The sequence below is a fragment of the Lolium rigidum genome, chromosome 4 (assembly GCF_022539505.1).
Source record: "Lolium rigidum isolate FL_2022 chromosome 4, APGP_CSIRO_Lrig_0.1, whole genome shotgun sequence".
Lineage (NCBI taxonomy): Eukaryota > Viridiplantae > Streptophyta > Magnoliopsida > Poales > Poaceae > Lolium > Lolium rigidum.
In genome coordinates, this window is record NC_061511.1 from 249,600,422 (window position 1) to 249,672,343 (window position 71,922).

The 71,922-nt window shown below is 46.3% G+C and overlaps 5 protein-coding genes across 5 annotated transcripts; 3 read left to right on the plus strand and 2 right to left on the minus strand.

Annotated features, from left to right (window-relative positions):
- Nucleotides 1-7,435: 7,435 nt before the first annotated feature.
- On the plus strand, nt 7,436-11,687 carry LOC124648574. Its single transcript, XM_047188309.1, has 4 exons — nt 7,436-7,531; nt 7,649-7,851; nt 7,962-8,434; nt 11,626-11,687. Exons 1-4 carry the CDS (start codon nt 7,436-7,438, stop codon nt 11,685-11,687), a joined length of 834 nt encoding a protein of 277 aa, XP_047044265.1.
- Nucleotides 11,688-20,977: 9,290 nt separating this feature from the next.
- LOC124648575 lies at nt 20,978-22,236 on the plus strand (the record flags this gene model as incomplete). The annotated part of the gene is made up of 3 exons (XM_047188310.1): nt 20,978-21,079; nt 21,489-21,694; nt 21,777-22,236. Coding segments are annotated over 3 exons (768 nt in total), but the record flags the coding sequence as incomplete, so codon positions are not given.
- A 2,025-nt stretch (nt 22,237-24,261) lies between these two features.
- LOC124705672 lies at nt 24,262-25,431 on the plus strand. Its single transcript, XM_047237374.1, has 3 exons — nt 24,262-24,481; nt 24,578-24,783; nt 24,877-25,431. The coding sequence occupies exons 1-3, from the start codon at nt 24,386-24,388 to the stop codon at nt 25,283-25,285; spliced, it is 711 nt and encodes a 236-aa protein (XP_047093330.1). The 5' UTR covers nt 24,262-24,385; the 3' UTR covers nt 25,286-25,431.
- A 148-nt stretch (nt 25,432-25,579) lies between these two features.
- On the minus strand, nt 25,580-25,906 carry LOC124707410. The gene has a single exon (XM_047239055.1). It carries the CDS (start codon nt 25,904-25,906, stop codon nt 25,580-25,582), a length of 327 nt encoding a protein of 108 aa, XP_047095011.1.
- Nucleotides 25,907-30,726: 4,820 nt separating this feature from the next.
- Nucleotides 30,727-33,255, minus strand: LOC124705388 (subtilisin-like protease SBT3). The gene has a single exon (XM_047237118.1). It carries the CDS (start codon nt 33,253-33,255, stop codon nt 30,985-30,987), a length of 2,271 nt encoding a protein of 756 aa, XP_047093074.1. The 3' UTR covers nt 30,727-30,984.
- Between the last annotated feature and the right edge of the window lie 38,667 nt (nt 33,256-71,922).

Below are 71,922 nucleotides of genomic sequence, written 5' to 3' on the forward strand. Positions count from 1 at the left end.
GCTCTGCCACACATGTTACTGGTGGTCCGGTCGCCACCAATACCAGCGATACTAGTGGCATAGCCCATTATCTTCACCACCCTCGGGGGAGGGGGTTCAGGGTTACTAGGGCCCACCTAGTTGTGGCGTAACTACATCAGGGCACGGGTAAGGATATACTCCCTCCGTCCTCAAATAAGTGGACATCTAGCTCTAAACTTTGTCCACAAAAGAGTGTATTCCTATCTTTCCAATGCACTTTAATTGCTTCTCTCTCATCGCACGAAAATCAAACCCAATAATATTAAGCACATATTCTTCTTGTTTTCTACATGCACTTGGCTTATTGGAGGTGAAATAATTAAAAAGGAGAGATGCATGTTTCCAATGTATTTTTTACTCCACTTCATAATTTATCTTGAAAACCCCGCGTGTACACTTATTTGTGGACGGAGGGAGTATTGATGGTGTGCCATTATTGTAGCGTGTCATAAATACTGGTATTGTGTTACTTTAGAGACCCTCCGGTAATCCAACTGCGTCTATGACTAATAATCAACCTTCCGGTTATCGTCTGAACCCCTCCAGTATTAAGTTGCAAGCAACATATTATCGCATTAAGAAATGTGTGTAAAGTAAACAATAGAATTACTATTGGATAAAACATTATTGTTTTCTCCCTAGTAGCAACAACACATCTACAATCTTAGAAGTTATTGTCACTCTTCCATAAAACTAGAGGCATGAACCTATTATCGAGCATAAATACCCCCTCTTGGAGTCACAAGCATCTACTTGGCCAGAGTATCTACTAGCAACGGAGAGCATGAGAGATCACAAATAACATATGACAAGAATATATAATCGATCTCAACATAGTATACAATATTCATCGGATCCCAGCAAACACAACATGTAGCATTACATAAGGATGATCTTGATTATGTAGGGCAGCTCACAAGATCTAACATGAGGCACAAATTGGAGAAGAAAACCATCTAGCTACTGCTATGGACCCATGTCCAGGGATGAACTACTCACGCATCACTTCGCAGGCGGGCATGGCGATGTAGATGCCTCCAGTGATGATTTCCCCCTCCGACAGGGTGCCGGGAAGAGCTTCAGAGCCCTCTCGAGCTATGGTCTGCAATGGCGGCCACGACGGAACTTTTCGTGGACGGAGGCACGGGTGTTCAGGGTTTTCCCGATATCGTGATTAAATAGGCGAAGGGGTGATGTCGGTGGAGGCCAGGGTGGCCCACACCACCCCTATGCGTGGGCCAGGGCTAGGCCGCGCCTAGGGTTGGCGTGGCCACCCTGTTGCCTCCCTTCGACCCCCCCTCTGTACACTGTCTTCATTATGGAAAAATATTGACTTCGGCTTTTGTTTCGTCCGATTTCGAGAATATTTCATGTAAAACTTTTCTGAAATACAAAAAACAGCAGAAAACAGGGAACGATCACTGTGTCATCTTGTTAATAGGTTAGTGCCAGAAAATATATAAAAGTGCAACGAAGCATGAAAAAAACATATATAAATTGGTGTAAAACAATCATGGAGCATCAAAAATTATAGATACGTTCGAGATGTATCAGAAACTCTGCTGGTGCCGCCGTCAGAGGGATCTCCACCTTCTGCAACATCTTCCTCATAAACGCCATGATCAAGTGGAGTAGTCCACCTTTGGACTATAGGTTTGTGGCAGTATCTTGATCTATTTCTCTCTTGTTTTTCATAGATCTTAGTACCATATGAGCTACCCAACATGATTATGGTCATATATGTAATTTCTATGTGGTGGATCTTTATTCTATGATATTTTGATATCAGATTAGAATCTATTTTGTGTAAGATGTATTGATAGATGTATATTATGTACCCCGTTTTTAAGTTGGTTCTGATCCAACTTGTATGCAAGAACATGTGTGAGGAGATGTGTGTGTTAGATGGAGTAACATGGTTTTAGTGGTTGGATGGTGACAAAAAATTAATGATCTATTATGGCTTTGCCTTTTAGTATAATAAAGATTTTAGTACAATAAACTACAAATTTTATGCATGTATTTTACATGCATTAGTCGCACAACCGAAAAAAATGATCGCACGGCTTGTCCGATGTGTCAACTCTGTCGCAGAGTCGACTCCTGGCTCGTTACGGCCGTATACCGCACAACTCCACTTGCCTCTTCAACTCTATCTACTGAAGCTGATATGAGGTCGAGTATGAGAGACAATATCTTCTAAACTGTCGAGATTGTATACGGTGCCACGACGTGAAGATACGACTCGTAGATCGAATCTACCGGCGTGGAAGCCAAATCTGATGCATTCTACCAAATGATTTCCATGCCACAGTGTGATGAAAAATCCCAACGGACGACATAACCATTCAAAGGCTGGAGTTCGACTCGATAAGGCCTCCGCAGCACGAGTTGAGCTACGCTATCCAAGTCCGGGGAATCGAGCTGTTTTTTCCCAAGAGCAATTAACTGGTCCCGGTCCGTCGAGAGCACCAGACGCGTTAAGCCATCGCCCCTATGACTTCTGAACATCTAAAAATGCCCAAGACGCTGACCTGATGCACTTCTGGCTCAGTGGTTTCTCCTTGCATGATTGTCTACTACGACTTCATGATACATGACCTGCGACTTTGAGTCTCTACTCGAATCTATGACTCAATTAGCCACCCGGGGGGCTACTGACGTGGGTATAGTCCATCAGGTACCCACCTTTCATGTACCTAGATCAGCCCAACTGGAGGCCCATATGTTGGTTTGCTGGAGACCATGAAGCCCAAGAGATGCTGGCAGCTACAGAGCATGAGAAGCCCATATTCCTAGTGTGTAGAACAAGGACAAGACAAAGATTAAGAAACCCTAGGGTTCGCCTACAACCTGTAACCAACTCGGTCATGGTACCTGAGACCTAGCCTTCTATATAAAGACTAGGAGGGGTCGTTGGGGATACTCTCCAACTCATGCATAATCTGCCCTAGGCACGGTCCGATCTACACCACCATAGTCATTACGGTGACATTGCAATCTCCATCGATAATCAAGATCAGACAAGCATAAGTAGGGTATTACCCTCCGGGGGCCTGAACCTAGGAAACCTCGCATTCTTCATTGTTTGTTTGCTGACGAATCTACCACTCTTTCCCTAAACCCAAGTCCATAATCAATGGGCATTGCTATGGATATCCCATGTCAGGTGTGATGCATTGCAGTGTGAGAGATAGTCGATCTGGTTCAGTTGGTTCTTGTGGGCTCTGCCGCACAGGTTACTAGCGGTGTGGTCCTCTGGACCACGCCACCAATACGGACGATACTGGTGGCATAGCCCATTATGTTTCTCACCCTCAGGGGAGGCGGTTGGGGGGTCAATAGGGCCCACCTAGTTGTGGTGTAACTATATCGGGACACGAGTAAGGACATATTGATGGTGTGAAATTATTGTAGCGTGGCAAAAATATTGCTGACGTGTTGCTTTTTAGAGACCCTTCAATAATTTAATGTGTTTATAAGGGTTTTCCTACTAGTTGTGAAATGATGTACTGTAAATTAACTCTTGACTATTGTATCTTGTTAGTTATTACGGATAGACTTAGCTCGAAGCGAATTTTCACTACATTATTGCAATTGCGTTGGATTTTATAACCATGTATATTTAACATCATATTCATCAAAGTTTGTTTCAGACCATGTCAGTGTTCAAACGTTTGTACACCAGAAAGAGTGTGGTATTAGATTTTTAAAAAGATGGATGAAAAAACTCTCGCCAAGAAATTAAAGCATCCGATCCAATCTTTGATGAAAATATTTTAAAGTTAAACTAGACGACGGATCAGACCATTATTAAAATATATAAACATTACCATCCGTTGAGTTGGCAGAACCTTTTTTAAGTTGTTCGTGGCTTATAAATTATCATCAGATTACCTTAAACACCGTCAGCAATTGACTTCTTCTAATGTTACTACTACATGTAATGAAATACAGCCAACAAATATTATCTAATGCACATTGGTCTATCAAAATAAATTGGCACTATCTAATCCATGAAGAAAGTCACCGGTGGAAATCACATTATGATGAAAGCTCCATGTTAAGGCGTTCCCAAAAAGAGCAAGAACACCTCCGTGCCACCTACCATCTCTAATATCAAGTCATCACACAACTCTGCCTACATCGCCCACATCGTTGTGTACTCTGATGTGTTTCTAATTAATTTTCTGGGTCATCTGTAACATATGTTTTATTTAATTTCAAAATTATAATTTTACATATGTATTCCTTCTTTAGCATATGCCCTTCAGTCACAAAAAATGTCACTTTTAGGAAATTGACGGTCGTAGTTGCACATCCATACCTTCGACTACTGTATATTAGTGGCCTAGCCCATTATCTTCTCCTCCCTCGCGGGAGAGGGTTGGAGGGGTCACTAGAGCCCACCTATTGGTGGCGTAATTATATCGCGATAGGAGTAAGACTAGTCATAACGGGAGTATCATAAGTAGTATCATGTATGTCATGTCGGTAAAAATATAATGTGGCACACCAATTAATGAAGACAGAGATAATTAGGTTATTTTAGGTATATACCGTACCATAGCACGAAAAACTAGAAATTTTCATGTCAAATAAATCTTGTACATAAGTTTACATCAAAATCCTACAAATCAATAAATATAAATCACATTATGATACTATTATATGATACAATGCATTGTAGACATAGTCTCATACGCTAGTATCATATGCATGATACTAGTCTATGATACTACTTTTTATTGTGACTAGTCTAAGGATAGATTGATGGCGTGCCATTCTTGTAGTGTATCACAAATACTACTATCGATATATATGTTGCTCTAGAGACCCTCCAATAATTTAATCTGCCTATAAGGATTTTTCTACTAGTTTTGAAATGATGTACTGTAAACTCTTGACTGTTGTATCATCTTAGGTATTACGGAAAGACTTAGCTCGACGCAAATTTTCAGTACATTGCAATTGCGTTGGATTTTATAACCATGTGTATTTAACATCGTATTGCTCGAAGTTCGTTTCAGACCATGTCAATGTTCAAAATATTACGTTGTACACCATTAGATTAAAAAGATGGACGAAAAACTCTCGCGAAAAGGTAAAGCATCCGATCCAATCTTCTCGATGGATGAAAATATTTTAAAGTTGAACTAGACGATAGATCAGACCATTATTAAAATATATAAACATTACCATCCGTTGATATGGCAGAACCTTATTTAATTTGGTCGTGGCCTATAAATTATCATAATATTACCTTAAACATCGTCAGCCATTGATTTCTTCTAATGTTACTACTACATGTAATGAATTACAGCCGACAAATATTATCTAATGCACATTGGTCTATCAAAATAAATTGGCACTATCTAATCTATGAAGAAAGTCACCAGTGGAAATCACATTATCTCCGTGAAAACCGTGTCAAGGAGTTCCCAACAAGAGCAAGAACTCCTCCGTGCCACCTCGCATCTGCAATATCAAGTCATCACACAACTCTGCCTACATCGTTGTGTACTCTGATTTGCTTCTATACTCTGGGTCATCTGTAACATTTTTTTATTTAATATCAAATTATAAATTTATATATGCATTCCTTCTTTAGCATATGTTCTTTGTCGTAAAAAATGTCACTTTTAGGAAAAGACCGTAATCGCCCATCCGTACCTTCGACTACTGTATATTCTAATATTATGGATAGCCTTAGCTCAAAAAGAATTTTCATTATACTCTGTATTACAATTATATTGGATTTTGTACCCATATATATTTAACATCCTATTTGTTAAAGTTTGTTTTAAAGACCATGTCACTGATCGTGTGAAACAGCAAAACATCCAACCCTCTACTTTCTGTGAAGAACGTACAACAACTAACACACATTTTAACTAGAGTTGAATTAGACAATGGACCCCAATTGTAAATATTTAAACATTATTAGACCCCTGTTGTAAGTATTTAAACATTATCAGACGTTGATTTGGCATTACCTTGTTAAGTTGACCGCGGCCTAAGAATCCTCATAAGATCAACTGAACATCATCAACCATTATTGATTTTGTTCTACCATTACTACAACATTTACTGAACTACATCAAATTAATATTATTTATCCACGAAGAAACTAACAGGTTGAAATTAAATTATTTTGATGAAAAATCCGTGGAAACCATGCTAAGGTGTTCCCAACAAGAGCAAGAAATTCCTCCAAAAAAACACAAGAGCAAGAAATCCTCCATCTCCCCATCTATCTCCAATATCAAGTTGTCATACAACTCTGCCTCCATATATCACCGTATAGTTTGGTGTTTTCTAAATATTTTCTCAGATCTTCCATAACATACATTTTCTTTTTATGTAAAGTTATAAATTTATATATAACATTGTCTATTTTCGGGTGTAGGATTCGCTGACTCCTTTCAGCTTCATGTTATTAGTTACCATCACTTTTCTGCTATAATTTGTCAGCAACTACTGTATATCCAGTTATCCACACACATTGGTCAACTAATGGAAAGTTCAACCTATGATTAACAAACTAATTCGCACGAATTATTTAGTGTGGTGATAGAGGTGGGCATGAGATGCAACGAGCTGAGGCGACACTGTATTTTGGAGCTATTCAACTTAGAGCCACCATCCCACATCGTGCATATGCATTCTTTTTTTATTTTGTTTTTGAGAGAGCGTTCTTCTTCTATTGGTGTTGTAGTGAATATGTCATTATATGTTTTTTGCGAGTAATAGGTCATTATATTTATGTACATTGGTGCCAGCAATAGACTTCATCCCATGTGCCGCGGAGGATATTTGTGGAGGATATGTGTGTGTGTGTGTGTCGTTTTTTTCTTGGTTTTTATACTACAGTAGCTAGCCTATATCATAATAATTAAGCCAGCGCACAATCATGATATTTGTGAGTTTAACGAGTCTTATCTCTTATGTTTGCATTAGCTCAGCTATCTAGGGGCTATGTTTGCTTGTTCAACACGCATATTCTTTGGTCATCATTTGGCCGTGTAACTAAATCTGATCTTTGTATTGGATTCACAAGTGGTCTTTTCTTCTTCATGCGGAGCAGAGGGAACATATGAGCTTTGGTTGCACTCGGCTGATGGCGATCGTATTGGCTATCTTCAACCAGAGTAGTTGGTGCCAATCACTTAGAAGATAATTATATACTCTTTAGCTTCTTTATTTCATTGGTTAATTCATGTTGCAACTTTATATGACATTTAACTTGTAATATACTTGACACTATTACTAATTTATACTATCACTTTGATGCAGAGGCCGGGGCTACGAAATAAGAAAAAGGAAATTGGTAGCCTATCCAGATGGGCTAGCTCTCTATATAAACTTCCGTACACACCTTCGTGCTTCAAGGAGATCGAAAGAGATCGGGAAAATGGACCAGAAGAGGATGATTGTGCTCGCGGTCGTGGTTTCTCTCTGGGTGCTGAGTGCCATCCTGGGGTTCTCCGCCGAAGGCACAAAGCTCACCGTAAGCTAGCACACGCTGCACACTCACTACCTATTGATGCATCATGTACACGTGTGTGTATTTTGTTAAACTGTATTATAGACATCTTGGATTCTTCATTCTTGTGGGTTCTCGCAGTCTTCGGACGTTCTGTGGTACTACGGGCAGTGCTACTATCCGGCTAAGCCGGCGCGGGGGCTAGGGGTCTGCGCGACCATCTTCCTGATAATTGCTCAGATCATCTTCGCGGTCGTCGGCGGCTGCTGCGGATTCTGCCACTCCCGCGCCATCCCCGCCGAGAAGAACCGGATCATCGGCGTCGTCTGCGCCGTCGCCTCATGGTGAGTGTTCCACCTTCTAATCTAATCAATAAGCGCTAGGTAGCTGGAGCAAGCAGGCGTGTCCCGGCGCGCGTGACGAACCGCCGCTACTGACCAAAACGTGCGTGCAGGATCGCGGCCGTCATCGCGTTCGCGCTGCTCGCCGCGGGCGCGGCGGCGAACGCCCAGGGTTGGCGGGATGGCCACTCGTACGGGCTGTGCGACGTCCCCAGGGGCGGCATCTTCGCCAGTGGGGCCGTGCTCACGCTCGCCGCCATGGCCCTAGGGATCACCTCCTACCTCATGCTCGGTACCCAGACGGTCGCAGCGGCCGCGCCAAATACGGGAGCCGGCGAGCAGGTGCCGGCGGCCGCCGCGCCAAATAAGGTAGGAGACGAGCCGCGGCCGGCGGCCGCCGCCGGGATCGCCATGGGGAAGCCACAAGTCCCGCAACAGCCTCGTCCTCCCCAGGATTACGGGCAGGCGCCGCCGCCCAAGTTCACGCAGCAGCCTCGTCCCCAGGGATTAGGACAGGCGCCGCCGCCAAAGTTCCTGCAGAAGCCTCGTCCTCCAAAGTACCAGCAGTCCTCAGCTCCTCCCCAGGGTATGTGCGGGAAAGCGCCCAACGGGCAGCTCCCTCCTCCTCCCACACAACACAACTACACAAGGTTATATAATAACCCTGAAATCTTTATTTTAAAATATTTCTTTAAAAATACACCATCAAAAGATTTATCAATCTGATACAAGAAAACCAAAGAAAGGCCAGTGCCAACAGATGGTGGCAACAGCCCACCAAAAGGCTGCTCTCCGTATTGGGGGTGTGACGTGGGGCATGGGTAAGACGTCCACCAATATAGGAGGTCTGCATCTCCTCCTGGTAGCCACTCCAACCTTCCCCAACATCGAAACGTACAAGACCAAACCTTCCTAGCAACAACAGAACCTAAGAGCAGATGTTGCATGCCGCGGGTGAGGAGGCCCCGACGTTGAAGATTGTCCGTCATGCAACAGCAGTTCCTCGAGACGAGCCACACGAACAACTTGCCACTATAAGGGGCCCTAGAGCGCAAAATATCATCCCTAATGGTGTCCTTCACTGAACTAGCAAAGAAGGCCTCATATGCTGACTTAGATGAGTAACATCTATTTCCAAACCACCTATCCTCCCGATCCTGAACAAGAGCAACGTTAGCTAGCCTATGTCACGGTAAGAACTACTCCATGAAGGCGTCCTCCCCCATATCAGGCCCGCAATATCGAAACCATTGTCCGGCTAGGCCCCCTTGAGTCCTTGACCGAGCAAGCGTTAGCCCTCCTCTTGGAGACCAACTTGGCCACATTTGGCGTGATGTCCACAACCCTGTCCCCATTTAGTCATCGATCCTTCTAGAAACGAGCTCGCTCACCATTTCCAAGCACATAACATGTGGCCGAGTCAAATATGGCAGTGCATAAGCTCGGCATCTGAATGTTAAAATCTGACCACGCCTTAGTTGGGTCCACCTTTTGGAGCTAGGCCCAACGATAGTGAATGGCAAGATTTAGAATATGAAGATTAGGGATGCTCAGTCCGCCAAAGCACTTTGGGGAGGCGACCTTATCCCACGCCACTAGGCAATGTCCGCCATGGAACTCCTACCAGCCTTTCCACAGGAAGGCCCTACAGAGCTTCATAAGATCACGTTCGGGGGAAGTCAAGAGACATCATGGCGTGAAAAGGAATCGCACAGAAAGTGGTATGGACCAGCATAGTCCTACCTCCACGGGTGAGGAGCTTCGCGCACCACAGGTGTACCCGACTGACCACGCTATACACTAACGGCTGCAGCTGAGCAGCCGACACCTTTCTCGGACCAAGAGGCAACCCTAAGTACTTGATACGGAAGGAGGCCACCTCACAGCCGAGGATCATGCGGGCTAACTCCACTTGCGCTGGCCAATATCGAATAGAATGAAGGGAACATTGGCCATATTGGTGCGGAGGCCAGAAGCCACGCCAAAGTCTTCCACAATGGAGGCACACGCTAGTAGGTCCACTTTCATTGGGCGGATGAAGGTTACCACATCGTATGCATACATCAAGGTTAGATGCCAGAATCCACTCGAAGCAAGCTGAGTCAGCAGGTCGTCTGCCTCCACTCACTCGAACATCAGGTGAAGGACATCCATAACCGTGTCGAAAAGAAGGGGCCAGAGCGGAACCCCCTAGCGCACCGCACGCCGGTCAAAGATTAGACCTCCGGCAATGCCGTTAACCACGACGTGTGTAGATGTGGTCCCAAGAAGCCCACATATCATGGTGATCCACATGTGGCCAAATCCCAGCATGGCCAACACTTCTAGGAGAAAGGCCCAATTCCATTATGTCAAAAGCTTTCGTGATATCAAGGTTGAGTAGGATGGCATCCCTCTTCAGCATGTGAAGCTTCCGCGCCGTAAGTTGCAGCAGCTGGAAGTTGTCATGGAGACATCGTCTATGTACGAACATGCTCTGCTGGGGACCCACGATCTCCACCATATGAGGGTGTGAGGTGAGATGAGAGTACTTTAGCCACGAGCTTCGCCACACTATGAATGAGACTTATGGGACGGAAATCCTTGACCTCTTCTGCCTCTGCATGCTTGGGCAGGAGGGAAACTAGGGACTGGTTAGCAGCATGCAACCCTCTACAATGACCACCCCACAGAGACTGAAAGGACTCCATAACGTCATGCTTGATCATGTGCCAACAAGCCACGTAGAACCTGCCGGAGAAGCCATCTGACCCTGGCATTTTGTCAAGCTCCCGAGAGCGGATAACGCCGAGACCTCTTTCCTCGGAGAAAGGCACCTCAAGGTATGAGAGGTCATGCGTTGGAACCTCCAGGTAGTCCAGATCGAGAGAGAACCCACAGTCTAGTTACGTGCCCAAAAGCTCACCTTAAAAGGCGCCCACTACTCCGGCCTTCTCATTTTGGTCAGTGACAAGCATGCCATTCACTTTGAGGTTCGCAATGAAGTTCTTCCAGTACATGTGATCAGCATGAAGCTGGAAGAAATTGCTTCAACCATCCTCCTCCGCCAGCCACATGATCCTCGACCGCTGCTTAAATGAGGCAAGGCCCAGGAGCTTCTGTTTGAAGAGCTTTCGGAATCTCCTTTCTTCCGGCGAGAGCGCCCTCGACTCGGTAGCCACATCTAGGCGAAGGATGAGCTCATTGGCCAACATGATATGCTTCTTGTTAATGTTGATGAAGCGATCATTCCGCCGTGTTAGGGCCTTGGAGGTGGCGACCAGCTTATCGGACATGCACTTTAAATAGTTAGCAATGGTTGGCCCTGCCACCCAAGCGCTTTCCACAACCTCCAAGAAACCCTCCACCTTGGGCTAGAAAGCCTCAAAGAGCAAGCGTCGCCCCAACTTCAGCTTTGTCTCCAAGCTGAGAAGCAATGTGCTATGATCTGATGTGGAGGATACCATAGCCGTTAAGAAATAGAAAAAGACCTCCACCTCACAGTCCACCGATGAAAATACTCGACCGAGCTTCTCGAACATCACCCGCTCCCGCTCATTGGATGATGTGTATCGGCTCCCATTCAAGTAGAGCTCCTTGAGGTCCAACTCCGAGACAATACAACAAAACTTTCCATCATGTGCATGTTGAGCTTGGCGTTGTTCTTATACGGGGGATCGAAAAAAGGTTAAAATCTCTAGCCATGGCCATAGGTCATGAGTGCAAGTCCCTGATATCCTTGAGCTCTTGAAGAAAGAGGCATTTTGTCTGCTTTAATCTGTGGGTCATAAATGCCAGTGAGCCACCACCTAGTGGACCCTACTTCGCCAACCCTCGTCGTGATAGCGTTGCTAGAATAGTGCGGTTTGGAGAGGGACCACATTAGATTTCCACGTAGGAATAATACCCCTCGAGTGACATTGGCAGGGAGGAAGAAGAAACTTTCGAACTCCCTACGAAGGCATCGGTCCAATGGCACGGGAAAGCACATGCAACTTTGTTTCCTGCAAGCAAACCACACTCGCACCCGGGAGACAAACCACTTAGTATCACACCGTGCCCAAAAGTTTAGGCCACGGATATTCCACACTAAAATCGATAAAAACATGTATGACATGGCTAGCAAGTACAAATAAAACTGGAGTGAACAAACTCCTCAAACCACAAGGTCCACCTCCCCCTTGTCATCCATCGGGAGAATGTCAGGTTGCCAGCCGAAGAGGGCAAGGAAAGCCGACAGGTGATCTGACTTCATCAGCGTCTCCTCGAAGTAGTGCAAGTACGCCAATAGTGCCTCCCCACTGACCTCACCCTCTCGAACGATTGCCAACTGAATCATCAAGGTTTTCTGTTGCCGCTTGATTGAGGTTCCTGGCGTGAAGTGACCGACGACACGAGAACTACGTCGAACCACATAAAGGAGGGTTTATTCTTCCTCGGCTTCCTAGGCACGGGCCGAGGGAGTAGGACCTCATTCCTCAGCTTGTATCACTCGTGGAAGGTAATGAGCCTAGAGTCGATGTCTGTCGAGTCCGATATTGATGTTGAGGTGGTGGGCATCGATAAAGGAGTGGCTGCCATCTAGAAATGGTCTTCATGCTCCATGATGTTACCTTCCTCCACTTTAGGAAACGGGGTCTTAGGAGGAGTGTTGGCCACATAAAGGTCCAACGTAAACTAGGACCAGGAGGCTGACATAACCGGATTGCGCCCCTCCTCCGAGTGCCATGAGCCCCGCGGCCCAAGAGAAGCAAAGGGTGACAATGTGCTAGTAAGGGAAGAAGGCTCATCCTCTAAGTCCGAAAGGATAGGGCTGGACTTGCGCCAAAACCTAGGGCCTAGGTCTTGGACCGAAGAAGAGTTTGCACGGCAGGGGTCAAATCGACGAGCCACTGACGAGTCTTTGTCTTGCAGCATGGTCAAGACAGAGCACTGATCAGAACTCCCCATCTCTCCAGCGTGCTCCATCCACCGGCCACCATGCAGTTGTATCCACCAACTTTTCCATGTTTTCGGTACGGGCTTTCAGTCTTTTCACCACCTTCCAGAGCAAGCCCGGAGATGGGACAAGGGCCCACGACCACATCATGCACAAGGGGTCCAGGGCTGCACCCCCCATCCACTGGTGATTTGGTGGCGCCAAGCCGGAGACAGGTGGGCCACGGGAATTGGAGGAATGCATTTTGTGTGTCCCCTTGGCGACTGACCGGTTCCCCTGATCATCGTTGACCGTACCTCCGTTGTTGTTGCAGCCAAAACCATTTGTAGGGACGCTGGCGCAAGACATGTGCTCAACCAAGATGACAGGGCCAAGCGTATCTTCCACCCGCACCAGGTGAACCACCTCCTCGAAATCCAGCAGCGCCACCTTCTTCGGGAGTAGGAGGCCATCATCTTCCTCCTCAAAAAGGAGCATATCGGGATTGGATCATCTTTTAGGCAGTGATTTAAAAGCTACCCATGTTGGCTCTACTAGACGTATGAGTGCCCAGCCGCTCCACCCATGGAGATGCACCAAGAATTGACATGGCTCCGTTGAAGCTCCCCGCCACCAGTGGCACTCCGACCACCTCTAGGTGCACATCGAAGCGAAACATGTGTCTAGTCATCTAGAGATGTTGGTTCCAAATACCAAACCCGAGAAAGAAATCGTGGCCATCGAGCGGCTTGGCTATAAGAAAAGTGTCCTAGTTGGCCCTTGTGTCGAAGACGGGAAGGAAATCTGTCGGCCAGAACAGGTCGACGAAAAAATGCCTCTCCAATGCTAGGAATTGTTCCAGAATGGCAGCTTAGGCCTGAGCGGTGCCCTCCGACCTTCTCGTACTGAAGACGTAAGCCACTAGACTCCAACGAAGGGTTCTTTATATCTCATCCACATGTGTTGTCCGTTAATAATGAATCTTTACCGTGTCATGTATGTCGTGTCGTATGTTGCCGTGACCCCTTCCTCTGTCCTCCTTGCACCCTAGCCGGGTGACCTACCGCCAACAAGAGACCCGCCACACGTAGTTCCTTGTCGCACCGTAGACCATGTTCATACAAGGGGTAACCACGTATCACCTGTTCATGTCGAGTGGCAGTGCTGCGTACAACTTCCGCACCCGACGTAGTCCATGTTGATATGGCATTTCCATGAAAACCTCATCATCAGGATAACATCATGGAGGAGGGGCCACTGACGCATCCACCTCCTTTTGACCCAACAGTTGCCGCGCAGCACCCTGTGAAGCGTGGGCGTGAAAGGACTAGCCCATGGGGTGGAGGGCGCTAATACCGTGAGCGGCAGAGGTGGCGTCGCACAAAACACCACCACTGCATCAACTTGAGGGCCAACCGTCGGACACTGGCGAGTGATATGGTGCTCACTCTTGCAGTTGAGGCGCCTCCTCCCTTCACAGACGCCGACCACATGGTCTGGCTCCACGTAATTAAAACAGAGCACCGCGAGGCCGGTCGGCACACCCACCAAAACCAAGAGAGACAGGATGGGCCTGCGCTGGCGTTGGCGCTTGGGTAGCAGCCCCCGATGACCTATATATCCATGTTGTGCGTCTCCAGCACTGAAACACGCCGAATCCGGCTGCACCACCACCGAGGCCAACTGTCAAGCAAGTGGTCTGCATGCCACCACCGCCTTGTAGAACCTCCAGGGACGTTGCTCACTGTGGGCTTGGTAACATATCCCAGACCACATTGGAGTAGGAGCGACCCAAGGAGCCTCCAGCGAGGCCAGCTCCTCCTCGTCCTCAACAATGTCTGGACAACATCTAGATCTAGGAGCACTGCCCTCCACCAACATGGCGCCATAGAGGGGAAAGAGGGAGGGGAGAGCGTACAAGGTCGCTGAATCTAGAGGGGACGCCAGCGGAGAGGTAGACCATCGCCACCGGGGTGGCGAATAGTGGGAGAGCGGAGGGGCGCCCGGCGCCTCCCACTCACATTGTCTCGCTCCCTTAGTCTTTTATTGCCCCTCATTTTAAAATATAATTTTTGCAATTCAAGGCTTTTTCCTTCTTCTTGCTTATTCTACCTCTCTTCAATCCCAACTCCTCTCTTAGGCCATTTTCAATTCGTTATCATTCCTCTGTCCCAGCAGCCCATGACTCGGCTAAACAATTTCCACCCTCATCCATCTTCGTTTTCATGTGATATAGTTAAACCAATGAGCAGGCCATGACCCCTACCATGGATGATCTTTTCACCTGTAGAATGTACCGCTTGTCTTTCGAATGGCAATTCCTCCTAATCGTGTTGATATGTTGGCGAGCCTCACCGGTGACACAAGTGTTGATTCCATAGCAACACTCCCACGTTCTACCTAAAACCTAGGCAGACTTTGTGTTCCTTCCGAACGTTGGAGGAAAGTCTCTTTTTTGTTAGAAGATGAAACTCTCTGTTGAACCACATCCTGTTAGCCCAATTAACATTCCCTTTTCTAGTGGAGGGTTTTGGATGGCTAGTGTAAAGTGCATTGGATCAGTTAGCAATGGATGTATGCAGGGAAGAGAAACAGAGGCATGGGGTTTAGAGACTATGTTGCCTCTAACCAGGCCGTTTTAGCTAAATATGCATAGAAGATTGTCAAGAACCCAAACTTGCTTTGCTCCCGAGTCCTACGTGCGAAGTACTTCAAGGATGGGAATTTTTTTGGATGCAAAGTGTCCTAAGAGGGCGTCCTACACATTGAGAGCATACTGCACGGGGGAGACTTGCTGAATGAGGGTTTGGTGTGGAGGATAGGTCATGGCCAGAGCCTGAAGGATTGGGAGGATAATTGGATCCCGAGAACTTCTGCAAAAAAAAACCACTTGATCATCGACCTGATAAGAATATGGTGAAGGTTAGTGAGTTGCTCCTGGCGGATGGACACATAGATGGGATGAGGATGAGTTGAGAGAAACTCTGTTTCATGTGGATGCGGAAGACATTCTAAAGATGCTCGTAGGTCCTGCTAGAACTAGTGAATATATTGCATGGAATTACACCAAAAAGAGGCTATTTACTGTCAAAATGGCATACCACCTCAAGCCTCAGTTGAAGCTTTCTCAGGTAGGCAGACCGGGTCCCTCCAATGGGTGTGATGATCATAGAGGTTGGCTAGCCCTTTGGACAGCCGATGTACCTAGCAAGGTGAAAGTGCACTATTTTTGATTGCTAGAAAATGGTGTAGCCGTTGGAGCCGAGATCGGGCGTCAGAAGATAGAGGAGGGGTTTGTTGTGTGGCTTGTAAGCGTGAAGAGTCTCTGAAACACAGGTTTTGGGACTGTCCACGTGCGATAAAAGCACGGGAATTGCTCTCGGATCTCTCTGGTTTGAAGCTGCAATCCGCCTGGCTATAATCCATGGACACCGAGCCCTAAAGGGCTGGTTGTTGGACTTGATGGGTAGTTTGGGTGACCAAGAACTGGTAGTTAGCATGATGGCGGTCTATCTTCTCTGGCTAGCAAGAAATGATGTGCGAGACACACTGAATCCATTGAGGTTTCGCAACGCATGACCCGACGAACAATGTTTCTGTTGGAAGAATGGAGAGCGTCTAGGACTATACCGGCAACTCCCTCGACTAGCAAGCATGGATACTGGTCCATACCTGAGGTGGATTTCCACAAAGCTAATGATGATAGTGATTTTCCCTGAAACTCGACTTTTGGAGGTGGTGGTGTGGTCATAAGGGATCACCCTGGCAGCTTTGCGGCAGGGGCATGTCATTTTTCCCCTCAGTGGTCGATACGGAAAGGGCGGAGCTTTTAGCCTGTCAGCGAGCTATTCAACTTGCAAAGGAGGCAGGTGTTTCAAAACTGGTTCTAGAGACGGATTGCCTTGGAGCTGTGGCAATGCTTCGGGGCATGAATTTGGATCGATCGGTCCATGGGCCGATGATCGAAGACATCAAGAACCTCTTGTAGTGTTTTGTTGATCACCAGGCCAACCACGTACGCTCATATAATAAGGTGGCACATCATTTAGCAAGGTACGGCTTCGGCAATAATATAAGTAAAACCAGGTTTGGCGTCCCCCAGGTTACATTGTAGACTCTCTGGCTTCTGACTTGGCCAATGATTAATAAATTTGCAACATTTTGATCTTAGAGAAAAAAAAAAGAGCATTCCCTTTTCTTCTTGAGCCCAATCTAGTAAAACGACACCTATCAAATCAATGCCTCGCCCACTAAATCTAAAACATTTTGACTAAGTTCAATGCAACACCAGACAATCATGTTTCCACTTCGTACCTAAACCTGAATTCCACTTCTTCTTTTAGTTCAAGTTTCAGAATTAATTACATTTTGTTCCTATCTTGCATTTTGTGAGTTGCACTTTATTTATGTTTGGATCTTTTTGCAAGTAGGACAAGGTAACGTCGAACACGCGTATGAGGTGGACTTGCAAGTTGAGGTCGATCCTCATCTAGAAGAACAGAACGGGTGCGGGACAGCAGGCAAGTCACATTTCATTGTCCCTGCTGATCGTGCATGCCACATGTGATAAATATTTCTACTTTTCTTGCATTTTTGCATGACATGCAATGAAACTTGTTAATGCATACCACCAATAAGCCTGAGTGTTGCTTCTGTTGGCCATGTTTACATTCAAATCCTAGAAATTATCACCGGGAGGAGGCTGCAATAATGAGGATTATATTACAAGGAATGTTGGTAATCCTAGATCAAATCTTGTAGCATAAAGTTCTGAAAAATAATTGTCGTTAGTTGGGTTAGCGTCAGAGATTATGAGGCTTCATGTACTAACCGTGCAGCCATGCATACCCCAATCCGTAGAGTAAGTGAGTAACCGAGTAAGGATAATGTAATGGATTGCCTTACTCGTGGCAACACTGGGGTAAGACTACATGCCAAGTGAAAAACACAGAACCTGTTCGACCATTTGACTCGTCAAAGCTAGCTTATTAGTTACCCGCAAAAAAAAACTAGCTTAGTAGTTCTATGCCTCTATCCAATGGACAACTATAGAGTTGCATGTCTTTTCTTTTCTCTTGGAGGCATGTAGAAACAATTAAGGGAAGGGCCTCGTCTTGAGGAGTCACAACAAGACTACCTCAAATCGCCAAGTTGACACTCTTGGCTCATGGGAGGTCAGTGACTCTGAGTTGTTGGGTAGGCATTTCAAAATATAGAGAAGATGAAATTTAATTGTTGTTCCAACTCTGTCAACACACCAATTGGTGTGTTATAACGCAGTGACAAAAGGAGGCGTGAATATCTTGTGGGTAAAGCTGAGCAAATTTGCAGAGTCATGACAAATATATAGTATTCAAACACGTCATGCTTCCTGCTAATGAAGTTGTGTTTTAAGGGTGATTCCTAATGCAAGGCATGAGTTGATTTTGATAAAGAAAATTATAAAACTTTTTATCCAAAAAAAATCTGAACAAACAATTTTACTAATAAGTTGTAGATTAGGATTTTGCATCCACCATGTATTAGAAAATCCTATAGCCCTTCTTTGATATCAAAACATGTAATTATATAGTCATCTCCCAATTTTGCTTGATGAGTACGCCATGTGTTCTCATTACTGCACCAACCCTTTCAGATTTAGCCGAAGGAGGAGCACAAACCTCTGGCGGGGAGCACTACATCTCAGATTTACCCGAAGGAGAAGCACAATCCTATGGCGGGTACTTCGATGACGTTGACTTCAAGATCTAGGTCCCATTTGCGCTCGAGGATGCATGTGACACATAGTCTCTTTTGGTTGTAATGTCAGTTCTGTTATAAAAGTTTGTAGCTTGTACGCTTTGTTGGCAATGAAATCACTTTCTGTTTGCAATTGAGGAACTTCTGGAATTGCGAGCATTTCATCACAGCTCCAAAAACCGGGGTGTGACAATCACTTTCGTGTAGAAGATGTAACGTGCATCTCTCTACGACTACCTACAGATGTAGTGTATACTTTTCTATTTTTTTGCCAGAAGGATCTTGATCTTCTGTTTTTCAAATAGTGTTTTGTAGTATTGCCCATACCACTTTTAGGTGTGCCACTAGTATATTTTTTGCCTGTAAGCTATTTCTTACTAGTGATGGGGAGGGATGAAATCGGGCGAGGAAGATGATTGCATGGAGGAGGAGGGAGAGGGAGGACGCGGTCCAGGGGAGAGGAGGTTCGTGGAGTGTCGTACCTACACCATCGCAAGTCGATGAGTTCCAACACGCGCACTACAAGAATGTCACCATGTGCCAACAGCCGCGCGCCCTCGGCATGGCCTGGAGAGGCTATCGGTGTACGCTACGCCGAGGGTTGTCGTCGGTGTAGCCCCTCAGGCAAGATCCGCCTCGGCAGAGCCCACATGGCCGTCAGCGTAGTGTTGGCCGCACGGGTATTGTCGGCGTGCTCCCAAGCAAGGAGCTCGCTCGATTCTATTAGCTGGATGTAAAGCGGTACACGAGAAGGCAATTCCAGGAGATACCGAGCCTAGGGGAGCGGGGGCTTCGTATTGCGGGAGGTAGGCGGAAACACGTGGGGGAGTGATGACAACGCTCTAGTGCACTGTTTTCCGTTTTGGAGGCATCGCCATGGTGCGCTACACCTCTCACCATAGACTCCGGGTGAAAATTTTGGTTTTCTTGTCAGATGGAATGGCAGGCGGCACTTTGTGTCGTCTCCTCCTCGGAGGCACCCTTTTCAGAGTATGTAATCCTTTCAGCAGGGCATGGGCCCTCTTTGGTGACAGACAGATGACCACTGGACATTGCTCGGCCTTTGTTGGAGTAGACATGGCCCTTTCTGCCTGTTTTTTTTTTTTTTGAACAATTCTGCCTGTTTGTTACCGCCCATGTTTTGGCTCTCCTTTGCTCCTCACATTTTCAGCGAGCGCTCCGGTGGTCGAATTCTTTGGCCCTCTCAAGTTGCACTTTATTGCCATTTCTCTTCGTTTACTTGTTCTCGTAGATTTTATAAGTTGTTCTGCTGAACGCGTTGTATCGACCGGCCGTTTGTGGATTTATTAATTTAAATAGTATAGCGTAATGGCCTAACTTAAAATTGCTAGCAACGGGAGTCTGAACATGATTTTGCCTTTTTTTTGTTCTGTTTTATGATATGATAAGCTTGTTGCTCTGTGAAAGTTACCCCAGTTGCTTAAAGTAAGCAAAAAACAAAACTACTTCCAAATTTGCAAAAATACAAAAGCTCCTTGCAAAGTACAAAAAATAACAAGTTGCAAATGTGTCGCTACAGACTCAGAGCCAAACAAATCGGAATGCAAGTATCTGCTGACCACTGTCCTGGTATCGTTTCTGCAGAAGAACAGCGGAGTTTGCCAGCGGAACGAGGATATAGCGCGTGAAGTCCGAGCTGTCCATCACGTACTCTATCCTGTCTACTTGCTTGAAAACAAAACAAAAAATCCAACGACATCAACTTATCCATATAATTATGAATTCAATCAATGAACTGCGGAGGAATTACGGCGAATACGCACAAGGCCGGGAGAAAAGTCTTCCCTTTCGTAGTACGTGATGAATTTTGGGGAAAAATGCTAGCAACTGGAGTCTGAACATGATTTTGCTTTTTCTTTATTCTGTTTTATGATAAGCTTGTTGCTCTGTGAAAGTTACTCTTGCGTAAAGCAAGCAAAAAAGAGCTCCTTGCAAATTTGCAAAAATATTAAACCTCCTTGCAAGGAACAAAAAGATAACACGTTGTAAATGTGTCACTACAGACACAGAGCCAAACAAATCAAAATGCAAGTATCTACGGACTACTGCCCTAGTATCTTTTCCGCAGAAGAACCACAGAGTTTGCCGGCGGAACCAGGATATACCGCGTGAAGTCCGAGCTGTCCATCACTCTATCCTGTCAACTTGCTTCAAAACAAAACAAAATACAACGACATCAACTTCCATATAATTATGAATTATTCAATCAATCAACTGCGGAAGAATTACGACGAATACGCACTAGGGAAAAGTCTTCCCTTTCGTAACTGACATATAGCCTTGCACCCTGATAAGCACTGGGTGTTGCGTGATATAGACTCTTAGTTTCATAAATGACTATAAGTATTACGTACTTTTTTGGCACTTATAAGCGCCTAGGGAACATGCTAACGTAGCTTTCTATATAAACAAGCGTGTATGCCAGACTGCTAGCCGGCTAGCAGCTTCAGTCCGGAAGAGGTAAAGATTTGAGAAACAATGGATCAGACGATGATCATCGTGTCCGCAGTTGTGGCTTCTCTCGGCGTTCTGAGTGCCATCCTGGGGTTCTCAGCCGAGGGCACAAAGCTGACTGTAAGCTACTACTGCCTCCTTGCGTCTATAGTTCAGTACAGATGTGTGTGTTTTGTTCAACACTTGAACTGTGGAATTCACTTTCAGTAAGTTTTCTACCAAACTCACAGCAGTGATTTGTGTACACCGAAATAATTACCTTTTGGTCAAAATATTTCAGTTATTTTAGTAATACACATGAATCGAAAAAAACATATTCTGATGAATTTTGAGAGAAAATTTCGCTTCTTTGTCCAAAATGAAAACCTAAATTAGTGAAATTCACGAAATTTCAGCGAGTTCAGTAGGGCTGATTTTTTGCTGAAACGGAAATTCGAAACCATTTGGGATTAATACTGTGTGTGCGCATATGTACATGGGTATGTTCTACTGCTTAGTTCTTACTCGGAGTCGACGTGATGTCTCGCAGCTTCGGGACTTGCTGGAGACTGAAGACGGTGTGTGCATTTACCCAGAGAACTCAGCTCTGGGGCTCGGGATCTGCGCGGCCATCTTCCTGATAATCGCCCAGGCCACCATCGCGACTGTCGGCGGGTGCTGCGGCTGCTGCAAGTCCCGCGCCATCCCCTCGGAGTCCAAGCGGATCATCGGGGTTGTCTGCGCCGTCTTCTCATGGTAACAATCAAACCGAACTTCTATCTTACTACTCGCCTCCTCAAGGGAGCGACTGACGGATGAGTCGATTAACGTGCTGCAGGATCGCGGCGGTTGTCGCGTTCGCGCTGCTGGTGGAGGGCGCGGCCTGGAACGCGAACGTGGAACGGAACTCGTCGGCGTACGGGTTCTGCTACGTGCTCAAGGACGGCATCTTCGCTGGAGCGGCTGTGCTCACGCTCGTTGCCACAGCGCTCGGGCTCACTTCCTACCTCCTGCTCCGCGGACAGCCTGACGCTGCCTCAGCTGCTGCGGCGGCCAAGACGGGCGTTGAGCAGCCGCCGGCCGGGATCTCAATGGGGCAGCCGCAGTTCCCCCACACGGCCACACCTACATCCGTGGAAGCGCCCACACGCATTCCCCCTCCTCCTCCTACAGGCGGCTATGGAGCGGAAGCACCTCACCAGCAGTTCCCCTCTGCTCCTCCAGCTCAGGGCTACGAACCACCACACGTGCCGAACCAGCAGTACTACCCGCCTCCTCAAGGGCATGAGCAGGTGTAGCCTCTGGTATACTGATCTCGTATATCACTCTCAAGTCGAACCAGATTGACCCTATATTCCATGCTTCTGATTTTGTGCATGTCAATGTATGTCGCTACCTGCGGGACTGCGGGTGAGTTATGTTCTTGTGTGTCTATGTGTTCAAAGGATCAGCACTGATTGATTACTGCGTTCAGGTTTCTGAGTCGAGTTGCAATTGCAAAGACCTCTGAACAACCTTCACACGGTGCAGGCGTGCAGCCAATGAGTCAATACAACTGGGTGACACTAACACCTGACACGAAACAGAAGTCATGACTCACACCATCACGGACGCCTAGCATGGACCGCAGCAGAGCCAACCTGCCAACTTTGGTGGCTACAATCTCTCCTAAGTGGCTCTCACCTACTGCTAACGTTGTGTGCATTTGGCGACGCCTGCTATCATGCCGGCCTGCATGGGTCCTCCTCACTACTGCCCAAAATTTAATGTTTATTGAACAAATAATAGCTACAAGTGGCACTCATTTTTTAACTAAGTGCAACAAAATTTAAGTGTTATCGGAAGAAATGCAGGTCATTGGTCGCCCAAAATGACTACTAGTGGAGTACAATTTAGGACTAAGTTAGCACTCATTGAACAATCATACTAACAAAAGGTTTAGACCATACGGTACAAAGTTTAGACTCTACATGAGAACACAACATGATTTCTAGCTTGAACACAATTTGAATCCGGTTTTACAAACATCAATCATATAATGATGCATAAGCAACAATGTGTTAGACTAAATGCAACATAACTTTATACCTCATGAAACAAAACAAAAATAAAGTCCAGCTTGAAAAAGGACAGTCATAAAACAAAATTAAGCAAACAAGAAAATAAAAAGCATAAAAAGAAAAAAGGAAAGAACATATCAAACAATGTGTTCATATGTAGAAAAATGTTCATGTGTGCAAAATAAATAGAATGGTTTATTTAAGGAAAATAAAAATAAAGAGGAATAGAAAATAAATAAAGTATAAAGAAACCAAATAGAAAAGAAAAATGAAGAAAAATAAGAAATAAAAATTATAACTCCTGAAAAAAATAAATCTAATAATAATGTGTTCATATGTAGAAACAATGTTCACGTGTCCAGAAAATAGGGAATGCTATTTTTCTTTTTGCTGAAAATAAACGTGAAGATGAAAAGGAAGTAGAGCATAAACTATACAGAAGACAAAAGTGAAAAAAAAAATATTAAAAGAGGAGGCTCAAGAGTTTAGGAGTGTGACCTGTTGATAGTTGGAGCGCTGACATGGCATCAAGGGTTTAGACGTTTAACGCTGCCTCAGTTACTTGATTTTCTCTTGAGAGATTCCCACGATCATTTGCATTTCGCAAGGCTACCTTTAGTTTTGTTTCCTTTCGTCCTTGTGCCGTTCAAACCACGCGAAAGAGATTAGGCAAAATAAGGTAGAATAATTTGTCAAATGGTGCCAAGAAGAGCTTACTAGCTTAATTACTCCAGTACGGTGGCCAACGGCGACTTGTACATTCCGCAACCTCCAGCTAGCCTTGCCTGCACACTCCATCGAGCATCATTAGCTCAAGGCATCGACCATCCGCCGGCTAAGCATGTAATTCACAACTGTAGAAGCATATCTGTTGCTAAAGCACTCGCTGTCAACATGATTAAACTTGACAAATGCAGGTCATGGGTCGCAGTTGAATTTTCAGCAGTCTGCAGTCAGCTGGAGTTAGGCTTCCTTTGATGAAGCTTTCTGCGTTCGCAGCACTTCGTGCGGGACACGTACTTGTGGACGAAAGTTAATTAGACCGGATTAACACTATGAAATGCGCAGGAACACGGATACCATCAAAGCTAGCGATGCAAATCAAATCATGACCTACTGACGATTTGTTTAAGAGTATCCTCAACATCAATCCAAGTTGTCATAAATAAATATATAGAGAGAGATACCCTCTGTCCTTTTCAGTCCCCATTAACAAGGTTAGCAGGCTTGTCGATCGAGAATCGGTCTTTTCTGTATAGGCATATACGCTTCATCGTCTATATGATAATGATAACACATCTGACCATGGCCTTCATATCCATCTAATCACCGGCTTCTCAATCTCATAATTCTAGTCTCATCTGGGACCAAAAAGAGACCAGCAGAAATGGAGACGAGTACGATTGTGCTGTTCGTCGTGGTAGGATTCCTCGGGTTGGGAAGTACCGTGCTTGGCTTCATCGCAGAGAGCACGAAGTTAACTGTAAGAATCCTTTCAGAATTCCAGTAGCTTCTTCTGTAACTGCTCCTTTCTGATCTGAACCCTGATTTGCGCGCTCGATCGGCATACTTGTGGCAGCGAGGTGACATCAAGGTATCCATGACCAAGTGCATCTACCCTGCTAACCCAGCTTTTGCGCTTGGGTTAGTAGCGGCCATCCTGCTGCTTGTCGCCCAGATCATCGTCTCGGCCGTCACCGGCTGCTGCGGCTGCTGCAAGCCTCGGGGAGGCGGCTTTTCCGGGTCCAAGCGCACCATCAGCATCGTCTTCGCTGTCCTGTCATGGTGAGGCCGTTTGCAGCCCCTGCAAGTCAACGCCTTCAGTTCTTAAACAGGGTGATGGCTGATTGAACCAAGATGTGATGTATGTGTGTGCAGGATAGCGGCGGCGCTCGCGGAGCTCTACTTCCTGCAGGGCGCGGCGTGGAACGCGCCGGTGACGCGCGAGGCCGCCGAGGGCTGCTACTACGCCAGGAACGGCGTGTTCAGGAGGGCGGCCCTCCTGAGCATCGTCGCCACCGTGCTCGGGATCAAATCCTACCTCCTGCTTCGCGCGGCGGCTGCCCAGGGACCGGTAGCCATTCTGGGGACGCCGGCGGCAGGCGAGCCCAAGCACGATGAGATCGCCATGGGACATCCTGTTGCTCCGGTGTACGGGCAGGCGCCGTACGGACACTACCCTCCCCCTCCTACTCAAGGATATGGACACTACCCTCCACCTGCTCAAGGACACGGACACTTCCCTCCTGCCGCTACTCCCGCTCAGCAGCACGCACAAGCAGTGTAGTAGTGCAGAGCTGGAGATCAAGCAGTAAACGATTCTTGTCTCTTTTCCCAAATGTTGGTTGTGCAATCTTGGTGTGTTTTAGATTCAGACATTGTGCAGTGTGTATACCATTACCAACACGATGCTATTGATCTACTCCTGCTTTATTTCGTTTACATCCATCTGATTGCATATTACATCGAGCACATGGCGGACACAGATTCCACACAACCTGTACAATTCTACTGTCTAAATTCTGAAGAGAAGCATCACCTCTGGGAGGCAGATCGCCGGCCACCCAAATCCAGCAGCGCTTCACAGCGCGGAGCCGCAGAAGGGGCAGAACCGGAACTGCGGGTCGACGGCGTGGCTGCAGGCGCCGCACCGGTCCCCACGGGAGAGGAGCGCGCCCGGCTCGCCGCCACCGACGCCGAGGGATCCCGGCGCGAGGAGGCCGCACTGGCGGCAGAGGTAGGCGGGGTCCTTGCCCTTCCACCGCCACGCCGGGACGAAGAAGAGCTTGAGCACCTTCTCGGTCTCCACCAGGTCGGCCGCGCCGCCGCAGCGCAGGCACCGCCCCGCCGCCTCCTTGAGCACCCGCCCCGCCCCCTGCTCCACGCCGCCCGCGAAGAAGAAGAACATCGTCGCGCGCGCCTTTAATTACTGGATGGTCTCGGTTCGAGGATGTCTTCTCGATCGGTTGTCGCGATCTCTGGGTCCTTTTCGCCTCTCGGTTCGATTTCGATCTGATTCGGTTCGAATGGGTGGCAGATCAGTGGGAGGTGTTGGTTTTGATCTGTGCTCGGATTGTTTCGTCCTGGTTCTGGAAAGGGGGAGAACCATGAAAGAGATTTCTCATTTCTGGAGAGGTCGGATTTACCGCTTCAGTTAGAGCAACTCTACGTCTCTACCACACCCAGACCCCGTCCATATAGTAACCTCAGTTTGGAGAAATACAGATGGTCTCTCGAGTCTCGGGTGCCACACATCACTATACTTGAAAAAATAAAATAAAAATAAAAAAGTTTTAAAAAATTAAACTTCTTTGGAAATCAAAGATGATCAGGTATTGTACTTCAAACAAAATATTTTTCTAGAAAATTACTTTTATTGTATCCTGGAAAAAAACAAACTCGAAACGCGTACTATTCACTTTATATTCGTCATAATTTTGTCTTTTTTTGCCCTGAAGACCATGGAAATCATTTCGTTTCCAAACTTTTTTTTACGTACAAACTTGATCATCATTGGTTTCCAGGAAGATTAAAAAAATTAACTTTTTCAGATTACTTTTTTTTTTTTTTGGTCTATGGGGGTGTTAGAGCGAAAAGTCCGCTTCCCCTCAGTTTCCGGGTTTAAAGTTAAAAAACCAATTTAGATACTGCATCGAGTCCTCTTTCAAAAATATTTTCTCAGTCCATCTAGTTTCGCGTCGTGGAAATCCCAACTACCTAGATTGAGCGTGAACCGTATCCGCGAGTCAAATTGACATCCTTATCAGTACTTATACTGCATAGCCAGAACTAAACTACAAAACTACCCTACTAGCGAATAAATAACAAATCAACCGTGCATAGATAGATCTAACAAGTTAATTAAATAACAATTTAACAAATCAGCCGATTCATTCAAAAAAATTAAGAAAGACGAATGCTTGATTTACCAACCTGCTTTGCGAGGGAGCAGCAGCGGCGCCGATACCTACTGGGTCGAAAGGCAATGAATCACCACTCGCATCGATGAACAAGACATGACGACGCAGATGCACCGCGTGCCGACATGGATGTACATCGCACCGGTGATGCAACATCTCGCCGGCATTAGCTATGACCAGATGCGCCTTTTGGTAAGCTAGCAAGCACAAAAGAGGAAGTGATGGCTATTGTGGGGAGTGATGTGTGGTCTGGAGATGGCTAGTCCTCTTTTATAAGGTAGGGTTCCACCAAATGGGTCGTGAACATCGCACACCAGAATTTTGGAGAAACCCGTGTGCAACATTCAAAAAAAGACTAATGCCGGAGAAACAGTTTACACATTTTCACAAATTCTGACTATTGGAAAGAGTGTGCGGTGTGATAATCTTCGCAAGCGGTAAATAACAGGAAAATCGCGTGAGAAAAGTACGCACACAATTCGGATGTTCTTTTAAATATATATAAATTTACGAACTATAAGATACCAAAAGAAAATTTCATATTTAGATCCTAAATCTACTTGTCATCGTCGGGGATGACGATGATATCGGCAACGGCGGCTATCCCTGCGCGCTCTCTGTCGTCCTCGAGTTTGTACGTGAAGGGCACTAGGAGCAACTCCTGCTCCTCCTCGGCCTGCCGCTCTAACACCTCCCACCACTGTAGCTGTCGGGATTCGTCTTCGTCGCTCGCAGTCGCCGCGTCTTCTTCATCCTCCAGATTTCTTTCGCCTTCTTTGTCGGAGGAGGACCGGCCGAAGTGCTCCTCCGCCACCGGAGGCGCTTGCTCCGCCAACGGAGCCTCTTGCTCTGCCTTCGAAGCCTCCTGCTCTACACGGCGGCGCTTCCCCTGCGGGTACTGTGCGGCGCAGGAAAGCCGAGCGATCTTCTTGGTGCGAACCATGACACAATGAAGTGCTTGTCTACTGTAATGCTGGTGTGTGTTGGCACTGTAGCGGCCGGGAGCTTTATGTAGGCCGGTCGAGGAAGCCGACTCGTCGGCAACGCGTGGCACGCAGGAGGAAGGCGAAGAGACTATGTGTCCACGGAATGGGAGGAGGCAACCTCAGAAAATATCTATACACAACTTTATCACGACCAACGGTTTGTGATAGGGAGAAGAAAATAGATGGGCTGGAACAAAAGACTTGTTGCAAAGTAGCGCACACAATTCTCCTTCCGGTACCCGTTTGCGGAAAACTAGTGTAGGCTAACGATTTTTTCGAATCCTTAGAGCATCTCCAGTCGCGTCCCCCAAACGGCGTTTGGGGGACGGCGGACAAGAAATGGGGAAAATCGTGTCCCAGTCGCGTCCCCCAAAGCTAAATAGCGCCTTATTTTGTGTCCGGCGTCCCCGGTAGAGACTCTAGTATGGAGTCTCTACCGGGACGCCGGACACAAATGAGCGCCCACATGCATGCATGCAGCCCCTCGTCCCCACATCGCTAGTCTCTTTCCCCACACTTTCGCCGCCTACTTTTCCCACATGGGGTGGTCCCCTCTATTAAAATGCATGCATCCGGACGTCGTTTGAGGACGCTGGCTCGGAAGGGCCTCTTTTTTGTACAGATTTTTTGTCTCTTTTTCGGCGCGGTCCTAAACGTCCCCCAAATCATTTGTGCCGGACGCTTTTTGAGGGACGCGACTGGAGATGCTCTTATGTGTGCTAACTTTTTATTACGCCGCCCGAATATTTTCGTGTAAGTTGTGTCCGCCCATGGAACTGCTTGAGCCGGCGCACACGATTCGTATTTTGGGAGAAATCGCTTCTTCCTTGTGACACAGGGTCCTTAAAAGACTGGATCTGTACTAATGTATGTACTTTAACAAGACGTTCCTACATCAAGCTGCTGGTGCAACGAGCTGCATTTTCTTAGAGAGCAAAAAGTGCAGTAACCACCTCCCCAAGTGTAGGACAGCTTTGCAACGACGAGCTGATATCAGTATAAGCAACCACCGCCTTTAAGCCACTAATCATTTGACGCTCACGGGTTGTGATCGAATCTAACCTAACAAATGATTGCAGCAAATGGATAAGAAAATTATGCTCCACATTCTCATGTTACCTTGAAAAGAAAATGATACTCCCTCAGATTTATAATACGTGTCGCTGGATCGTATGTATTTATATTTATTTGAGTGTTTTTTTCCTTATTTTGGTCACAAGTATTACTACCCCCTTTCTAAAATAAGTGTCTAACCTTTGTCTAGAAACAGATGCATCTACTTATAGCTATAAATACATCTGTATTTAAAAAATTGAGACAATTAATTTGAAGCGCCAAAATATTTATTATAGATAGAACTGTGTGAACCAATAGAATCATACAGCCTAGAGCTAAGCTACGAGAACAATTGTTCCAGTAACACCTAGTCGAGTGGAACTAGCTGAGTCGAGTGAGGTCGCCTTTTTTTTTAATCAAGCACATCTCTCCTCTTCACCTTTCGACGAGGCACGGCTAGCCAAAGCCGTCCACCCCACCCGAGGCTAGGGCGATGCCGCAACGTCTCACCGCCATGCCCTGTCGGAACTCCCCCTTCGCCAATCTCCTGCCGCCCCCGCCATCCTGTAAAGCCCGCCCTTATTCGGCGAGCTAGGTTGTCCGGCCCTCTCAGTTCCTATCTTTTCTGGTTTCGGTCGTGGGATGCGGTTGAGAAGAAGAGGCGGGAAAAGAGATAGTATTAGGTGGGATCCAGGCGCATGAATCATGTCACAAAGATCTAATGGTGGTTGGCTTGACTAAGCACTAATCTAAATCTTAGCGAGCTAAGAACTAGCAAAACCCTTTTGTATAAATATTTTGTTATCATAGAGCATCTCCAGCTAACCCCGCATATCGGCACACAAAGGAAAGTTTGGGCCGGTATGTGGTTTTGTAGTGTTTTTTGGGCTAGACCAGACACCACATCCCTGGTCTCTAGTCCGTAAAAATTATCGAGGGCCATGTTTTCAACCCACATCGGCCGCTATATACCCCGGTTGGATTGACCAATGCTGGTCAAAACCCTCGGCCCCTCTGCCGCTTCCCCTCCCCCTCTGTCGCACCACAAATCCATGCGTGTCCTCGAAAGAACTGCAACATCACATCGCCATGGTGTCGGGGAGGTCGCAGAACGGATGCGGGGGTGGCCAGGTTGGCCGTGGCCCAAGGTCGAGCGACCGCGTCTTCGCTGCCGACAACGGCAAGAGTAAGAAAATCCACTCCAACGCAACGCGCAGTATGGCCTTACGCCGCCGCCCGCGTTCAACTTCCGGGAGGAGAGCTCCTCCGTGGGCTCGCACCGCACCGCCTCCGCAGGAGCTCACGCATGCTGTGAAAATGGCGCTCGAGGGCGCGGTAGTGCTGGGGTTTGCTCCGGGTGACTACATCGAGGATGCGGACCTCGAGCAGGTCAGCGCGATGTTCCAGGAGAAAGGCGCCCGGTAGGCTCCAGGCGGGTTCGTCGACGACACCCACCTCTCCGGTGTCATTGGCTTGGTGTCAGAGAACAACCATCAAACCGCCAACAAGCAGGAGGAGTGGTGCGAGGAGAAGGATGCACAGAGGAACGTCTTCATCGACCTCGACACCGACGAGGAGGAGTGAGCCGCTACCCGCGTAGCCAGCGCAATCCCCAATCAGCATTTTGGTAGATTAGAATGTCGTGGCGGCGAATTCGGTAGAAAATAGCAGTGCGGTGTTGATGCTTTTGCTGAATGTACAAACTGTGTATGAACTGAATGCAGATTTCTCCCGCGAAGTCTTTTTTTTTAATTTGCAGACTTGTATATGGTATCTGATCTGCACGACGAAATTTCAGACTGCAAACTAGGTTTTCAGTGCATTTCAGAAGTGTATTTGCAGTTTAGATTTAAGGGATGTGCTAGAGATGCTCTAGAACCATGCATGGCGTATTGGCGTGAGGTTAGTTGCTCGATCACAGTCTTCACTTGCTCTGTTCGTCTACCGGCCGTTGCTTGAACGAATTGATGGACGTGTATATACTGTGCGGTATGCCGGTATCAGCCTACAAGTACATACATATCCTATAGCCCCGCCGAGCTCACCGTCGTCGCCACGATCGGGCTCCTCACCGTGTACTTGCCGGCGTCGTCCACCCACGTCAACGACCCATGCATGATCACGTCGGCTTCGGGGGCCTTGTTCTTCAGCTGCCCCCGGATCACCACCGTGTACCTCTGCTTCTCCTGCTTCCCGCCGAACACCAGCCTGCTCGGCACCACGCTCACCGTCAGCCCCCTCAGGCCCTTCACCTTGGCGCTGTAGCTCGCCGGCCCGTCGCCCACGTTGGTAACCTCCCTGGCGAACTTCCTCTCGCCGGCGGCGCCGGCCGGGTCGAAGAACGCGATGAACGACGGGTAGTTGAGGTCCAGCGACGCGCCGGTGCAGTCCACGGCGGCGGCAGGCGAGTGCGCAACGGTCCTGATCTGCGCCTTGGTGTAGTTCATGGCGCACATGAGCCTCACGTAGTCCTCCGGCCCGGCGTCGTACACCAGGCCCGGGTCCACGGCGCGGTTCGGGTCGATGTGGCCGGACCCGATCGCCAGCGGCGTCGCGGCCTCGTTCCCCTGCCCGTTCATGTCCTTGATGGGAGCAAAGGTGTTGTCGGACGCGCTGGCCGTCGTCATCATCGCCGACCGCACCGCCGCGGGGCTCCACTCCGGGTGCACGGCCCGCAGCAGCGCCGCCACCCCTGACGCGTGCGGGCACGACATGGACGTGCCCGAGATGATGTTGAACTTCCCGAACAGCGCCTGCTCCCCGACGTTCTGGATGGTGACGTTCTCCGCCCAGGACGCGAGGATGAGCGAGCCCGGCGCGAGCACGTCAGGCTTCAGCACCGTCGGGCAGCTCGCCGACGGGCCGCGCGACGAGTACGTGGCCACCACCGGCGCGGGCTTCGTGTCCACCACCGTCACCTGGAACTTGATCGACGCCTTGGGCGGGCCTCGGCTACTTCGCTGGATGTAGTGCATCAGCGCGGGCTTGTCCTGCGGGCTCAGGATCACGCCTGGGAACTCGAAGTGCTCCGCCAGCTCCCTGAACGGGTCATTCGTCAGGAAAAGCCCAGCGCGCACCTTCGCCTGCTGCGCCTCGTATATCGCGGAGCTGAGGGAGTCGATGGAGGTGGCGTCGCAGAGCACGACCTTGTCGCGGTTCATGGAGAGCGCGGTGGAGTTGTCGCACGCGTCGAGGAACACCAGCCCGGCGTTCCCTATGCTGGTCGGGGTCCCCGGGTACAACGACTCGCCGATGACGGTCGTGCCGTCTCCGAGCCGGACGATGCCGGAGAACTTCCGGTCCACCGTGCCCGACGCCACGGTGAGCACCCATGGCGTGCCGTTGTGGAGGTACCCGAGGTCCGGGCCGTCGTTGCCGGCCGAGGTCGACACGAACACGCCGCGCTGCATCGCCGCGAACCCGCCGATGGCGATGGGGTCTTCGTAGAAAGGCCTGAAGTTTATGCCAAGGGAGAGGGACAGAACGTCGACGCCGTCGGCGATTGCCTGGTCTATGGCGGCGAGTATGTCGGATGTGTACGTGCCTTCTTCCCACAGGGCCTTGTACACCGCGACCCTGGCGCGGGGCGCCATGCCGCGTGCCGTGCCTCTCGCGTACCCGAAGAAAGACGCGCCGTTCACGGGCGAGCCGGCGGCCGTGGACGACGTGTGCGTGCCGTGGCCGTCGGTGTCCCGCGGGGAGTTGACGGCGATGGTCACGTTAGAGTTGGCGAAGACGCCCTTGTTGAACTTGCGCGCGCCGACGAGCTTCCGGTTGCACGCCTTGGCGGCGTCGAAGAAGGTGCCGGACTCGCAGAAGCCCTTCCACCGCGCCGGCACCGGCGGAAGCCCGTCATCGCGGTAGCTCGCGCTCTCGGGCCAGACGCCCGTGTCTACCACTCCGACGATCACGTCCTCGCCGTACTCAGACGCCTCCCACAGCCCTCCCGCCGCGCTGAGGCCCAGGAACTCGGGCGTGTGCGTGGTGTCGCGCACCACCCTCGCGTCGTCGGGGTAGCACGACACGAACCCGCGGGAGCGGCGGAGAATCTCGAGCTCAGCCGCGAGGAGCCGCGCCGCGAAGCCGTGCATCGCGTGGTCGTAGACGTAGAACATGTCGGCCCCCGGGGCGGCGGCGGCGAGCGTGGACGTGTACCAGCTCTGGTGGCTCGCGAACCCCGTCGGCATGGCCGACTTGTCCATGTGCACAATGTAGGACGCGGCGGCCGGCGTGGTGTCAGCCGAAGAAGCTGGAACGCACAGCGCGAGGAGCACCAACGCCAACCATGGCCTCATTGCGCTACCTACGTATGTTCTACGGTCGGCGTCGTATCGGATACGTTGCTCCGGCAGTGGCGCCGGTCGCTATTTAAACTGCTTGGACATGGCGCGCGATTTGATTTGACCGGTATACCGTATACTCTTGGATTCCGACCCATGCATTCGGTGGTTGACGAGTCCCTGTTGGAACATGGGTATCCTCCTCTCCTCTGCTTCGCCCTCTGCTCGTCGCGTACGAACCATGCGTCGAGGTGCTGGACACTGTGTCGTGTACTGGAGGGGACGCTCATGTTGGCGAGTACTTTACAAGTGTATGATAGGGTATCATGCAGCTACCACTCATTATGTGCACTCTCTTTGTCTGATTAGGCATTACCATGCAACGATTTTGTTATTTTAATGGCATAGATGGTTTTGCTTAACATGGTTAGTACAGTATTATGCATGGCTTGAACTGTTCTGTTGATCATTGGGAAGTGTACGTAGTCTCCGGCGGAAGTGACTGACTACTTCAATAAGAGAACAAATCCAATGAACATGTTATGGATCATGTGTTTCAGTGCATTACTCCATGTTCTTACTTTGAAAAAGGGGCGGCCTGGAATCTGCATATCCGTTGATGTATACACCCTCCTATTTCATGTGTTATGGTTCTTACTTTGAAGATGTTGTATTGTCTCATTTTGATCATGAAAAACAAAACATCCTTGACAATTTCGTTTAACGAGGATATCCTTGGTGAGAATCGCCTTCCTATAAAAGAACCGCATAAATATCCTGTTTTAAGTGGTACATCAATTTTCCATAGTATGTAACTTCAAAGATACATAGTGTGGTCGTTAAGCAAGTCTAGATGACTTGATTTAACGGTGAATATACCGGTTAAAGTTAGGATCCATTTAAAAACGTCATCATGGTCAGATAGCTGACGTAGCATGAGCCTTTGTACCTAGTGCGGCCCTCTATCTCTTTTGTTTCTTGACAAGGTCCGCCGAAAACCTATGTTCAGAGGGACCGATGCCATAACATTTGCAATCATGACATTTTTATGATAAAAATTATTATATAAGGTTGGGTACTGCTCGAATATAGGCGTACCCCCTAACCAAGTATCTTCCCATAAAAACTAAGGCTTGAACTGTTGTATTGATCATTGGAAAGTGTACGTAGTCTCCGGTAGAAGTGAAAGTCTACTTAAATGAGAAAACAAATCCAATGAACATGTTATGGGTGATGTGTTTTAGTGCACCACTCCCCATTACTCCATGTTCCTTTTTTAGTTTATTATACTATTAAAAAGTACAAAGTATTTCAGCTTATTATAAGTCAGTGGTCACATGAAGTCTCGTCATGGATGAACCATCTAAAAATAACTAGCAACATGTATCGTCATTGCATCAAAATGTTAAACGCCGATCAGACCGTCAGCCACATTGCCCCATGCTACCATTGCCATATGATTGCACCCAATATCAATAGTCTAAAGCTCCTCTGACGGCTAAAGAAAGGATCACATATGGACTGAATGCGTAGCAAAAGGGATAACCTTCAGAAATCATGTAAAACTTGATTTGTTAAATATAAAATTATTTCGAACAGTCCAACGGGCCTATAATAAAGCGCACACACTCACTCTAATATGGTCTTTATCCTTTTGCATTTTATTCATTTATTGTTATTTCATTTTACTAATATCCAAGCCTTGTTCTTGACAACCACACAATGAAGTTGGGGACACAAGACAAAAAAATTTGCTTTGCAGGTTACTAGACAAGGCTTGAAGAAGCTTCGCCTTTGTTCCCCGAGAATTTGATATTAAACCCCAAGTCACCCTTGTGGGGAAAATTCTCTTGTTACAACACTCTGCACTTGGAGCCCCAACGAATTGGCACACTTTCTTAGTGTCATGAAGATATTTCTGGCGCTGTTGCTGGGAAACAAGTAAGCAACATCACAACTGCAATTTCCACGGGCGTAGGACATTCTCTCGCGCTGCAAGACTTCTTCTAGCATCTTGCAATTTCCCAAGCTTGGGGAGGTTGCACCACTGTGAGTTCTTCTTGTCCTTTTAGATTTGCAAAGTATTTCTCTTTGTTTTGTTTTTGTATTTCTAGTTCTTTTGTTTTAATTTCTTTACTTTCAGTTTTGTCTTTACTTTTCTTATACACAAAAAATCATAAAAATTAGTGTAGTTTTACTTTTATTGCAATATGGGAGGTCAAACTACCAAGCTATGTGACTTCACCAATGTCCCTAATGCTCAATTCATTGTTAATCCTATCACATCTCCTAAAATAGAAGTTCATTCTTTTGAAGTTAGTCTTGGGCTAATTAATATTATTGCTAAAAAAATATAGTATGGTAGCAGAAGAGACACAATTGGAGGAAGTTAAAATGCTTAGTGATAAAAATATTGAACGTCTACTAGATCTTGATAAGTGTAGTTTGAATGAACTCATGAATCTCTTGCAAAAGTTTGCTAATGATCCATCTTTTAATGTTTATCAAACATGATTTGGTTCATACATAGATAATCATGTTATCAAATAAAAGATAGAAATATATGATAATGAAGCTATGATACCACCAAAGCTTGTGGATGCTTGGATCCCCAAAATACTAGTTACTATTGGAAAACATTTATATCATGATAGATTTAGGGTCAAGTTCTTGCATCCTATATAAAGAATTATATGATTTTCTTGATATTCATAAGAAAATGAAAAAATGTGATATTGATCTCTTACATGCTGATTGAACTACATATGACATTTTTCCTTGTTAATTTTATTGTTATGGACATGGGGAGCAAGACCTCTAGTTCTATAATCCTTGGTAGGCCATTTTTTAGAACAACTGGTGTGGTCGTTGATTCCAAAGAAGGAAATGTCAAGTTTCAATTTTCACACAAGAAGTGTATGAAACATTTTCCAAGGAATAATATAATGGTTCAAAGGCACAAGTGTCCTCATGAAACTTTCCCATCATAAATAAATAAGATATGAATCCTAGCTATATGGCTATAAAGAAAACGCTTTATGGGAGGCAACCCGGTATTTTTCTTTTAATTATGTTTTCTTTGGTCTTGTAAGAGATTATTTCTTTTGAATTTTTTTGTGTACTTTCTGTAGCAAGAGAGTTAGTTTTATTTTCTACTGTATCTAGTAATAAAGAGCGAAGTTTTACCCATCTTGGATGTTTTCAAGTTGCAACGCGTATGGGGAGTTCCTGAAATTTGCACGGTGTTGTTTAGTGCTTGATTTTTCTGATTTTTTTGGAAACTCATAAAATCACAAAAAAACCACTAAAGCTTCATCTTTGCGTCCTCTACAATCAAAAAATAATCAAAAAAATCCTGACATGTTTAAGGGGGTTAAATAAATTTTCTGCGCTGCTGTTATTTTTTGGACAAATTCCGCCTTTTTTTCTTTAAGCATTCTTTTTAGCCTCAATTTGATATATTTTGAATGTTAGCAACTTAATACACTCTCTGTACATCATATACCAAATTTTATTTCAAAGTTTTATGGCATCATGCATATTAACTTTTGTGCCCACTAATGTTATCTCTCAGAAAAGATATGGGAAAGAGTTTTGTGGTGAAGTTTTTTTGCATGGAAGGAAGGATCATCGAACAATGATTCATCTATATAATGGTCAACACCATGAGCTTGGTGATGTCCCATGGCACCCCACTGGACATATCAAACTCTCGGTTTGCACACCTTCCAGCTTTGTTTTTTTAGCACCATTCTACTTTTGCGTAAACTTGGAGTGTCTATGTTTAGTTTTTATGTTTGTTGATTGCATTTTTGTTTGGAATAAAGAGACCACCACCTGTAGGTATACTTAATTAATATGAATGAGATAATGGAAAAAAATAAAGTAAAGTCTAGAGGGAAAGGAAAATAAAAATAACAACACAAGTAGTGCACATGGTTCTATGTTTCATGTGCTTTGATTGAATGGTAATTTGCTAGTGCCATATTTTTGCTATATCTTCTTTGCGCATTGATGGTTAACTATGAGTTAAAGTGTTCATTAATAAACGTGTAGCATTATGGACACTATGCATTATTGTGACTATATACCAACTTTCCAATGGCCAAAGAAAAGAAAAAAGAATGAAGGACACAAGCAAAGGCTTATTGTATCCATAAACATTGAGCCAAATTTCTCCATCAAATATCCACCAAACCTACATATGTAGCAAAATTCTATTCCAAGTATAGTATATATGCCATGCCTTTGCATTCAAAATTATACTTCATTTTAATGTGCAAATTAAAGCTCATGGGAGAGTATCATTAACGACAATTATGATTATCATTATGTAAGTTATATGTTTGACAATTTATGAGTTGGTGTTAATTAAGTTAAACCATGATGTCATGGAACAAGACATTCAACATTGAACCATATTAAGTTGTTGTCACGAACCTTTATTTATGCACGCCTATTGAAGCGAAATAAAGTAGGTTATCATGTAAAAGATTCGAGTGCATATATGTTAGAGAAAAACATTGGGTCACCAACCAAAGCCATGCCTAATTATGTGGAAGTTTCAGCATGGACATCCTCGATCATCTTTTATAAGTTAAAAATACTATTATTTTAGTATTGCAAGAGGAGTCCATTTGTCTGTCGTCCCTGTATATATGGCCTTTGAAAAGATTTCAAAAATCTCCAAGGGCACTTTGTGCAGGAGGCATGGAGCTACCCCTGTGTGAACACTTGGTTAAAACAATATGTATACAATGAAGATCAATGGTAATTCTAAGTTAAGTAACATTAGATGTAGGTACTATTGACTACGAGGCATGAGACATCCAACTTGTAAGAGGTCAAACATATAAAACCATATTTTTTTCAACACCGTTGACATGAGTTGCATAATAAAAAATTTATTTTCTCTATTGGTATCAAAGTATTGGCTTGTATACTCCCTGCTTACTTTCAATTTCCACTTGTTCAAAAGAAAGATAAATAAAAGTTCTTAACTACACAAGCAATTGCATGCTTAATGTCCATAGTACTTTAATTTGTTTTTACACATTGTTGAACATCTTTGTAGTGAAAAAAAAGTATGACTTCATATCTCATTTTCTTATTTATGTTCATTAAAGTTTAAATCATTAATCTTGTGGTCTAATACTTGTTATATCCAATTAGGGAACAAACTTCAATGTCCATGTTCAGTTTTATCACCTTCATATTCGAGGACAAGCATGGGTTAAGCTTGGGGATGTTGATGCATGTAAAATGCATGCATGAACTTTCTAGTTTATTGCCACATATTCCAACATATTTGCATGTTATAAAATGCTATATCCATATTTTACATTGATTTTGGGATTTTTAAATGATCTCCTTTTATTGGTTTATAACTCTACAGATCAGGAAACCCTTGTTTTGAGTATTTTTTAAGTTTTAGGGACCTTACAAACTCAAAGGAGCTAGGATTTTCTGGCGTCAATATTTTCCCGAAGAAATAATATGAGAAGAAGAAGCACACGAGGGGACTCATGAGGCCCAAACGACCCAGGTGGCGCAGACCCTACACAGCCTGTGCCACCCATGCTCGTTTGCCCCTCGAGCATTCGATGTCGTCTGTCTTGATCTCAGATTGACGAGCATGACCTAAAAAACCACTATATAAAGAGCCCCAGAGGCGTTCTCGCAAGGAGGCGGTGGAGAAACTCAGAACCACGAAACAGAGGCTGAACGAAGATTGAAAGGGAAACGTTGCTGGAGCCATCCCCGGTCGCATCTCCACCCTTTCCAACATCACCAACACCGCCACCATGATGAAGAGGGATTAGTACACCTCTAGACTATGGATTTGTCACAGTAGTTTGATCTATCTCGCTCTTGTGCTATGTTGATTAGATGGCATATGAGATGCCTATCATGATTATGGCCATATTATATGATTCCTATGTGGTGGATCATTAGTTTTACTGGATGATTTATGATATCTGAACCTTTATTGTGTTCTTCATGTATTGATAGATGCATATTGTTTCCCCGTTCTTTACTACATGTTATGATCTAACTTGTATACGAGAGCATGTGTGGGGGATGGTGTGTATTAGATGGAGTAACATGGTAGTAGTAGTGAATTGTGACAAAAACTTAATATGGTTTTTACCAATTCCTTTGTTACCTCACTAGGGAGAAAAAGAATGCATGTGCTATATAATTCTTAGTAACGAAAAACTTTGTTTACATTCATGGATACTGTAAATGGTCAGTTGTGATATGTTTTAATGCAACAGTAGCACATTTGTCGTTCAACATCATGTCAAACTACTTAAGGCTATACTCTATTAATTCTTAAATCTAGATTGCATGGAGAATCCCTTTCTAGTGGAGTATAAGTAAGATGTGTAGTATCGTGTTTTTGTTAGGACGTGATGCCCATATGAATGCTTATCAAGACACATAACGAAATCTCATGAATATTAAGTTATCTATCTTGTTCTTAATGCCACCACAACTTATGAGAGAGTAGACAAATGAACCCATGATTCCCGGTCCATATTTAATCATAAGAAACACCTTTTATTTGCTTTTAGTTGCTTTTATATTTTCTGCACTAATTAAATCCAAGAATACCAAACATATATTTACTTCTTGCAACTACAACCAAAACCCAAAAATACTTTACTTACTTGCATTAATTTACATTATATTTTTATTTTACCTTTCTGAATTTTATTTATTTATTTTTCTTTCATTTTACTAATACCAAAGCCATGTGCTTGACAACCACACGATGGAGTTGGTGGCACAAGACAAAGAAACTTGACAAGGCTTGAAGAAGCTTCCCCTTTGTTGCCCGAGAGTTCGATATATATTGAACCCCGAATCATCCTTGTGGGGAAAATTTTCTTGCTACAACACTCTTCATTTGGAGTCCCAACGAATTGGCACAATTGCTTAATTTCACATTAAGATCCATTTGAAGATCATGCTCCATAAATGTATCATCTACGTATTACAAAATAGACACACAACCATCAACTAGATGTGGGATGAGTTCATTTACTTGTCCATCCTTTCTAGCACGAGCAATTATAATTTCTAACATATCTACAAGTATTTTGAAAAGAATAGGAGATAGAGGGTCGCCTTGAAGTAGGATTTTTTTTTTTGGGTTGAACATAGTGACCTATGTCATCATTCACTTTAATCCCCCACACTTCCTCTTTCCACAAACTTCTCAATCCAATCAAACCACTTAGGATCGAATCTTTTCATACGCAATGCTTGTTACAAAAAGGATCATTTCACTTTGTCATACGCTTTCTCAAAGTAAATTTTTAACAACACCCTGTGTCTCCGTCCAATTTCTTTCTACGAAGTTCCTGACAGTTTCATGAAGAATAACAACGCACTCTAATATATACCTACATGCCATGAAAGTTGTTTGCGCAGGCTGAACAACGGTTTCAACAATACTGTTGACGTCACTCATCCTAATTCTTAGTGAATATTTTAAAGCTAACATTAAGTAAACAAATTTGAATCGTATTTTCTTTCTTCGGAAGAATAATAATCATTCCGAACTTTAGATGGAATAATGGTAGATCTCCCTTGAGAAAGCTAACAAACGTATCCATCAAGTCTCCTTTCATGATATCTCAGAACTTCGATAGAACCCGACGTGAAACCCGCGTTAGTCCAGGTGCTTTGGTTTCACCATTTGCATAACGGCGTCATGTACCTTTTTTTTTTGGGTAAAACCAGCCGATTGCTGCATGTTCCTAGTGATGGGGGAAGAGCAGATTCGCACACAATTATCGTTGCCGACTGACTGTCAATGGCTCTATGCCATGATCAGCTCGAGCAGAAGAATCCGTTCTGGAGACAATATAATTGTAACGTGGCCTATCGGTTCAAGTATATGTAGTTGTAGGAGTATTATGGAGCTCGGAATCGACCAGACAGTGATGCCTATCCAACTGAAATGGACCCATCCATAACCCTCAGCTGATTTCGCGCGAGTTTTTCTGATTGGCAGGCATATATGCACATTAGTATTTTGTTGGAGAACCGCTCGTGCAAGCATGCATATACGTTCATTTTGCTGTATCCGTTTATTGACCACGATTACACACAATCATCCACGGAAACGACCCCATGCAATGCAAGGCCGCACGCGCGCGTACGTGTGAAGGCTTTCTTCGAGCTAGCTAGGCGCTTGCGAAATGCTCCGGTAGGGCATCGCCGTCTGGAGGGAGATGCTTGCGGCCGTCGTCTACCCATCGCCGGCCTGCGTAGGGCACCTCTGGTTTCGGGCCTCGACGACGACGGCGTGGCCGCTCTTGGTTCCTTGGCATGTACCGAGATATTTCCTTCTCAGGGCGCACCGGCTGGTGGCTACGTATGTACGGTCGTAATGCTGGACCGTGACCTGCGATCGACCTGTCTGTGACGCTCACCGGCTCACGCGCGCGACAGGAGCGCCCGCATTCACCGGCGGTGCGTGCAGTGCAGAGCGCAATCGGTCATTGATCTCTCGCCGTCGTCGAATCTATCGTGCACGGGTGCGGTATTACGTTGTGGCGCGAGGATGCAAAATTAAGCAATCTAGCACGCGATAGACATGTGCATGCATATGCAATTATGCATGCGTCGTTTGAGATTTTCAGATTTGTTTGGAGATTTAGAATGCCTGGAATCTCTCTACTTCCTTGCGTGCAACTTGACCTACACCGGTACTCTCTTCCATCAATGCATTAATATATGGATTTAATTTGTAATGCTGGATTTGAAAGGGCCATAATTCTCGGAATAAATATGGGACTAACAATCCTTTTGAATGTGTGAATCTCTATCGACGATATGTTTTAATAAACAATCCTAAAAAAATGTTCGATTCAACAAAATTCACAGTTTGAATCCCGAAACACATTCAAACATGATGATAGTGATACACAACAAAACTCGATAAACTAGATTCAAAAAATGTGTCTCTAAATTTAAAAATAAGACAAATGCTAAATATTGTGCTAACTCTAAGGAGCCAAGTTTGAAACAGAGTGAAATTGTGTTTCAAATAAAATTTTACCAAGTTTTATCAAGTTTCAAATGTTGATCTTCAAAAAAATTCAATGTTAGTCTTATTTTGAAGCTCACATCACTAAAAACTCAAATATTCGAACGGTTAACAAATTGATTTTATGGTTCAAACGCTAAGAAAGTTTTAACATTTTAGAACTGGATTTAGTAGTTAGGCATATGAGCTAGCGGATTAACTCACATAGTCGATTTCATTGGCATAGTTTCAAAATATTACTATCTGATAAACATACAATAACACTCGTGTATATTAGTTGATATCATGGATATCCAGTTGTGATGGGACTCGGCCTGAATAAGCGTGGCGGTCCTAGGATCCTTCTCACGCCATGAAGAAGAAATGCTTGTTGCTTGTCTTCACTGGTCTAGCCAAACTGTCGAGTTCCGGAATGCTTCGCCGGCGAACTCCAATGGACGACATACCAGAGATTGTCGAATCGGATGGTATTCGATCACGTGCAACCATGTTTTTCTGACTGTTTGGTTTCAGAGGGAGCAATGCGAACCTCTATAGCATGTTGACATCGAGTGACATGTCTTTATTTCCATGGTGAAGTCAGTCGTGGAGAATAGCATGGAAGCCGAGTTATGAGGAGTCGGAATGATGGTTCGAGTCCTGTTGGCGATGAGGTTTTGGCTTGGTGATTCGTGACATGGAGCAGTGGCATCAATAGGGCGACAACACAAGAAAAATTTAGAGTCTAAACTTGTAGGGTGAAAATACAAGGTATGGTCTTAGTTGGATGTGTCTGACAATGACCTTGTTGAAGACATTGTTTTGTGAGCGCGGGGTTTCTCCTGGGTGAAAACTTATGATCTATGACCAGGACGATGACGACGCGTGTGCATTGTTTCCTTTTGGGAGGCATCACTTTTGAAGAAGATGGCTTTCTAGTGCTGACTTGGTAGTGTTTTGTATGCTGCTAACAGATCATTGTGTAGAGGGATTTTTCTTTTATGTAGTTCTTCTTTGTTTTTTTGGCTGTGTGCATTCCTATTACCATTAGGGCACTGTGTTGTTGTTCAGGCTCGATGTAATTGCTATCTCCGCGATATTAAAATTTCCCTTTATCGACGATTTTTTTGCAATGCGCCGTCTTTATCAAATAATAAAATTGTTAATTGCGAAAGTAGTAGAGTCCATCGAATATAAGGTCCTATACCCTCTAGAAATTTCTTTTGTTTATATGCAATCATGCACTAGAAGCTGATGTAGCTTTTAGAATGAACACTTTGCATATGTTGATTCAAATATTTAAGGATGCTAAAAGATACGTGAGAAACATATGTAAATATGTATGCATTAAAGTTTATTGAGACATTACATTTCGTTCTATTTTAACATCTTACACTTCAAAATATTTGTATAAAAGTATTTTGACGGGACTATGTCTTTATAACCATAATTTTGTTTAGAAAACACGGTTTACATCGAGAAACCCAAAGGTTTATATCTAAAGGATAAACGGGATACCAATATAAGAAATAACAACATAATTAACATTGAGCCGCTAAGGGACTGTATATATACTAGTCACAAATATTGATTTATAAACATAAAAAAGTATACAATTTTAGTACAAATATATATTTTACCCTATAAAACTCGTTTGCTCGGATAGAAGCTAGTTTATAGGGATAACATAAAGAATAGCAGAAGAACCATTCCAAAATAGGTCCATTATAATAAGAAGCATGTTTGCGCAGAATCTAGTGACAAGCAACAACCGAAGCTAAAATACATTTCTATGATATTCCTCTTTGTGTCCGCACCTAAATTGCACGGATACGGATACAGGTATCCGTATCTCGCCGATACGGATACGGAAATACGATATTTTGAAAATGTGCAGATACGAGGATACGTTTTACTATTTTTGTGAAAACTAAAACTAAATCTATGTAGCATATGGGAGCTACAGAATAGCACAATGGCAGTTAAAATATTACATAGATAGCAATGTAGCATAGCATGTAGGTAGCTTGATAGGCTAATAGCAACTTAGCAAGTGGTAGAACAGATTTAGAAAATAGTAAAACATGACACGAAATAAACATTTAGTCGTCTTCCTCATCTTCCATATTGACCACACCAGCATCCACCTCTCCAAACGAGATACCCTCCAACTCTGGCTCATCAATTGACAAGCCTGCAAGGCTGCAATCGAACTACAATCATGAGAGGATCAAGGAGAAACCGAGAAAGGAGACTGCTAATTGCTACTGCTGTGCTGCTGGAGAGGAGGAATCGAGCTGGAGAAGTGGAGAGGAGGAATCGAGTTGTTGCTGCTGCTGGCCTGCTGCTGGAGATGGCCGGATCTCCGCCGGATAGGTCGCCAGCTCGCCGGCGGCGGCTACTTGCCTACTGGTGGAGATGGCCGGATCTCCGCCGACTAGGTTGCCAGCTCGCCGGCGGTGGCGGCTGGATGTAGATCGAGGAGGACCGGAGCAGGCTGCTGTGTCGGGAGAGGAGAGGAGGCGACTGTGTCGGGGGAGAAGGAGGATGGGAACTGGGAAGGGAACGGGGGTCATGGACGGGGTAGAGTTTTTGGTTTTGGACTTTTGGGCTGGGCCTTATCAAAACCGTGTCCAAAACGTATCAGAACATGTATCCGAATTAAAAACAATTGTTTTAATTGACTTAATTTACCGATACGGTCAAAACTGTAGGGATACGGTATCCGGGCCGAATCCGTATCGGATACTGTATCTAACACGGACACGCCACTAGTGCACCGTATTCGTGTTGCGGAGGTCCACATAAGATACTAGAATAGTTGAAGTCTTCTCGCCAATGTTAAATCTTTTTGTTCATGTCTATTTCGTTTGTTGCACATAACTTTTATCCGCGACACAAATGCAACCGATTTGAAGGTAATACATGGTGAAAAAACAAAAGACACTATATCAAAAAATTGAATTGTTATGAGTTAGGCAAATATTCCGCGCCACTGAAACAAAAATTTCAGAATTTTGACAACACATTTATTCAAAACAAACATGTCCTACGTAACGAATGAAATTGTTTTCTTAGGGAAACGTTGGAGAAGCTAAGGTCTTAATAAAATACAGAATGCACAAGTTCGTATGAACATATGGGATGGCCCATGCGACAATTCAATGACCATAAGAAATTCAGAACTGCTGAGGTAGCTTTCACTAGTAATCTGGTCGCATATAAGCAGTAGGCCAGCACTGGCCCTGCATCCGCAGCATGCCATTAGCCCACCGCAGAACACTTCTTCTCTCCTCTAACTAAACTACTAGCCCACGGGCCGCGGCATGACAAACGTAGGGTTTCCTTGCCGGGCTTGACTACATAGTGGTCAGCCACTATTTAAGAAAAAAGGTGGTCAGTTCGGACAGCCTACTTTAGGAAAGACACAGAATCACGTTTCTTTCCAAAAAAGGAACAACTAATTTCGCGAGTGCCAAACGTCAGGACCGCGCGTTTGCTCAAAGCCATGTGCTTTCCAGCCCATGGACCCGGTGGAAAAAATCACATGCATCCTATCTAACCCTGAAACCACGTAAATACAGTCGCAACATCCATCTTTTTTCCTAGATTTCTTCATTGCTGACATAAAAAAAGGGAACCAAAGCCTACATTGATGTCCAAGACCACCATATCCTAATGTACAGAACCAGCGAAATCCATTATAAAAATTAAAAGGAAGGAACTGCTGCGGAAGGCAAATCATCCCTGGAAGTACAAAGCTGATCCCAGGAAGAACATCGACTTCTTTCTTTGCTTCGTCCTTCCTCCATCCTGTAGCATAAAGAAACATCCATTGGCTTCTTACTTCTCCATCATACAACCAAAATGACTCCGAGAAGAAAATTAAGAGGAACTAAAGTACCCAGTTGGTAAAATATCATTTGAATAATGGACTAAGTTACTTCCTAACGTTAGTTAACTAAATTTTTAAATTGAACTAAGTTACTTCCAGATGTTGATAAAAATAACATTTGAATAATGGACTAAGTTACTTTCTAAGATTAGTAACATTTTAAATTGACTAAATTATTTCTAGAAGTTGGTAAAAATAAAGTTTGAACAATGCACTAAGTTACTTCCTGAGGGTAGTAAACTAATATTTTAAATGGAACTAAGTTACTTCCCGAGTTTAGTAAACTAACATTTAGATTGAACTAAGTTACTTCCTAAGGTTAGTAAACTAACATTTTAAACTGAACTAAGTTACTTCGAGAAGTTGGGTAAAGATAAGGTCTGAACAATGGACTAAGTTACTTCCTGAGGTTCATAAAACCAACATTTTAAATTAAACCAGCTTACTTCCACAAGTTGGTAAGAATAACATTTGAATAATGGATTATTTACTTAGAGAAGTTAGTAAAACATAACATTTTCACTTGGACTAGGTTACTTCCAGAAGTTGGTAATGATGATTTGAATGATGGACTAAGTTACTTCCAAAAGTTAGTAAAAATAACATTTAAATTGGATTAAATTACTTCTAGAAGCTGGCCAAAATTGGACTAAATTACTTCCAGAAGTTGGACAAAAACAACGGAAAGTAAGAAACTAGATCACGCCTTGCCAAGAACTAAACTTGATATAATAACACACATACTGCTTTGTTCATAACTTGCATATATAAGACACATGTCACACATGAATTACTTCCCCTCGTATAGTAAAGCTACATCCAGTTACACGCATATTAAAATGATGAAATTACTTTCATGTGCATATGGTCCTTAACTTTGAATCAGTAGTTAACACACTAAAATCAAACTGAGTGTTGACGTCAGAAACCCACCGGCGGGCAGTGACTGGCCAACACCGTAGAGCCGGGAACAACTTAGGGCTGCGGCTGGCCCCAGTCCCTCAGAGCGACGGCCCGCAAAGCCTCCTGGTCGCGCGCCGATGCAAACTGCAAGGGCGTGCCACCTGACCTATACCTGGTCAGGAAGGTGTGGATGATGCCCACGTACACGTTAAATACGAGCCTCGATCGGCTCTCAGGTTGTCCTGTGAATCGGCTCATGGAGCCGATTCACCCATGATTCGTCCAAGGTGGCCGAATATATGGTGGTCCTGCTTGATCAAGATAAAGCGTATGAGATCCACGACGATCCGGGGTTTTCACCGCATAATCGGATCATCCTACTCACGATTGGGCCTCGCGCTCACGCACGGTAATCGTAAGCCAGCCCTAGACAAGGCCTAAAAACCAACACTAGGTTGATCCTCGGAACGTCCCGTCTAGGGGCAGCAAACTACACCCTACATGCCGCCGGATCCTCCAACCCTTTGTAAGGCCTAACTATTGCAGATATTAAACTAATCCTTGATGAATCAAGGAGCGACCGTAACGGATCAGATCTACTAAACGATGATCAAGCGGGTGCCGTCCCTGCACCCATGATGAGGTACAAGGACGGCTAGATGCGCAAGGGTTGCACTACGAAAGCATATGATACTAAGAACAATGCTAACCCTAACACATCTATGATAACTACGTTGCTCGCCATCAAAAAGGCTTCAAAGACGAGCAACGCATGAACAACTAGGCAGGCTCGTGTCTGCCTAGATCGCGAGATGCGATCTAGGCAGCATGGTGCTTACCGGAGGAACCCTCGAGACGAAGGAGTTGGCGATGCGCCGAGATTGGTTTGTGTTGAACGTTGGTTGTTGTTTATTCCATAAACCCTAGATACATATTTATAGTCCAGGGGACTTTCTAATGTGGGCGTGCACCAAACCGTGCACGAGATAAACTCTAACTTCTACACTAAGATGTGATCTAATATGTTACGTATACACGGGCGGTTTAGCCCAACTTGGTATAAAAGGCCGATTCACGTATTTTCTTCCATGTATAATCCGCACGTCCATCTTGATCGCGGCCCACCTCTCGACTTTGTCAAATTCTCGGTGATAACACATGCCCCCTGGTTTTGGAAATGACATTTCCAAAACCATTACGCTTTTCCTTCGTCGGGTCATGTCGTGGCAGAGCGGAACCGTTGCAGTATCCTTCACGATGACGTCTTGCCTCCTCGCCTTCTCTCGCGTGATTTGACGGTTCCGGCACCACGTCCTCGGAAACTGCTTGGGCATTAAACTTCCACTATATCCCCTTTATTTAACCACTCCGCACAGTTTATTCCTGCATCTTCTTCGCATTAGCTTCCCAAAAGCCCTCCTACGCCACCATGTCGTCTTCTTCCTCCGCCTCATCGGGCTTTTCCACCGAGTCCTCTTCTTCTCGCGAGCCGACGCCGGAGTGGAACCCAGCGGAGGTCCACGCGGCCAACACTCGCCGCGCCATCGAGGCCGGGAACGAGCCCAGCCATGATTTCTCCATCTCGGTCGAGGACGACAGGTCCCCGACCGACGGGAGAGCGATCTCCGCTTCCTTGCCGATAAGGAAGCGGTGGAAGACAGCCGAGGATGATCACTTCCCCGGGATGGGGCCACCTCCGAGGAGGTGAAGGAGGAGGAAGGGGAGGACGACGACGACGACAGCCTCCCCGACGAGCCGCCGGCCAAGCGCCATTGCCCCCGGCCGGGAAATCCGAGTGACTTCGACAGCCGACGACGATGACGACGAGGAGGATGAGGACAATGAAGGTCCCGGCCGGCGGCCGCCGGAGCGAGCCGACGACGAGCCGGCCGGGAGCAGCGCCGACAGCGGCGACGACGGCGACGACGAGGGCAGCAATGGCCCGTAGATAGGGCCCTTAGCATAAGATCCGTAGAAGTAGTCGGGGCAATGTATCCCCTTTTGAGGGCAATCAGCTCTACTATGTAAGAAATCTCTCTTATTAATGAAGAACTTTTTTCCCCCAATTTGATTTGCCGATTTCCTTTGAGTTCAATTGAGCCGATTCCCTCTTCTACTGACCTTGCCGATTCGTCCCTTTTGCCAATGCGTAATGAGCCGATAGCACCGCATCGGTTCTTCGAAATTTGCCCTTCCTTTCTCCAACTGATGACTTTCTAAATCCGCGTAAAATGCAGGATCTTCGTGAAAACCTTTGAACTTTTCCAACCAAACCCAATGATCCTCGCCAGTACTCATCATTTGTGAAGAAAGTTGCCATAAAGGATCAGCCGATGGTATCCCAATCGGCTTTTTAAACAGAGAAAAACAGAGTATCCACCAGGCCTGCTGCCCCCGAGCCTTACCCGAGGCGAGACTGTCAGAGAGAATATGCCAAAGCCGATCCCCTTTCTTCCTTTGGCGTATCTAATGCAACCCATCCTTGACCTGATCTGTACGTCCAGGCTGCTCTTGGCATTTTCCTTGAAGAGAGGATCCGAGCCCTTAAACTACTCCATTGAGGAGTTCTTCCATTAAAATCTCCCTTCGTGCTCCATCGACCCTCCGATCGTAACAGCTTATTCCTCTTGAGTCGATGGCCCCGCATCGGCTTTCATATCCTCAAGTCGATGTCCGCCGCATCGGCCGTGCTCAAAAATTTTTGAATTTTTTTAGGCCGATTTGTGTGTCGGCCCCCATATTTGACAATGATTGTCTCATATCCCCGTGTTTTATCCATCTAGGTGCCCCCGAGCCGATTCTTGTCAAGAGAATTGATGGTATCGGCTCTTCAGGTAATCCCTGTTGGGTCAAACGTTGAGCCCAGGCAGAATGGATGGTGAGGATAATTTTGGCCGATTGCTGGAATCGGCCTCCATGTCGCTTGCTCGGTGAAGGTTTTGTAACGCCCCTTCACAAATTTTTGGGGGCCGATCGCGGGGATCAGCCTCGCCATGTTCGCTTATTGACGTGCTCTTGCTACTCGTCCAAGCCGGCAGATAAAACTAGCCCAATCTCTGACTTTATCACGTTGGTATGCTTGCCGCCGTCCACCTTGAGTGCATCGTGTGATCGTGGAGCTCCATACCTCGCCGGTCGAACGAGCACCATGTTTGTGCCAGCCGATGTTTCATCATCGGCTTTCCTTGCTTGGGGCGCCACTCCTTTCTTTGCGGCGGTCCCTCCTCATCCAGGGTCCTCTCGGACTTTCGCAGCCGCATCAGGTCGTGCCTTTCTCGCCGTATGCAAGTATAACCTTTCGGCCTCCTCCGGACCGCGCAATCGCCGAACCCTGCGTTTCGTGAATGGCTGAGACCATCAGTGGCACCATCTTGGACGGTGACACCTATCTTCTTCGTCTTCCCCTCGTCTTCCGAATCCTCGAGATCTTCCAACCGAGGGATCTCAGCACGTCTCGTTTTGTGGTGGGAGAGGGCCTAGGCGCTCGAATACGTACACGTTGGCTGCCTCCTTCTTTTTCCGGTTGCATTCTGGCGCTTGCCGATTGTTGGTAATCGGCTCATTCCCGAATCCCAGCAGTGTCCGAAGAAGGGGCAGTCCCGCGCTCGGCATTGTCATCTTGCTCCCTTGGCTTTTCCGTGGCACGACGCTCGTGCTCCTCCTCATTGTGATCGTGCCGACGATATCTTCTGGCTCCTCTAGCCAGACGGTCTCTCTCATCGTCGTCGCCGTGTTGCCGGCGGTGGTCGTACTGACTCACATACTTGTTGAGGAGGTGATCAGAGAGGGGTCGTTGATATCTTATGTTCTTCACTTCCCCTCCGTGACGTAGCGCTTGCCATCTTGGCGGAGCCGATCGCATGGAGCGGCCCCTCTCGTGTCCTTGCTCGAGAGCAGCTGCTCTCATCCCCGTCCTTCTCGCAGCGGTGTCCAAGCTCTACCATGCCGATGTTGGCTGAGAAATCAGGCCGGCACCCTCCGAGGTGGGCGAACTCCACCATGTTGACGGCGGGGAAGGGGTGTGTGTCGACCTTCATGGCATACCGGTTAAAAATCAGTCGCCCATTTTCTATCGCCCTCTCGGATCTGCCGACGCCACACCCCGCAGCCGTTGGTGGTATGGGAGTACGTGTTATGCCATTTGCAGTATGGCTTTCCGTTCAGCTCCCGCACCGTAGGAATTTTGTGGCCTTCGGGTACCTTTATGTGCTTCTCCGTGAGTAATAGATCGAAAATCTGCTCCGTTTTAGTCACGTCGAAGTCGAACCCTCTTGGAGGCCCTGGTGGCTTCACCCATTTGCAGGTTACTGGGCCTGCCGCTCGACTCCACTCAGCCACTGCAACCTCTTGTTCTCCCGTAGCGCCTTCATCTTCGCCTGCGTCAACCATGGTAACCACGCGTTTGAATTTGTCCTGGTAGACATCCGGGTGGCGCCGTTCATACGCCGACGCCTTCCGTACCATGTGTGCTAATGAAGGGTAGTCTCGCTTGGGAGGCCACGTCCTTGATCGATGATGATAGACCCACCACCGCCAACTCGATCGCTTCTTTTTCGCTTACGTGAACCGAATAGCATCGGTTCCTAACGGTCCCGAAGCGCTGGATGTATTCTCGACACCGTTTCCCCGCGCTTCGTCGTACTTGTGCTAGATCGGCAATGCCAGCCTCGAAGCCTCTCGAGTGATATTGCTCATGGAACCGTTCTTCCAAACTGCTTCCAAGTCCGGACCGAGTTCGGTGGCAGCGAGGTGTACCAACCGAAAGCCGATCCCGTGAGGGACTCGTGAGAAGTACCTCACGCGCAGCTCGTCTCGATGCTGAGATCATGCCCAGCCTGCGCCAAATATCGGCTCACATGTTCGATGGAGCTGGAACCATCCGATCCGCCGAACTTTGTGAAGTCCGGGAGCCGATATTTGGGTGGTAGCGGGATCAATTCGTACTCATTGGGGTACGGCTTGGTATAGCCGATCGCCTTTCTTTTCGGCATCATGCCGAACCGATCTTTCAGGATCGTACAAATCTGATCCGCGGTGATGGCCGCAGGTGCCGAACCCTGAAGGTTCGTCGGAGTGGCGTACTTAACCAGCCATGCTTGTTTTTCTGGTTCTGAGCCAACTGCAGGAGCTGGGCTCGGGAGTTTTGTCGGAGTGGCGTATTTAGCTAGCCACGTTTGCTTCTCAGGGTCTGCCTCCGACGTTCCTCCCGTTGCCCCGTAAGTCCCCGCTACGAAGCAACCTCGGTTCGAGGGTGCCCGTGTGCTGCGGTCCGGCACGTATGCGCATGCGTACCCGTGCGGGATCTCCTTGGGCGCGTCTCCGTAGAAATTGGTAGTCACCGGGGTCACCACCAATCTTGTAGACGACATAGGCCGATGAGTTCGGCGCTTCGGGTGCCGTCAACGCGAACGGCAGCGGTGGACGGGATCGGAGTAGCAACTCCCCTTGGTGAGTCCCTAGGGCTGGTCCCGACGGAGAGTACCGATGGCTCATGATCTCCTGGATCACGCGCAGCGCGACGCGCTCCAACGTATTCACCAGAGCTCTCGAATGGCGGTGCAGTGAATGAGCCACCATGAAGTTGATCTCCCGACGCAGCGACTCGGTGCGTTCTTCTGACGGGGTGGATAGGTCCACTCCATCAAGCGCGCCTTCGGGTGAGAACCCCTTCCATCTGATGCCATGAGAGCGGGTCTGTGGAAAGAGCCGATGAGGTCGGCTTCGAGGAGGACCTTGGCCTCGTCATACTTCTTCTTGAGCTCGCCAGTGAGGTCCTCGTAAGTGACCGGAGTCTCTTCCGCCATCTTGGATGTAGATGGCGATGTGGTGGATGTTGAAGTTTGTTGAAGATGGTCCCACCGGGCGTGCCAGAATGTGTTGACGTCAGAAACCCACCGGCGGGCAGTGACTGGCCAACACCGTAGAGCCGGGAACAACTTAGGGCTGCGGCTGGCCCTGGCCCTCGCAGCGACGGCCCGCAAAGCCTCCTCGGTCGCGCGCCGATGCAAACCGCAAGGGCGTGCCACCCGACCTATACCCGGTCGGAAGGTGTGGATGATGCCTTGCTTAGTTTCCCGCAGGGCACACACGTACACGTTAAATACGAGCCTCGATCGGCTCTCAAGTTGTCTCCGTGAATCGGCTCATGGAGCCGATTCACCCATGATTCGTCCAAGGTGGCCGAATATATGGTGGTCCCGCTTGATCAAGATAAAGCGTATGAGATCCACGACGATCCGGGGTTTTCACCGCATAATCGGATCATCCTACTCACGATTGGGCCTCGCGCTCACGCACGGTGATCGTAAGCCAGCCCCTAGACAAGGCCTAAAAACCAACACTAGGTTGATCCTCGGAACGTCCTCGTCTAGGGGCAGCAAACTACACCCTACATGCCGCTGGATCCTCCAACCCTTTGTAAGGCCTAACTATTGCGGATATTAAACTAATCCTTGATGAATCAAGGAGCGACCGTAACGGATCGGATCTACTAAACGATGATCAAGCGGGGTGCCGTCCCCGCACCCATGATGAGGTACAAGGACGGCTAGATGCGCAAGGGTTGCACTACGAAAGCATATGATACTAAGAACAATGCTAACCCTAACACATCTATGATAACTACGTTGCTCGCCATCAAAAAGGCTTCAAGCACGAGCAACGCATGAACAACTAGGCAGGCTCGTGCTGCCTAGATCGCGAGATGCGATCTAGGAAGCATGGTGCTTACCGGAGGAACCCTCGAGACGAAGGAGTTGGCGATGCGCCGAGATTGGTTTGTGTTGAACGTTGGTTGTTGTTTATTCCATAAACCCTAGATACATATTTATAGTCCAGGGGACTTTCTAATGTGGGCGTGCACCAAACCGTGCACGAGATAAACTCTAACTTCTACACTAAGATGTGATCTAATATGTTACAGATACACGGGCGGTTTAGCCCAACTTGGTATAAAAGGCCGATTCACGTATTTTCTTCCATGTATAATCTGCACGTCCATCTTGATCGCGGCCCACCTCTGACTTGGTCAAATTCTGGTGATAACACTAAGACATATGAATATGCACACATCCTGTCTTTCCTACAATAATTGCAACAACAAAAAATGACAATCAAGCTGAATCAAACAAGAGCATTAGGCGGCTTACATGTTGGGCAGTGAGTCCTCGTTTCCCTAGCCGGTTATGACAGATTGACAGTGACCTCCTCCAAGTGAATAATAGGAAGAACGGGGCACCAGTGACCTCCAGACTACTAGAACTGGGCATCAAGTCTTCTCTACATCAGCAGTAAAGAAAGCAACGCACCAGTATGTCTTGCAGCAATGAGCCATAGAGCGGCGTGAAACAACTACACACTCCCCCTCCAGCCGCCTCCAAATATTCGTTGTGTAGCTGATCCTCATATTAGTCGCCACTTCCTCATCACAATCACTAGATAGCCCACCACCGCCTGACATACCTCTGGCCCTCTGAATATCAGGATTCGCGACTATTCTGCGTCGGCGAGCGTGGCAGCGCCGCCTCCGCGCGCTCGAGCGCTGCCTGGAGGCCCTCGACGGAGTGCAGCCCGTGGAGGCTCGCCCCCACCCTGGAACCCGACGCCCGGTAGCACCCGACGCGACACAGCGGTGGGGGCAGAGGTTGAGACGGCTGCGGCGGCCGCCCGGGAGGAGCGCCCCGACGGATCCCGTGGAGAGGTTCGCCCTCACCCTGCACCCGAAGCGCGACGGCACTCGGTTCGGTGCAGCGGCTGGAGCAGCGAGGGCGAGACGGCGGCGGTGCGTGGGCGTCGCGTGGAGACCCCCGGCGGAGTCCAGCCCGTGGAGGTTCGCCCTCACCCTGTACCTCGACGCGCGGCGGCGCCTGGTGCGGCACAGCGGCGGGCACGAGAGCCAGGGAGAAGCGCGGTCGCGCGGAGGAGAGCAGCAAGCGGTCAGAAGATGGAGGACGCGAAGTCGTGCTAATCGAGGATGGGGAATAGATGGAGAGGCGATGGCCAGCGCGGATGATACGAGTGGATAAGTGAGCACGTTGTAAGAATTATTTGTGGTCAGCCACAAGATAGATATTGGGTTCCTTGCCCCGCCTACAGCGCCGTGTTCTACTCTTCGGCGATCGTGCACTCATAACTTGGTGAGTGACTGAGTGGTGATCTCTCCTGCTAGCCGACTGTTCCGCAGAACGAATTGTCCGACTGTGCGCCGTATTGCTCGAGCCGTGGAACGAGATGTCTTTTTGAGAGAAGTCCACAATACCCCCCTGAATTTGTCACTGAGTTCAGATTCCAACCCTGAATTTTGCTTTGGTCTGAGTTCGCCCCCTCAATTCTCAATACCGTTCGGAAAACACTCCTCTTTCCTCTTCTATCTTGACTGGTTTTGTGCCTGGTTTCGTCTACATGGTACCACGCCAGTTAGTAGTTTCTGCAAATCTCGTCTCTCTCCTATCTCGTGTTCCTTATCCTGCCGACCAGCGCCGACTAGGACCCACGGCCGCACTCCTCTCCTTCTCCAGTTCTCCAGCATCTGTTAAATGTTCTCTTCCTCTCCAATTCTGGCGGGATGCTTCGCGGACGAGTTCGTCGGTGAGTACGGCATCCCACGACCTAGTCTTCGTGCTAGTCAGGGAAGGCAGCAGCTTGTCGCGAGAAAAAGGAAGCACGGATAGGGAAGGCTTCCTCCTCGTGCTTGTTTCTTCTTCTCCATCCGAAGTGCTCATGTGTGTGAGAAGCTAATTCACAGCTAGACCCCATGACGAATGAAGAAGTGGATGGGGATGCCGCACACATCACAGGCAGTATGTAGATGCTCGCTTCGGTATAGGGAGAGAACAGAGAACAGATGGTGATGTGGCGCCATATAGGACGAAACCAGTGTGAAAACCGGTAGAGAGAGGGATTGTTAAGACCCAACTTCTATACGAGTTCCTTGGATTCAAATCAGAGTAGCGATACAAGGGAGGTAGAGGATTTGGGGAGGAAAAGTAGTTGGGAGAAGAGAGTTCAGAGAAACAAGAGAAAGTTCAGAGTACAGGCTTCATTCTCCTTGACCCTGTCTTCCGTGGTCTGCATCTATTTAAGGTCCCAGGTCTTTGGGTCCAGCCTCACGTTCGGTCGGCGCTCGCGTCGTGATCATCTTGGTCCGTCAGGTACCACCTCTGTAAGTGGGTCCCTCCTGGCTGGTGAGGCAGCAGGTGGGGTTGGTGTCACAGGCGTGACATTTGCCCTCCCTTCATGGCCGGCTTGTCCCCAAGCCGGGGCTCGAGGGAAGCGAGCCCGTAGCTGAGCTTCGTCTTCCCAGGTAGCAAGCGACTCAGGCAGTGAGGACCATTGCACCAGGGCCTGAGTTCGTACCGTCGAGCCTCGCAAGTACTGGCGACGCTGAAGGACTTGCGCTGGTTCATCTTGCACCCGAGCCTCCTCGCCAGCAGGTGGAGGTGGTGGCACCCGGATTTCGTCCGCTGAAGCAGGTGCTTGAGCTCGACGGAGCAGGGACACATGCACCACCGGATGAATCAAGGCCTTTTCTGGTAGATCAAGCTTGTAAGACACCTCGCCCACGCGCGCCAGAACCTGAAATGGACCAAAATAGCGGAAAGCGAGCTTGTGACTCGCCCGGTCAGCGACAGAGTTTTGTACATAAGGTTGAACTTTCAGGAACACCCAATCGCCCACTGCAAACTCTCGATCACTGCGCTTCTTGTCTGCTTGGTCCTTCATGATCTGGCGGGCTCTCTCTAGATGTTGTTTCAGCAACCCCTGCATCAGAGATCGTTCCTCTAGCCATGTCGCCAGATCAGCAGATTGGCAGACAGTGGTGTCGATCACACCAAAATGACGAGGCTGGTGTCCATACAGCGCCTCAAAGGGGGATGTCTGAATTGCAGTATGAAATGAGGTGTTGTACCAATATTCGGCCAAGGGTAACCAATGGCGCCACTGTCGCGGGCAAGAGTGAACAAAACAACGCAGGTACGTCTCCAAGCACTGGTTGACGCGCTCAGTTTGCCCGTCAGTCTGCGGATGACGTGATGAGCTCATAGCTAGCTCAGTGCCCACCAACTTAAAGAGCTCGCGCCACAGACGACTGTTAAAGATTGGATCACGATCTGACACCATCACTTCAGGTAGGCTGTGCAACTTGAAAATGTTGTCCACATAGGCTATGGCTACTTGATAAGCTGAGAAAGGGTGAGCCAACGCCACAAAGTGAGCGTACCTGGTGAGTTTGTCCACCACCACCATAATGCAGTTGGCGTTCCTGGAACGGGGTAGGCCTTCGATGAAATCCAGAGTGACAGTATGCCAAGCACTGGGTGGAGTGGCTAGTGGTTGAAGGAGCCCTGGATACCTGACCTTCTCGTGCTTAGCCTGCTTGCATACTGTGCAGTGTTCAACATAGTTCTCTACTGCTTTCTTCATCCCTGTCCAGGCAAAATTGCGATGTAACCTGTGATAAGTTGCACACACCCCAAAATGGCCACCCACCGGACTGTCATGCACAGAGTGAAGAATTTTCTGCTGCAGTTGAGCATTGTTCCCAAGCCAAATACGCCCATCCTTTAAGATCAAGCCATCCTTCACAGAAAACTCTTTAACAGCATCATCACCATCATTTATCTTTTGCAGAAGAACTGGAATGGTAGCATCAGTGTTGTAACTTTGTAGAACTTCAGTCAACCACACCGGCACACTTATTGACATTGCCACCAGTTCATTGTTGTCACCTTTCCTGGACAATGCATCAGCTGCACCATTTTCCTTGCCCGGCCGGTACACGATCTTGTAGCGCAAACCAAGAAGTTTGGTTAGTGCCTTCCGCTGCCACGGAGTGTGTAGGCGCTGCTCATCCAGACTTGCTAAACTTCTGTGATCTGACTGAATAGTAAACTCCTGAACTTGTAGGTAAGATCGCCAATGATCCACCGCTAGGAGAATAGCTAGAAACTCCTTCTCATACGCCGATAAGCCCTGATTCTTAGGCCCCAATGCCCTGCTAAGATAGGATATAGGATGACCTTCCTGTGATAAAATGGCTCCCACTCCACCATCGGAAGCATCAGTCTCCACAACAAATGGTTTTGCAAAGTCTGGGATTGCCAACACTGGTGCAGTGATAAGAGCTTGCTGCAACTGCCGGAAAGCTGCTTCAGTGGTTGCTGTCCAGTGGAACTCTCTATCTTTTTTTAGCAGATCAGTGAGTGGCTTGCTAATTTGACCGAAATTCCTGACAAACTTCCGGTAGTACCCAGCCAAACCCAAGAAACCTCTAACCTCTTTAACTGATTTTGGTGAGTTCCATCGTTGGACAGCTGAGATATTCTTTGGGTCAGTTGCTACTCCAGAAGCACTGATGACATGGCCGAGGTAGACCAGCTGCGGCTGGGCAAAGGTACATTTACTCTTTTTCACCTTCAAGTGATGCTGATCCAACAACATGAACACCTTCTTAAGCAGTTGGGCATGTTCTTCCAAGGTTTTGCTGTAAACTAATATGTCATCAATGAACACTAGTACTCCTTTCCTTAAAACTGGCGCTAGGATTGTGTTCATTGTGTTTTGAAACGTGGCTGGAGCTCCTGTCAGCCCAAACGACATAACACGGAACTCATAGTGGCCGTTATGTGTCTTGAAGGCAGTCTTCTCTTCATCACCAGGCTGCATCCTAATTTGATGGTAACCGGCTCGTAAGTCGAGGCTGGTAAACCACTGTGCACCAGCTAATTCATCGATAAGCTCTTCAATGATCGGCAGTGGGTAATGATTCTTCACAGTGATGGCATTTAGGTGTCGGTAGTCAATACAGAACCGCCAGGTGAGGTCCTTTTTTAACACAAGCAGAACAGGTGAAGCGAAAGGACTGCAACTGGGTCGAATAATTCCCTGTCTGAGCATGGACGCAATTTGCTTCTCGATCTCATCCTTCGGTGCTGGGCTATAGCGGTAAGGCCGAAGATTCACTGGTTTAGCTCCATCGATCAGAGGTATCGAATGATCAAATTGTCTTGCAGGGGGTAGGCCATCAGGTTCAGCAAACACTGCTTCAAACTCGGCCAACACTTGTGCTATTTCTGCTGGTATCAGGAATGCAGCCTCCGTATCTTCTTCTATCATGCGGACCTCCACAATGTCATATCCAGCAACATGCTGCATTAAATTGATCAGCACACGAGGATCCACTTCCTTGCAGCTGCCAACCGATGCTTGTTCCCCCTTCAACAGGACCAACTTGCCCTGGTTCCAGAATGCAAGACGCTTACCTACCCAGTCAATGCCCATAGGATTATGGGACTGGAGCCAATCCATCCCAATAATCATATCATAGCCACCTAGAGGAAGAACCTTCATATTTGTTTTGAAAGTAGTTCCCTGGCTCCACCATTCACAGTCCACTAACTCGGTGTCACATGTCATGATTGCTCCATCGGCAATCTTAACTTGTACTGGTTTGATCTTTGTTTTCGTTCCTTGCAGTTCTGTGGCAATCGCTTCATTGATGAAGCAGTGCGAGCTTCCAGAATCAATGAGCATAAGGACCTTCTTCTTTTGAATTTGGCCAAGCAGCCTGAATGTACTCGGTGCCTCAGTACCAGTCACTGCAGCTTCAGAGATGGCCAACATTTCAGCTGTGTTTGTTGGTTCTGTACTTGATTCTTCCAGTGCATCAAAACCCATGGCGTCCAACATCTCCTGCACAACATGGAGCTGCACAGTTGTTGCGCATTTGTGTCCAGGGTTGTACCTCTCACCACAGATGAAGCAAAGATTTCGCGCCCGGCGGTAAGCCTTGAGAGCCGCCGCGCGCTCAGCTGCATTGGTTGGGGCCGTCTCCCGTGCAGCTTCCTGACCCTGCTTGTCCTCCGTCATCGACACATGTCGAGGAGCAGCATACGGGCTTGGTGCAGCCACTGGAGTACTTGCACCGCGTTCCCCGGTACTCGCCGTGCCCGTTGTGGCACGGTAATTGGCCTTGGGGAAATACGCCGGTTCAGCACGCCGTGCGTCCTTCTTCCTCCAAATTTCCCACGCCTCTTCCTGCAACAATGCGAGAGATACAGCAGCATCTAGATCCTTTGGCTGGTGAACCAACACAACCACACGAATCTCATCTTTCAAACCATCCACAAAACGCGACGGAAATAATTCGGGATCCCACGCACTGGAATGAGCTTTCAGCGCGTGCATCACCTCTGTGAACTCCTGCACATACTCCGGCACTGTCCCAGTTTGTTTCACATGAAACAACTGCCGAAGCAGCTTCTGGAATTCGTCTCTCCCAAATTGATCACACACCAACGCACACAACTCTTCCCAGCTCAAATTATCTATCTCTAACCCACAATTCTCTAACCACAACTGTGCTGCTCCCGTGAAGTGTATAGACGCAGTGTCAACCCAATGTTCAGGCTGCACACTGAACACACGGAAATACGCCTCGCTCTGACGCTTCCATGATTTGGGTCGCTCCCCAGAGAACACCGGAAAATTCATCTTAGGCCTAGGCCCATGATTTCCCGACGAACTCGACCCACTCCGGTACACGCACCCACTCGAATCGCTCCTCTGCACACCCGAGTCAGGATTCGGCAACTTACCCATGGCCGGAGGTGTCACGAGGGAAGGAATTCCCCCATAGGACAACCCCCGTTGTTGCTGGAATCCGCGGTGGCCATCGGGCCCGCGACCGGCGTCGCCCTGCGCCGCTCCAGCGCCGCCGCCCTCCGGGAACGTGGGCGCGGCGCGAGACTGCAGTTCCTCGGGATCGATGCAGAGGATGGGGTTGAGCGCTACCCGTGCGAGTTGCTGGCGCAGCATGTTGATGTCGGCGCGCATCTCCACCATGGCGCCGTCAATCTGTGGCTTCCATGCCACGAGCTCGTTGAGGCAGGCCTGCGACTGGCCGACCGTGGCCTTCACTTCCCCCATGTCGCTCTTGATTCCGTTGACGGAGACCGCCAACTCCCGCATCGCCGCCGCCAAGTCCTCCATCGCCTCCGCTTCTCTTCCCAGATCTGGACCGTGCTCTTGATACCAAATGTTAAGACCCAACTTCTATACGAGTTCCTTGGATTCAAATCAGAGTAGCGATACAAGGGAGGTAGAGGATTTGGGGAGGAAAAGTAGTTGGGAGAAGAGAGTTCAGAGAAACAAGAGAAAGTTCAGAGTACAGGCTTCATTCTCCTTGACCCTGTCTTCCGTGGTCTGCATCTATTTAAGGTCCCAGGTCTTTGGGTCCAGCCTCACGTTCGGTCGGCGCTCGCGTCGTGATCATCTTGGTCCGTCAGGTACCACCTCTGTAAGTGGGTCCCTCCTGGCTGGTGAGGCAGCAGGTGGGGTTGGTGTCACAGGCGTGACAGGGATGTCTTGTGAACGGTATAGAGAATTAAGGGGTGTAATCTAGACCAAAGTGAAGTCTGGGGCCGGGTTGTAATCTGAACTGTATGACAAATTTAGGGGGGGGGGGTAATATATGTGGACTTCACTCGTCAGAGACTCAGAGTTCAACTTGAACATGCTTACACGCGTGGCAAAAGTAACACAGGTCATCTAGGTCGCGTGGCAAGGCTCACGGGTGGGAGCGACAAGACCACGACGAGCCGGCCGGAACACGATCATACTTTTATTCATGGCGATTGTTAATTACGATACAAATATATATTTCATTTACGCATCTAAGTATGTAAGCACGCCACAAGATCGATCGAGTCACATGAGAAATGTTCCGGTGTCAAAACCCAGTGATGGGCACCTTCTTGTAGCAGTTGATGTCGTGATCCCAGATCTTGCGGTGAACAAAGGCGAATCCCTGCTCTGGCTCCTCGACGGCGGGGGCGGCAGGGGCGCCGGCTGCAGCCTCCTTCATGCGAAGCTCTAGAGAGCCGACGCCGTAAGGCCACTTGCCCGCGTTTGATCCCACCAGTACGCTCCCAGCTCCATACTCCGGCCATGTCCCTGCGTCTACGGGGCGGCCAGCGTGCGCCGCCGAGACTGCCATCATGGATGCGAGGATGAAGACGGTTGCGACGCGGAAGCGGCCCATGTCAGGGTTCTTGGACGTCGTATGGGTGTTTCTCTTCGTCCATCGGCAGTTTATATAGGTGCTGCTAGGAGAGGTGTATGCACGGCGTCGAACAGTACACGCAGCTCCCGTAACAGCTAATGGCTTTTAAATGCAAACTGTTCGACAGTAAGAGCTCCATTGAATTAAGCTGGAGTTTGCAACTCGATTTAGATGGTTTATTATGTTTTCGTGGCCAAATATGTAACAGTCCTACGAGGAGAATCAGAATATATGATGTGTGCGAGCACTGCCTAGGTGCATCTAGAAGCCCTGCAAACGCAATAACCCCAATGAGCAACGGCCGAATGTCACAACTCTGGTCACAGCTCAAGGCTTTGGGCGAACTCTCTGCACTGGCTGCAAGCCTGCAACCCGCATGCCTCTTATAAAGTCGCCGAAACAGTGATGGGAGTGCTTCTAATCCTATTTTTCTGTTGTGCTACACAAAGCTTTAGATCGGAAGCCGAGAAGACGCAAAATAAGGTATAGCCTAGTGGTGAGAAGGGGTTGATGTCTTCTCACCCACCTGAGCTTGAGTCCTGGTACCCGTAATTTCAGTGATGTTGCACCATTCTTCTTAATTAAACACCATGGGCTCTCCTCTGTTATATTGTGATCCAAATTTATATTAAAGGAACGCTAACTTCTGACAAGCGGAGTGAGACCCGTCGCCGGGTAGCCTTGGGCCGAAGCGTCAGATCACTGTTGGTGGATTCAGATTTTGGTGCCGACTTGGATAAGAGAAGTTCCCTCACAGGTTATGTGTTCACTATTGGTGGATGTGCTGTGAGTTGGAAGGTAACGTTACAACGTGTTGTAGCTCAATCTACAACCGAAACAGAATATATGGCTATTGCTGAAGCTTGCAAGGAGTCTGTTTGGTTGAAAGGTTTGTATGCTAAGCTTTGTGGATATGATTCTTGCATTAACTTGTTTTGTGACCGTTAAAGTGCAATATACCTTACTAAAGATCAAATGTTTTATGAGAGGACAAAGCACATTGATGTCAAGTACCATTATGTTCGCGACATAGTTGCACAAGGTAAACTGAAAGTATGCAAGATAAGTACTCATGATAATCCTGCTGATATGATAACAAAGCCAGCTCTTGTTGCCAAGTTTAAGCTTTGCTCGAGCTTGGTTGTTATAACTATTTATCCCAAGTGGCTATTGGCGCCAGTAAGTGTTTTCTTTGTTATTCAGGAGATTGTTGAAGTTTATGCTACATGATAGAATTTGTCTCGAGGTGGAGTTTGTTATTGTGATCCAAATTCATACTAAAGGGAGGCTAACTTCTAACGAGTGGAGCGGATCGATGACACCGCCTATATATACCTCTTGTAAGCCGTCGGCTAGGGTTTATCAGATTATAAGATAAGCCACGACGTTTGTAAATATCTCCCGATATAGTGAAGTTTTGTTGGCTGGCGTCCATAGTTTTTTCCCATCTGTGTTGGAGGGGATTTCCACGTTAAAATCTTGTGTCTCTGCTGCGTTTTCCTTTTCGTTTTTCGTTATTTGCTTGTCGTGTTTATAACATCCCCGTCGGTTAGCATTTTTTAGAAGCCCATAAGACGACAAAAACATTAAAATGAATTTTCGCAGAAACATTCTCTTGTCCACGAGTTCAATGCCCGGCTTTGGGTCTGATGAAAGACTTTTCCCTCCAAAAAGGCACATTGCCCGACTTTGCGTAGTCGGGCCAACACATATCATCAAGCACAGGTTCGGTGGGTATCTTTGTGGAACCTTTTCAATAGTTGAAAAAATTATAACTATGACACTCCACATTTTCTGACAAAGAGTGACACTTTTTTAGGTTATATATTTCTATATATGAAGAGTGACACTTTTTCTGATAAAGAGTGACACTTCATTGTGTATTTTCATCGTAGTGGCATCACTTGTTGCTTCATTTCCATTTTCTCCTCACTAGGTTGTCTTTCCTGAGATTCATCTCTTGACACATTTTCCACACAAAGATTAAGATCGTATGGCTCATCTTTTTTTGAGCTAGAAATATGCCTCATCTTGAATCGATTGATATTAATATCCGTCGACTAAAATATGTATGGTTCATGATTCGTTTGCACCCGCACAAGGCATCCTGCCAGGTAAGTCCAAGTCATACACTTGCAGCCTTTGAGGACACGTCTAAACCCTGCAAACTCTATAGGACATTGCTAGAGGTTATATCCGTCCCTCTAGATTCACTCTGCACCAATACCGTCATGAAATTTACCTTAGATTCCTTCATTCAAGAGGCTTCATTGCTAGAAACTCCTTGTACTCTCATATACAATCATCCAATTCTTCAAATTTGGTGTGCAACTATGTATTTTTCTTGATGTGTGCATGACTTATGAGTTGTATTTTGTGGCTATGGGTTGATATTACTAGCTACGTATATATGCATCATTTATATTTCAGATGGCCCTTCATGTGTGGTGATGACCCACAAGTATAGGGGGTGTATCGTAGTATCTTCGATAAGTAAGAATGTCGATCCCAACGAGGAGCAGAAGGTGTTGGCAGCAGTTTCGATGGAGGATTCACTGTAAATGCTCACAGACAAGTATTCAAGGGGTTTTGATATTGCAGATAAATAAAGTACAAGTAAATAAAATGCGAGAGAAATAATTGCAGCGAGTGGCCCAATCCTTTTTAGAACAAAGGACAAGCCGGTTTGTTTACTTATAATGACCAAACGTTCCTGAGGACACACGGGGATTTTAGTCTAGTACTTTCGCTTCATGTGGTTTAATAATCTTCATTGTTTTGATAAGTGTTGTGTGGGTGAATGTATGCTAATGCACCGCCCTTCCTAGGACTAATACATACTTGTGATTATACCCCTTGCAAGCATCCGCAACTACAAGAAAGTACTTAAGATAAATCTAACCACAGCCTTAAACTCTGAGATCCTGCGATCCCTCCCGCATCGATATACTAACGGGGGCTCGGGTTTCGTCACTCCGGCAACCCCGCAATTAGCAACCGAATACAAGATGCACTCCCCTAGGCCCATAAATGGTGAAGTGTCGTGTAGTCGACGTTCACACGACACCACTAGAAGAATGACACCACAACTTAAATATCATAACATTGAATATTACTCAACCATAATTCACTACTAGCATTTAGACTTCACCCATGTCCTCAAGAACTAAACGAACTACTCACGAGACATCATATGGAATACAATCAGAGGTGATATGATGATGAATAACAATCTGAACATAAACCTTGGTTCAATGGTTTCACTCAATAGCATCTACAACAAGTATAGAATAACACCGGAGAGTTTCCCTATCAAACAATCAAGATTTAACCCGAATTGTTACAGCGGTGACGAGGTGCAGCGGTGGTGATGGCGGTGTAGATGGTGGAGATGATGATGATGATGATGGAGATGATGTCCAGCTCGATGACGATGGCGATGGCGTCGATTTCCCCCTCCGGGAGGGAATTTCCCCGGCGGATTCCCGCCCGCCGGAGAGCTCTTTTCTCTCTGGTGTTCTCCGCCCCGCAGAGGCGGCTGTAACCCCTCGTGAGGTCCTCTCTGTGGCTTAGGTTTTCGGGACGAAGGAGTACGCGAAGAAAAGGAGGCGAAAGGGGCTGTGGGGCCCCCAGAGCATAGGGTGGCGCGGCCAGGCCATGGGCCGCGCCGCCCTATGGTCTGGGCCCACAGTGGCTCCTCTCTTCTTCCCCTTCTGGCTCCCTCCGTCATCTGGAAAAATAGGAATTTACGTGAAATTCCCTTCCACAGTTGATCTTCCGAAATATTGCGTTCTGACGGTGCTTTTTCCAGCAGAATCCCGGCTCCGGTGCTTGATCCTCCAATAATGATGAAACATGCAAAATAGATGAAATAACATAAGTATTGTGTCCCAATATGAAATATATCAATGAATAACAGCAAATTATGATACAAAATAGTGATGCAAATTGGACGTATCAACTCCCCCAAGCTTAGACCTCGCTTGTCCCCAAGCGAACTGAGCTCGATAAACAAGACCACATGTTTATGGAGTGAAGAGTCGATAAATAAAATACGGACAAGAAGCATCATATTCATTCACACAAGACATTCTAGTAAACAACTTCCTCATATAACTCATCTCGAAATAAGTAAAGAGAAATCACAAGTAAAGGTGCATAAGAAATCATAGTTGGTGATGGCAAACTTTGTTCTTGGTCAGAGAACTACTAACAGATTGTACTTCTAAGCAAAGCTTTCATATTAGAATTTATAGCTGAGCCTTCATATTTAAGCATGACAATCTCTTCATAATCATTGATAACTTCAAAGTCATATTCATTCAGATAAAATTGGTACTAAACAAGAAAGTATAAAAGACATGATCAACTGAATCATGGCATAAATGATTGGTTCACAACAACTCAATTGCTTGCTTGAGATAGAGGGAAATAGGTTTACTGACTCGACATAAAAGTAAAAGACAGGCCCTTCGCAGAGGGAAGCAGGGATTAAATCATGCGCTAGAGCTTTTCAAGTTTTGAAATCATATAAAGAGCATAAAAGTAAGATTTTGAGCGGTGTTTGTTGTTGTCAACGAATGGTAGCGGGCACTCTAACCCCCTTGCCAGACAACCTTCAAAGAGCGGCTCCCATTTTGTTTTATCTTTGGGTGGCACTCCTTCCAACCTTTCTTTCACAAACCATGGCTAACCGAATCCTCGGGTGCCTGCCAACAATCTCATACCATGAAGGAGTGCCTTTTTATTTTAGTTTTATTATGATGACACTCCTCCCCACCTTTGTTTTCTCAAGCCATGGCTAACCGAATCCTCGGGTGCCTTCCAACATTCACATACCATGGAGGAGTGTCTATTTAAGTTAATTAATTCGGGATCCGGGAATCCCATTGCCGACTCTTTTTGCAAAATTATTGGATAAGCGGATGTGCCGCTAGTCCATTGGTGAAAGTTGCCCAACAAGATTGAAAGATAAAACACCACATACTTCCTCATGAGCTATTAAACATTGACACAAATAAGGAGTAGTAGTTTGAATTATTTAAAGGTAGCACATGAAGTATTTACTTGGAATGGCAGAAAATACCATGTAGTAGGTAGGTATGGTGGACACAAATGGCATAGGTTCGGTCTAAGGTTATGGATGTATGAGAAGCATTCCCTCTCGATACAGGTCTTTGGCTAGCAAAGTTTGATAGCAAGCATAAAGGTTGAGGGAAACAAACAAATATACATATGATAGAAACAATCATGCATCTTTCTCATAAGCACAAGCAATTTTAACTTTAGAATACTAAGCATAGAGATAATAGAGTAATGTATCTAAGTGTATTTCTCTCTTCTATTAAACATCAAGATGTTGTTGCTATTGACCAATGCTAAGTTTGCCAAAACCAAATAGATTTACTTGATGCTCCCAAAGTGATATCAATACTCATGTCAAGAGTAATCATATAATGGAGATTGCAAACTAAAATAAGGTGTGCAAAAAGTAAATGATAAGACTTCTCATTAATATTCCATAACGATAACTCACACCAATGGATACATAGATAACTAACTAAGAGAGATACTTCCACATTGCATACTATTCCATATGATAACTTCCCTACTCATGATATGACACTACTTGATAGTAAAAGATAAAGGTGGTGATAATGTGATACCGCGGCACTCCCCCAAGCTTGGAACAAACCAAGGGGATGCCAATACCGATGATGAATTACTCCTTCGGTGATGATGGTGAATCTTTGTCGTCATCGGACTTCCATGGAAGAGGCCCTCCATCAACAAAAGACATCTTGGTCTCCGGGAACCCGAAACTAGCGAGCATGACTTATGCGCTTAAACCTGTTTTCATACTCACAGCTTTGATTATGAACATCATAGAGTTGAGCTTGGAGTTTGTTGGTGGTGTCGTGAAGTGAGAAGATATCGTCCCACAGCTTCGCAGTCTCCTTCTTGTGCCCATCAATGAGTTCAGACACAATCTTGTGAAAGATATCCACTTCACGCTCAGCCATCTTCTTGTAGTTGAAAACCTCTTGTTCCAGTTTCTCCATCCGGTCTTCCAAACTCCCTTCTCCCTTAGGACCCTGGACATCTTTGATCTGCAACTCTCCATCCACGAGCCGCAACTCTTTGGGCTGCATCTTCAGCTCGTTCATGTACGGGTTGACGACGTCCTCAAAGAAGCTGTCCTTCTGAGTTCCCGACGAAGACATGATGGATCTAGATCCGAAGCAGATCCTGGCAGAAAACAGCTCGAAACAAAACACGACGAGAAAACAATATTACGGACCTCCGGGGTCCGGGGATTATATAGCAAATATTTTTACGACAAAAGGAAGGTTCCGGGCCGAAAACGAGTGGAAACGGGACGCCGAGGGGCTGTCACCATAGGTCGGCGCGGCCAGGGTGGGGCCCGCGCCGGCCTGTGGTGACGGGCCCTCGCGCGTCTTTTCCACTCCGTTTCGATTCCGTAATTTTTCATATTTCCTAAAAACAGCAGAAATAATGTTCGGAAAGGTAAACGCGGACTTTTTATTACCTGTACTGTTACCTATTCAAAGTCCGAGTTCCGCGGATTCGTCAATTTGTCCTTTGATGAAAGCCTCCGGTGTTTCCACTTGAATAATATCAACATCAACATTATAAGAATCACCCGAGATATAATGCTTGAGTCTTTGCCCATTCACCACTTGTGTGGCATTGCCTTGGAGAGAGCTAATTTTAATTGCTCCCGAACGATACACCTCCTCAACAACATATGGTCCTTCCCACTTCGAGAGTAATTTCCCCGCAAAGAATCCGAGACGAGACCGATACAATAGAACCTGATCTCCAACATTAAATTCTCTTTTGATGATCCTTCTATCATGCCACTTCTTAACTTTTTCTTTAAAGAGTTTAGCATTTTCATAAGCTTCACTTCTCCATTCATCTAGAGAACTTACTGCAGCAACCTTTTATTACCGGCTAATTTAGGATCTTTATTTAGTTCTCTAACGTACCCAATAAGCTTTATGCTCTAGTTCTAAAGGTAAATGGCAAGCTTTTCCATAAACCATTTTATAAGGTGACATTCCCATAGGATTTTTATAAGCAGTTCTATAAGCCCATAGTGCTTCTTTCAATTTGCTAGCCCAATTCTTTCTAGATTTATTAACGAGTCTTACCCAAGATAGCTTTAATCTCTCTATTTGATAATTCTACTTGACCACTAGTTTGAGGGTGATAAGCGGAAGCAATTCTATGATTAATACCATACTTAGCAAGAGTTTTTCTAAAACCTCCATGAATAAAATGAGAACCTCCATCAGTCATAATATATCTAGGTACTCCAAATCTAGGAAATATAACATCTACAAGCATTTTTATAGAGGTCTCACCATCAGCACTTTTCGTAGGTATAGCTTCTACCCATTTAGTAACATAATCAACAGCGACAAGTATATGAGTGTTACCGTCTGAAGAAGGGAAAGGACCCATGAAGTCGAATCCCCAACAATCGAATGGTTCAATAACAAGAGTATAATTCATAGGCATTTCATTGCGTCCGGAGATATTACCAACTCTTTGACATTCATCACAAGATAAAATAAATTTCCTTGCATCTTTGAAGAGTGTTGGCCAATAAAAACCTGATTGTAGAACCTTTTGCGCGGTTCTATCTCCAGCGTGATGTCCTCCATAAACACTACCATGCCATTTATTCAATATCTCCTGTTGTTCATATTCAGGAACACATCTTCGCATAATACCATCTACTCCTTCTTTATATAAGTGTGGATCATCCCAAAAATAATGCCTTAAGTCATAAAAGAATTTCCTCCTTTGCTGAGCTGAAAAGGTTGGAGGCAAATACTTCGAAACAATAAAGTTAGCGTAATCTGCATACCAAGGGCTCTCTCGCGAGCTCACCTTTATTACAGCCAATTGTTCATTTGGAAAACTATCATTAACAGGAACAGGATCATAAGCAATATTTTCCAATCTAGACAAATTATCAACAACAGGATTATCAGCACCTTTCCTATCTATAATATGTAAATCAAATTCTTGCAACGAAGTACCCATCTAATAAGCCTTGGCTTAGCATCTTTCTTTGTCATAAGGTATCTAATTGCAAGCATGATCAGTATGAATTGTAACTTTTGAATCAACAATATAGGGTCTAAACTTATCACAAGCAAAAACTACAGCTAACAATTCCTTTTCAGTTGTAGCATAATTTCTTTGAGCAGCATCAAGAGTCTTACTAGCATAATGAATAACATTTAATTTTTTATCTACTCGCTGTCCAAGAACAGCGCCTACAGCAAAATCACTAGCATCACACATAATTTCAAAGGGCAAATTCCAATCAGGAGGTTCGACTACAGGAGCAGTTGTTAAGGCTTTCTTTAAAGTTTCAAAAGCTTCCTTACAATCATCATCAAAAACAAAAGGTACATCTTTTTGAAGAAGATTAGTAAGAGGCTTTGAAATTTTAGAGAAATCTTTAATAAATCTCCTATAAAACCCAGCATGACCAAGAACACTACGAATACCTTTAACATCCCTCGGGTAGGGCATCTTTTCAATTGCTTCAACTTTAGCTCTATCAACTTCAATACCTCTCTCGGAAATTTTATGTCCCAATACAATTCCTTCATTAACCATAAAGTGGCATTTCTCCCAGTTAAGAACAAGGTTAGTTTCTTCACATCTCTGCAAAACTTTATCGAGGTTTCGCAGGCAATTATCGAAAGAATTCCCATAGACAGAAAAATCATCCATGAATACCTCTATAATACTTTCGCAAAAACCATGAAAAATAGCAGACATGCATCTTTGAAAAGTAGCAGGAGCATTACATAAACCAAAAGGCATACGCCTATAAGCATAGGTTCCATAAGGACAAGTAAACATGGTTTTCTCTTGATCTTTAGCTTTAACAGCAATTTGTGAAAACCCAGAATAACCATCAAGAAAGCAAAAATGAGTATTTTTAGATAACCTTTCTAGCATTTGATCAATAAAGGGTAAAGGATAATGATCTTTCTTAGTGACTTTATTAACTTTTCGAAAATCAATGCACATTCTATAACCTACAACTATTCTTTGAGGGATAAGCTCATCATTATCATTAGGCACAACAGTCATTCCTCCTTTCTTAGGAACACAATGCACAGGACTAACCCATCTACTATCAGCAATAGGATATATAATACCAGCTTCAAGAAGTTTTAATACCTCGTTCCTTACCACCTCTTTCATCTTCGGAATTAGACGACGTTGATGTTCAACAACAGAGCTTTGCATCTTCTTCCATATTAATAGCATGTTGGCAAATAGAAGGAGAAATCCCTTTCAAATCATCAAGAGTATAGCCAATAGCTCCTCGGTGTTTCTTCAATATTTCCAATAACCTTTCTTCCTCAATCTCTGAAAGCTTAGAACTAATAATAACAGGATATATTTTCTTCTCATCAATATGAGCATATTTAAGATTATCAGGTAAAGGCTTTAAATCAAAAACAGGATCTTCTTTTGGTGGCGGTGTTGTACCCAAATCTTCCACTGGTAAATCATGCTTGAGAATAGGTTGGCGAAGAAAAATTTCCTCAAGCTCATCTCTTTCTTTCCTAAAAGCTTCACTTTCACTATTCTCCAAATGTTGCTGCAAAGGATTATTAGGAACAAGAACAATAGATGCACACTCGCTCCATTTTAAAATCATTACTAGGCAAGTCAGCTTTATAAGGAGTTTTGGTAAATTTAGAAAAGTTAAATTCA

What these genes read in the sequence shown, in the direction of transcription:
- LOC124648574 (XM_047188309.1), top strand. Translation starts at nt 7,436, where the DNA reads ATGGACCAGAAGAGGATGATTGTGCTCGCGGTCGTGGTTTCTCTCTGG. An exon ending in CCGAAGGCACAAAGCTCACC is followed by an intron (nt 7,532 to 7,648) that starts GTAAGCTAGCAC and finishes GGGTTCTCGCAG; the next exon opens with TCTTCGGACGTTCTGTGGTA. An exon ending in GTCCTCAGCTCCTCCCCAGG is followed by an intron (nt 8,435 to 11,625) that starts GTATGTGCGGGA and finishes CATAAATGCCAG; the next exon opens with TGAGCCACCACCTAGTGGAC.
- LOC124705672 (XM_047237374.1), top strand. Translation starts at nt 24,386, where the DNA reads ATGGAGACGAGTACGATTGTGCTGTTCGTCGTGGTAGGATTCCTCGGG. An exon ending in CAGAGAGCACGAAGTTAACT is followed by an intron (nt 24,482 to 24,577) that starts GTAAGAATCCTT and finishes TACTTGTGGCAG; the next exon opens with CGAGGTGACATCAAGGTATC. An exon ending in GTCTTCGCTGTCCTGTCATG is followed by an intron (nt 24,784 to 24,876) that starts GTGAGGCCGTTT and finishes ATGTGTGTGCAG; the next exon opens with GATAGCGGCGGCGCTCGCGG.
- LOC124707410 (XM_047239055.1), bottom strand. Translation starts at nt 25,906, where the DNA reads ATGTTCTTCTTCTTCGCGGGCGGCGTGGAGCAGGGGGCGGGGCGGGTG.
- LOC124705388 (XM_047237118.1), bottom strand. Translation starts at nt 33,255, where the DNA reads ATGAGGCCATGGTTGGCGTTGGTGCTCCTCGCGCTGTGCGTTCCAGCT.